The sequence below is a fragment of the Colossoma macropomum genome, unplaced genomic scaffold, assembly GCF_904425465.1.
Source record: "Colossoma macropomum unplaced genomic scaffold, Colossoma_macropomum, whole genome shotgun sequence".
Lineage (NCBI taxonomy): Eukaryota > Metazoa > Chordata > Actinopteri > Characiformes > Serrasalmidae > Colossoma > Colossoma macropomum.
Window position 1 is genome coordinate 33320949 of NW_023494804.1, and position 72089 is coordinate 33393037.

The following is a 72089-nucleotide window of genomic DNA, read 5'->3' on the forward strand; positions in this document are numbered from 1 at the left end:
GGTAGCTGCATCTGCTTGAGTTTCTCCTGAATATTTACTGTAATGTTCATGCTTTGTTTTATATCTGTTGATATTAAATTTATTACAGTCTTTTGAGATATGAGGGCACTATTGGTGTAGCTCTAGTCTTCAGTCTTTATGGCTGTGGTCTTACCTAAATGCCACCACCAGAAAGGAAGGACTGCAACATATTACGTGATGAGCCATTTATACTAAAACAGAAGCCACAGTGCGTTAGAACGTCCCTTGAGCCAATTACAACGAAAAAACACGAGTCAACAGAGTCGAAGAGTCGACTCCAAGCATTTCGACTCTCAGAATCACGAGCAAAGAGTCGGCCCTGGCTCCCTGACGTACTGGAGTCGAAGAATCGACTCTTTTGGAGTCGACTCCGCACCCCTACCCTACAGCGGTTCAGTCATGTGATGAGGACAGTCGAGCTGTTCAGCTCAGGAATATAATTCGACCTGCGAACACCGTGCACGTTTTCTCCAAATGAGAAGGAAGAGTCATTTGTGTTTCATCACTGTAACCATGGCTATCATGTTCCTCGTAATGTTCGTCATGTATACCACCTTGAATTTCCATGTAAGTCGCTTCTTTTCCTGTCGTTTTTGAGACGAGTGCTGCCTCCGTTACTAAAGAGCGGATCCCTTTTAGCTGGGTTAGCCTGCTCATATGGAGCTGAACGTTTTCTTTCAGCCTCAAAGCTTGCTTAGTTACTACATTTCTGCGTCCAAACAGTTTTGAAATGTCTAAATTAATAATATTTAATGGAGTGCCCAACATGATAAGTTATGTTTGGTTATAACGTTAGTTGTCGGTTGTCGTCCTGTCTATAATACAGCGGACAGTGAAGGATCTTAACCTAGCTGTGTTAGCTAAGTTAGCTACTAGCTAAGCTGGGCTTCATCTCCTTGACGACAACGTAGCTGGTTTCCTCCCCATGTATTTTCACGAAGCTGAAGTCGTCGTCTTATCCGAATGTTCCGTTCCACCTTAAGTGGTGCAGAAGTCCCCAGAACGTAAGGCGCCAGAATGTAAACTGCTGCACCATTTAAGGTGGAGCGGAACGTCAGTTTAAGCCTCGTCCTGTTTTCTGTGTTTTTGAGTAGACCGCAGCGTCAGAGCGTAAAAAAGACTTTCACGTCGTGGGGAGAGCCCTTTACAAGCTGGACATCTCCTGGCCCAAGTTTCCAGAGTACTTCACTGGACAGGTTTTCGGGGTGGCGGTCAGTCATGTCGCTGGCGTGGTGTACGTGGCCCAGGTGAGCTTTGAACCCGTTTCCACCCATATAGTCGCGGATATACGACTGAAATATGACACATTCATGTGCGCTGTGTTGGTGCAGAGAGGTGAGAACGTCCCCAAAGTGCTGGTGTTTAGCACGGATGGAGAATTCCTGCAAGCCTGGAACACCAGCACGCTGGAAATGCCGCACGGCATCTTCGTGGCCAACGCCTCGAGTGATCCCACTGTGTGGATCACTGATGTGGGCAACGGTGAGTCCATTCAGCCTTTGGTTCTTTAAAGGGGAACTCCAGTGATTTTTTTTCAAAACGTCTGCCTCCTTCAGTGGTTGAGGTGTAAACCATGTCAGCCTGGGTGGTTTGGTATGAAATGGTTCAGTTGTAGAGAAACTTACCAGTGCAGATTTCTTCACAGTGGTGGTGATAGGAACCAGGGGTTCCAGTGTCTACAACACAAATATAGCCATTTTATTTACTATCCAAAACCACCAGAGAACCTACACGTGCCTCCTGAGTTTTTATATATAATGTTGATAATGGTAAAATAGTGATACATATGAAGAACAAGTTTTCTTTGGGGACTACTTTGCCTTAGAACACCCTTCTTGTATCCTTCTACTAGGAATGGATTAATATAAACTGATTAAAATATGTTTTAGACCAAAAACCTTATCACAAAACTACTTTAAAACAGTGTCTCAGACATCAAGGAGTGTATTAATAACCATTTCATGTAATAACTTTCCCTGAGGGACCTTTTAAGGCGTTAGGGTGCCTACGCTCTAGAGGCTGATGCAGCGTCAGAAACGCAGCCCTCCAATGCAGCTCTGTCAGTTTAGAAACGTACCTGTGTGCAGTGAAAAGACGCATCATCGAGCATCGAGAAAGTTCAAACCATTTTTACTTTTGCTGCAACACATTCTGACATGGAGGCACGTCAACTAATAGAAACGAGCAGGAAGAAGATGGACGAAAATGCAAGATGGAGGAGAGTAGCGACACTATGTACTCTTTTCCTGTTCTATATGACTTCTTTGCCTTCATGGCTGTTGTCTGCTTGTCTGTTTCTAGTCTAAATATTTAGTTTTCCGCTGGATTTCGAACTGTACAAACTCCGCCCTGCTCCAGCTGTGTACACACCTTCTAGACGTCCTTGCGTTGTCTAGTGTGTAGGCACCCTTAAACTCCTCAGGCGTCTGGTTCCTGTCACCACCACTGTAAACAATTCTGAATGAATGACTTTGTTTACATCTTAACCGTTCAATTACACAGCAAGTTTGAAATATTGGTGGAGTTTTGCTTTAAAGGCATAATGAGTTTTCCTTGTTTTCTCAAATCAGTGTTTTTTTAATTCACCTGGCAACCATCATCAGTGCATAGCTTCACTATTCTCTGCCCGTCTGGTTCATGAAGGGGTTCCTAATCAGTTGGTGAGCTGGTTCAGTTGTGTTGAATCAAAGGGTAGTTGAAAGTGTCCAGTGCTGTGGGTCACTAGGAGCAGGATTAAGAAGCACTAGACAAGTCTGAAAGTGCAGGCTGTAGCCGAGGTAGATCTTGATGGTGGAGGAAACTGAGGGAATATGCCCCCTTAAGAACCGTGTCCTTTTATTATAAAGCTAAAACATCTGTGCATGATTTTAGCCTGTTGTCAGAATGATGATTTATAAACCTACACACAGCTGGAACTGCAGACAGTTTTGTTTTAATAACACAAAAAAGAAAATCTGAAATGGGCCTCTTGTCCCACAAAAAATGCCGAGGCCCCTCCTAGAGAATCTCGCATCAGTTTGTCATTAAAATTCGCAGAATGAATGTATTTATATATTAAATAATTTCTTTTCTTCTCTTATTCTTATTGGTGAAAGTACAGCACTACAAATATTTTAAAATGAAATTGAGATATCTATTTGTGTCTTAATGATTCCACTTTATTTTAATACGCGAAAGATAAATGACAGCAAAATAGTCAGTGTTGTTAATTGAATAGTTATGATTATGTTAATTACTTAAAGATTTGTATATTTGTTGGTTATTCTTGTTATTATTATTATTATTATTATTATTATCATTATAGTAGGATTTGCCCTGTGTCTGGCAGGACTTCTTTAAAGCCAAATATACACAGCTCCCCATAATCATATATTTTTTAAACATTTTTTCTTTTACCGCCGAATTTAATAGCACGGATTACTATTTCCCGATGAGAAAAAATTTGATCAGTTTCCAGAGGAATAAATCTCAGGAATGCAGTTATCTAGATTAAATTTCAGATTAGTTCCTACCATCGCCGTCCAGTAACTGTGTTGCGATTAGCTTTGACCCCATCATTTGTTAGGAGAGAAAATTAAGTGTGGGTGGAATATTATCCTATGGGGCTTCTTCCCCTAAGTTACCCAACTCGTATATAAAGGCTCCTCTTCAGTGCTCGATCATGCACATTTGAGATGGTCTGAGCAGGCTGTACCAACACATCAGTCACAGTTTGGGAAAAAAATAAAAGATGTAACATAAATTGTGCTACAACTTGCACAGGCCAGATTTCATGTTTTATTTTAAATTTGTCAAATAAACTAGTAATTAGTAAAATATGTGTTAAATATGCACAGATGTCTTTTTGAATTTACATTTCAGTTCAAGCTCCAGTGCTGCAGCATCTCACTACTCTCAGCTATTTTTTTTCTGTGTTTAAATGGTTTTATGCTGAATGTGATTTACTGTGGATGACTGAAGGTCTGAAGTCCTTCATTTTCTCAGGGATGCTGTCAAGAGGTTGATGTTATACTCTGTTCAACTCTTCTGTTAATTGCTAGGTTTAGTTGGTGTTTTTGAGCAGGGATGTTACCAGACCGGGCTGGACATGGGCTCTCCAGGACCGGAGTTGAATTTAACAACTGATATAAACACTGTTAAGCTTCATTTACATTCTTAGCTGCCTTTTTAGCCTCCAGCAGTTTAATCCCTTTAATCCCATGACTTGACCTCTCAGACTGAGTAGAAGACCTTGGCAGTGCTGTGCTTTTCTGGACCCTGAAAATGATAATATGAAATTTGATATGAAACAAGTTCATGGCAATAACTGTGTTTTGGATCTGTTGATTAAATTTTATGAGTGAATATGCAGTCTTAATCACATCACATGTTCATTAAGGTTCTGACACAGGAAAGACAGGAATAGCATGAAATGTAGACACTGATTTACAGACATGAAAATAAATGGAAATTCAGAAAATGTTGAAAACTTGTTGATACTTTTACTGATGTTCTTTAGTTAAAGTAATGCACTAAACTGGTACTAAATCTGCTTTAGTGGGGGAAAACGTGTTCTTTGACACAGGGTGCATTCAAAATGGTATGCTAATATACTACATACCACACTAGTATATTGTATACCGCATGCTACTTCTCATAGTATGCATACTTACTAGTATACAATACTGGATCCAGTGTATCCAGGGCCACAACTAGACTATTCACAACAGGATCTGAGCCTATCAGACCGAACTTAAGATCTGCACCAGTTTCCTCAGCCCTCCAATCACTGCTTAGCAACCACTGCTAGCTGCTTTTCAGCTCTTTTCAGATCAGGTCTTTAGCAGCACATGTGGATATGATTTTGGATAAGAGTTTTGAAAGATGCCATGACAGAAAGGAGGGTTATGTATATTAAATCTTTGTGGTTTCCAAAGGCAGCTGTGTGTTCCTACATTTAGCTATAAGGTCAGTCATTTTCATTACATTCATGTTTGGTAATATGAGCTAGTTTCATTGAATAATAAGCAGCGTGACTCCACATGTGAGCTTAAAAATGCTGCACAGATTGTTTGGTTGAGACAAACTTTATGAAGTTACTCTTTTAACCACGTTATCTATGCGGTAATTTAACAAACAAACTAACCTGAACACCAGCAGAGAAAGCTGATGGGGTTTCAGCATTGCACTGAGAGCAGCAGCAGGACAGATTGTTTCCATTCATTTCATTTTTGTATGCATAAATGAATCCCAGGATGTTAAATTGGTTGGAGCATATCAGAGGGTTACGGCAGGGGGTACCTCCTCTTGAAATAACTGCGTGGCATTTTTGGATGCAGTTTGACCTGGACATAGCTCTGGCTGCGTCCTGGAATACTTGGCCGCAGCAGTGCGTCATCGTGGAGTGCTAGGTGTACTAGAGAAATTTAAGTTGGTCTTGGTATACTGCACGTTACCTACTACTTTTGTTTACAAACTGTTTGGCTATTTGGTCTCTCTAATACATATCAATAATGCACTCATGACCTCTACAAACAGTAAGAAAACTTGCAAAGCAATCTTGAAAAAGTCTTGAAAAGATAACTTTATCATTACAAAAGGACAGAACTACTTGTATTTATTGTCGAAACCACTGACGCCATCATGGTCTAAGCCTAAAGTCACAGTCTTAATGTGTATCACCATCACTGATTATAGGCTCTGTGCCTGTTCTGTTACAGTGCACTTTGTCTATAGACTAAGAGGGCGACGGTATGTCTTTGTTTGCTGTCTGTAAGGAGTAGTGTTGTGTTTCTTTGTGGCTGCAGGGCCGTATGGTCATACTATAAAGCAATATTCTCCCTCGGGGAAGCTGCTGCAGGTGCTGGGAACAGCAGGAAAGGCCGGCTCTTCTCTCACTCCACTGCAGTTCGATCAGCCTGCTGAGATTTTCGTCCACGATGCCACCGGAGAGATTTACATCGTGGACGGGGACGGAGGAATGAACAACCGCCTGCTCAAACTGTCCAAAGGTGCTTTTCTGTTTCTCGCTCTGTGCATTTCTGAAAAATGTATACACAATGGAGGATTTAAAAAAGACCACAGTATTCCAGAAACGATTCAAATTGAATACAATGATAAAGCATAACATTTAGAAAAACCAGTACATAGCCAAAAAAAGTAAAAACAAATAATAAAAGCAGCGAATAACATTTAATAAAAGACCTTTCTAAATGAAATATCTCCATGCCATGCTCAATGTCACACCATAACATTTAAGAAAAGGCCTTTTTAAATAAAAAAAATCTTTAAGCTGGTTTTAAAAGAAGCCAGTGTCTGTGAAACCCTCAGACAATCAAAAAGGGCTTTCCAAAGGCAGCTGAACAAAAGGCACGATTGTTCAGTTGTATGCAGTTTATCTATGGAAAGTTGGAAAAGATGATTAGTGTTAGACCTGAGATTGCGTTTAGAATTAGAGGGTATAAGAATTTCCATGACAATCTGGTGCAAATATAATTTGTTTGTTTATATATATCGGTGCCTATATATACATATAATGTATGTATAAGCACCAATCAGGCATAACATTATGACCACCTCCTTGTTTCTACGCTCATTGTCCATTTTATAGGTGCACAGACTGTACGACTGATACGAGTGGATCAGACACAGCAGTGCTGCTGGAGTTTTTAAACACCGTGTCCACTCACTGTCCACTCTATTAGACACCCCTACCTTGTCAGTCCACCTTGTAGATGTAAAGTCAGAGACGATAGCTCATCTGCTGCTGCACAGTTTGTGTTGGTCATCCTCTAGTCCTTCATCAGTGGTCACAGGACGCTGCCCACAGGACGCTGTTGGCTGGATATTTTTGGTTGGTGGACTATTCTCAGTCCAGCAGTGACACTGAGGTGTTTAAAAACTCCAGCAGCACTGCTGTGTCTGATCCACTCAGACCAGCGCAACACACACTAACACACCACCACCATGTCAGTGTTACTGCAGTGCTGAGAATGATCCACCACCCAAATAGTACCTGCTCTGTGAGGGTCCATGGGGGTCCTGACCACTGAAGAACAGGGTAAAAGGGGGCTAACAAAGTATGCAGAGAAACAGATGGACTACAGTCTGTAACTGTAGAACTACAAAGTGCACCTATATAGTAAGTGGAGCTGATAAAATGGACAATGAGCATAGAAACAAGGAGGTGGTCATAATGTTATGTCTGATCGATGTATATAATGCTATGTGACAAATGCATAAAATCAGGCTCTGTTTCCTACTATAAAGAGGTCGGTAGAATTCAAAATATGCATAATAATCATGCAAACTGTCAACTAATCATTGCCAGTTTGTCAAGAAGGGGCCTGTTGATCCCTTTTCTAATAGAGCAATAGTTTTATCAGTCAACTACGACAGTCCTAATGTGTAAGAGCAAATGGTCATGCTAAGGTTTGTACTTGATTCCAGTCTATGAGTGCACTGTGTTTGTGCAGACCTGCAGATGCTGTGGATGCACGGGGAGAAAGGCCAGGGACTGTCACAGTTCTACATCCCCCACAGTGTGGCCGTGGATAGCTACCAGAGGGTATGAGCTGAATTACCCCGAATGATGGTTAATGTTGGCGAAAAATTTATCAATTTAACCTGAGGAGAGCATCAGTTCATTTATAGTGCCATACTTATGTACGTAGATAGTGAAAGAAAAAGAACAATTATGGATGAAAGTTAAAAAATAAGTAAAATCTGGGAGCAGTTTCTTAAAATAAAGGAAGAAGTAGTCACATACCACACATGCAAGTTGATGTAGGTTTCCACAAAAGCATAACCCGGTTAAACCTTCCCTTCATATCAGTGATATGACAAACCAGACTACTCCCTGAGGACGTGCGGTTCTCTCCATTGCCAGAGTGAGCTCAGCATGTTATGTTACTAATGTTAGTCACTGAAATATTCTTATCTGTATCGGTTTAGGGGAAAAGAGGTAGCAACATAGAAACAAATAGACCAGCGCACTGATTTAATGCTCAAGTGAATAGGTTGTATTATTTATAAAGGCAAACAGTCACAAAGGTATTGACTTCAGGGTGAGCTGACACCAAAATAACAAACAAAACCTCTAAGGCCACCCCCATGAATCTACCGTTCCTGATCCAAAAGAAAATATGAAAAGAAAATACAGCAGGAGCTACCCTATCTCCCTCAACAGGTAAACAGGAGAAAATAATATAAATCAAAATAAATGGCACCCACCCCTACATAGTTGTGACTTCTAAGGTATGGTAATAAGGAACAGACAATATGGCACAAGTATGAAATAGATAATCAATCACTAGTACAAACATCAAAAATCTAGTTCATAAGTCTGACTGGTCTACAGCTCCAAAAACAACCAGGTGAACAACATTAAGAGAGCAGCAAAAAACACAGCTTTCCTAGAGACCGCCATGGACCACGTGGTGAAAACACCGCATGGCCAACTGCATCTCATGGCTGTCGCTTTTTCAAGGGCGAATCTTCATTCAGCCACCAATCACAGCATGCTTGGTATTCAGCTCGCATCAGCCCCCCACCAGATCAGCTGATCCAAACAGCTCCAACTAGGAAACAGAGAAAATAAGACAAAACACAAAAGACCAGCAGAGGGCAGCAGCAGAGGCGACTTGGACGTAACAGTGAATTCACGGGAATAATCAAATATTAAAATATTCTTTTTCTTGCAGACCTACAGAAACTATTTCATCTGCCTTTACATGACAATGAGATGCTTTGTGTACTTGAAAAATATTTACATCACTGGAAAAGGTCTAACCACTGCATATGTATGGTGTGTGCTTGTCGATCAGGTGTGGGTTGCTGACAGAGGAAATAAGCGGATCCAGGTGTTTAACTCTGTGACAGGTGACTGGCTGGGGTCGTGGGGAAGCTGCTTCACAGATGATGCACCCTACTCTGTCCGGTAAGATAAGAGAGCTACGACCATCATAAACTTCTTTCACAAGCTTAGGACAGTATTTATTATTTGAACAGGTGTTCTGCAGCATGTTTTATACAACAGTTCGTTCCAGTCACACAGACTGATTGGTTGAAAAGCATTCCACCCGTGTCGTTTGTCATAACAGCACATTTTTTTCACCATAACTATCATTCCGCTTCCACTGCCGGTTGTTAAGTAACAACAATGGACACCACTTGTGGTAGGACTGCTGTTGGAGGTTTGTTTGCTGTTGTTTTTTCTGTACCTCACAAAACTGTATAAAAGCAATGGACACTGGTGGATGTGGTATCACAAATTACATCATGACCATAATGTTATTCTCAGTAAGTCACTCCCTCTTGTGTTTTAATGCTTAAACTACACCACACTATATGGCCAAAAGTCTATGGAGACCTGACCGTCACACCTGTATGACCTTGTTGGACATCCCATTCCAAATCCATGAAGCTCTTTGCATTTATAACAGCCTCCACTGTTTTGGAGGAGGCTTTCTGGGAGGGCTTTCCACAAGATTTTGGAGTGTGTCTAGGGGAATTACTGCCTGTTCAGTCAAAAGTTGCTTACAAAGGCAGTTTGGAACTCTACAGGGAGTGATGCAACAGAGGAGAGGCGATTTTTACATGCTATGTGCTTCAGCACAGTGCAGCCCTACTGTGCGAGTTTGCATGGCCTACCGTTTCGTTGCTGAGCAGCTGTTGCTCCTAGATGCTTTCATTTCACAATAATAGCACTTACAGTTGAGCAGAGCACATCTGGCAGGGCAGCAATTTCAAGAACTAACAGCAAAGGCGGGATCCTGTGACAGTGTGATGTTCAAAGTCTCTGAACTCTTCATTACAATCTATTCATTCTGTTTGTCTGTGAAGACTTGTCTGTGGTTATGTGCTTGGTTTATACAGCTACTGGCAATGAGTATTTATACTGTGGAGAACAGCCCTGGAGTGCATTTGAAGATTTACAAGCTTAAAGGGGCACTCCAGCCAAAATGAAAAAAATTAACTATCGCTACATCTGTTGTACACGTGTACTCGCCACTTACAGTGGTACTGCAGGAGCGTCTAAAGTTAGATTTTCTGGTTTAAAGACTAGGAAAATCCCTGTGTGGCAAAGCATCTTTAAGATGGACATAAATTGTGCTTTGGGGTGGATAGTTGGGGATAGACTGTTTTTTTTTTTTTGTGACTTTTTTTTCCTATTTATTTTATTTATTTATTTTTTTGTTTGCTAGCTAGCTTCATTGATGACCAGTTGTCCTTTATACTAATGCTAGCTAGCATCATCGATGTATTTATTGGCCTGTGTTGGTCAGTGTAGGTAAGGATGTTGAGCGCTACAGGGATTGTGTGATATGTTTGCTTAATGCATGCTGGGTATTGACAGGTGATGAGCAAAAACCCCAAAACAATAAAAAAAAAATTGGGACCTCTGTCAAACTAATGAGCCTGAGGGATGCAGTGCTGCACTACAAAATACAGGGTGATTCAAAAAGATTCATCCGATTTCCAAGTGCCGTATTTTTACAACCGTGAGGCGCCTGGGAACCAATCACAATCCAATTGAAAGAGGGGGTCATAGAGTTTCTGACTGTCGCTGGAAGAAGGCTCCCTTCAGTCTGGAGGAGATGAGACCCCTGAGCAGAAAGCATTTTGCGTTCTCCACTTCAATAACAGTGAATCTGTCATAACTGTGCAGCATGATTTTTGTCGGCAGTGAAGCTCCAACAGCTCAGAGCGTTCGTCGATGGTTCCACAACACTGGATGATCTCAGAGTATGGGATGAATTTGACTGTGGTGTTGATGTTGTCCGTACAGCTGGAGGAGGTTAATATTGAGCACTTGTAAAATGACATAATAAACTTTATGCTCTTATATATTTCACTGCATTGTCCTGTAATGATTTACAAGTGAAACAAATCATTTTGAAATCGGATGAATCTTTTTGAATCACCCTGTACTGTACAACATAACAAAACACATTTAATTCTAGCTTTAAGCCATAATGTCCAGTTAAGATTGTAGTGTAAAACCTGTCTATATTTCTATTCTTTCTCTCCCCCCAGTCTCACTCCTGACCAGAAGTACCTGGTAGTAGCACAGTTAAACACCAACCAGGTCTCCCTACTGGAGGCTCCACCTGTGGGCATTATCGGACAGTGTCAGGTGGTCAGTTCCATTCAGCTAGCCGATGACGTTAAGCCACACCTGGTGGACCTGGATCAGAAGAGCGGAGCACTTTTTGTGGCAGAAATCGGTGCACAGCAGGCCCAGAGGTTCACACCCTTCACACTGGGGAACAGCATGCGTTAAATCTGAAACCACAGATGGTCAGAGTTTATCAGCGTGCGCCACTTTGAAGGAGAGTTTTCAGCGAAACGAGACGAGTTAAATATGTTACTCAGCATTGTTTAAGATAAATGCGTAAAACATTTCTAGGTTGAATAAGAATCAGGCGTACTTGAGTAATAATATTTGTGATGACTTTCCAGATCCCGTCTTAATGTGAAAAAGCCAAACAGTGCACTTTATTGTGAATTTGAACTGCAATCAGAGCTCTTAATGGTGTATTTGCAATATAAGCCGTCCATGCTGGTGGATGTTTGGGGTAGAATTTGTTGACGTGAGAAGATGGAGGCAAATTTTATGCACTTATATTGTATATTCTGAATTCTATATGATATATTCTGGACTGTTCTTGGGCAAGTGAAGGTGTTTTCAAATGCTACTGTGATTGTATTTGCTGTCAAATATTGAAAAATGTATAATGTGTTCACTTTGTGTTGTAAGAAATGAATGTTATTGTGCCATTTACTGTATTTTTATGTAAAAGTATATTGATGCCTTCTCTGTTTTCTAATATAATGAATTCACTGTGCATGCTGATTTTTACTAACGCATTTTTACCCACTTCAAGTATCGCAGTCTGGCCTGTATGAAAGTTCTGGTGATGGTGGACATTTACTATCTTTGGGAGTTCATAAAAGAGAAGCAACTGTACATCTTTTTGTGTGTATCAAGGATCAAGATTTGTTGTCGTTTTGCACTTATTTGTATTTGTTCATTTGATACTAACAGTGCTTTCATAATATATGCCGCCTATTTGTAAATTCTTAAGTATTTATTAACATTGTTTCATTGGTACACTGTCAGCGAGTGCGTTTACATGCACTCAGTAATCCGATCATAATCAGATTTCTGCAGTTATCCGATTATTCAAATGGTAATGTAAACACCATACTCCGCTCTAGAAATCCAGATTTTAGCTCAGTAATCAGATTTCTCGGTGCATGTAAACTCTTACTCTGATTTCTTTCAGATTTCTCAGTCTGTGCATGCACGAGAACAGACGGCGGTACTGGAAATAAGTGAGCAGTGTTGCTGTGAGATGCAACAAAACACAAAATAAACGATTTAAATAATCTTCATCTTCTAGATGATGCATGTTCATATTTTCAGGTAAAGTGGCACAATGTTTTTAAAAAAGCTGTGGCATGAAGTTGAATTTAACGTTACGTTTACCTCACGTGTTCTGTGAGTTTATTGGCTGGTTGTAAAGCAGAAATCTGATTACTGTCTGACTCATGTAGACCCGTAGTTTCCCCATTATCTGATTCCTCAAGAGCATGTAAACGTGTTAAACAGATTACTGACAAAACCTGATTTTCTGCAGTTTTCGGATTATTAAGTGCATGTAAACACACTCAATGTCTTGTCTCTGAGCAGTTTCCATTGCTTTTTCTAATTGTCTGCTTTTTAAAGACCAACTATGAAATTCACCCTGTGGAGCTGGGAAATGTATATTGTAAGATTATTCCATCTATTTGTAAATTGTTGCTGTCACATAAAATCTTTGTATCTTCATTTTGCATTTTCTCATAATTTCAAGAGGAACAGACCAATAGAACTGATCCAAAATCTTGTTAACTTCCACTACAAGCTGAGTTTTTTTCTTTCTCCTGTAAGTTACCATTCTGAAGATACAAGGTTTTGTTGTGACAGCGACAAATTATTTAAATAGCTAGTTTTCTACACTCACACTGCCAGCCAATCATCTTGGGTTGAAAATGTACAGACATCTGTAACATCAAATAAATCATGTTCCCGATGATGTGTTCTTGATGGAAAGCAGCTACACTTACTTCACAGTATAACCTCTTTTCCATAATTCTTGCTTTTAATTGCAATATGTTAAGTTTTTTTTATATATTAAAATCAAGCAAGATAACAGGCTTGACTTTTATTATGGTTTATGAAGTCATCATAGTATTGTAGTAAGGAAAAAATGACATACTTCTTTAAGATAATACATGTACATGAATGTCATTTTAGCAGTACTGTGTTGGTGGTTATACATTTTGACGACTTCTGTGTTTGAAATAACTTACCAGATGGCTCTTTGTGTAATCGCACAGCTGCCTGCAGCACATTTCAACTAATTCCTCGTCATGGCAAAATGTGAACTAACGTAGAATCTACAAGACTTCAATGGCTGACATGTAAATTCAAGTTTCCCATTCACATATCAATAAAGTAACCACAGCCACCGACATACATAGTATCACTATCAGAAGCCCCTTCACTGTGTTTTTATTTATTTTGTTAATTTTATTTTAATATTAATAAGTCAAGTAATAATAATAAGTTAGGATTATTTAGGACAGAGGAACAAAGGTAGAGGCTCATTTCCATATAAAACTCAAAATTAACAGGTGTCTTGGTATCAAAAATTTGAACAAGTAAAATTGTTATTAATACTCAAAAATCTAAATCATGTAAAAAAACTTTTTTTATAGTAGGAAATATACTTAGCATGTAGAATTTTATTTCCTGCTAGTAAGAATTCATGTCTTTCCCAATTTATTTTAATAAGAATAATCTGGCATTAATAAGAATAAGAATAATCTAATATGAATTCTGTTTTAACGTGTTAATTCAATTCACAAGTAAAACTTAAATGTTAAAATTATAGTTATGTCCAAAGTGATTTCTTAAAAAAATAGCAAAACATATTAGCAGCAACATAGCAAAAATATTTTTCTGTGTAGGCACTATTATTTTTTTTTATTGTTAAAAGTAAAAATGAACTCAAATATATCTTTTTATTTATAATAATATTTTAATGTATAATAATAACTATTATTATTGCCGTTGCTATTATTATTGTTGTTAATATTATTAATGTTACTAATGACATTAATTATTATAAATCACACATCTGCCTGCAGCACATTTCAACTAATTCCTCGTCATGGCAAAATGTGAACTAACGTGGAATCTACAAGACTTTATTGGCTGATAATTCAAGTTTCCCATTCACATATCAATAAAGTAACCACAGCCACCGATATACATAGTATCACTATCAGAAGCCCCTTCTATTTTATTATTATTTCATTATTATGTATTTAATTTTAACATACATATATATATATATATATATATATATATATATATATACATACACACACACACTTTTTTTTTTTTTTAACGTGTGGATATTTTTTGTACTGGTGGAAATTTTACTACCTCATGTTGACACTGAGATCATACTAGTAAACACTGAAGTGAGAAATGGGAAATCTTTTAAGCAGAAATATAATTCCTAACTCCAAAAGTTGAATCACGACCTTTAAACTCTCATTATTGAATGAAATTAGTGCTGAATGAATCCGGAGCATCGTTCCATAATCTGTTTACACTCGAATAAGTCTGTATGTCCTGATATTCCTGCGGATTCTGGGTTCTGGTTTGTTTTTTCCGTCATCTGCTCGTTTCCCCCCCAGGACGCTCCTCCGGCGCCGCTCTGCGCGGCTCCTCTCCGCTCTGCAGTGTAAACAGTGCCGTCTTCGGTCAGTCTCCCTGCTGGGAGTCTCTGTGTCTGAGCTCATCTCGCCGTCGGCCTTTTTCATGCTACCCTGTACGAAGCAACATAAAAATCAACAACAAAACAAAATTACGTTACATTTTTTTAATGTTTTTAAAATCCTTCAAAACAATACAGCACAGTCTTTTTTGTTGGGTCCTGACTGGGCTACAGTGAAAACTGCCTGTTGGAAAAACAAGCGGTCGATGCCTTCACGTCTAAAACATAGGAATTACGAAATAAACAAACTGCTTATTAAATAGGAGCATTTAGGCGCGTTTTGTCTTATTTCTGCCACAACATTAAGATTGTATTTTCACCGTTTTTTAGAACCCATCGAGGCTTTTTGCTCGGGCAGCTGTGGCCGCGGCCCGGCTGTTTTGGAGTCGGTAGCCATGGCGGAGTGAAGGAGTGGAGGGACGGGAGCTGGAGGAGGTGAGAGCCGCGCTTCTGCTTCTCCTAATGGCGAAATGTCATCTGGACCGAGCTGGCGATTCCCTTTACAGCAGAGTCTTATAAAGAGGCGAGGTCGGGTTGTTGGGTGTTCCGCCTAGTTTCCGTGCCTTTGAGAACACAGCAGTGGCTAGCTTAGCCAGCTGGCTGCGGGGCTGAGGCTCCTTCTCCGAACTCCCCGTTCCACCTTAAGTGGTGCAGCAGTTACGTTCAGCCTGAGGCGCCAGAATGTAACTGCTGCACCGTTTAAGGTGGAACGGGAAATCCGAAGAACAAGCTAACTTCGTCGTTGTTTGGCTAGATGTGAAATGAAGGCTAACCGGGCTAGCTGCGTTAGAAGGGCCTTTTTATTTAATCTAACTATTTTAAAGATGCATCTCGCAGCTATGCCTGCAGTAACCAGCACTCATGGCCGAGGTCACAGTCCGTGTTGTTTGCTTTATTAGACGCTTGGATGTTTCAGAAATAGCTGGCTGTTAGGTTAGCTGACTGGTTTTGTTGTCTTTCTGCAGCTGACTTTGCTCAGAGGCTGCACATAACACCATCATCTGCCTTTCTTGTAGCACAACGAGTGAAGCTATTCCTAATTGTGTAGTTTTGTAGTTAATCCGCGTAGCCTTCCGTAGGAGATGAGGTGCAGACTTTAATCTTGAAAATGGTGAAGAGCTCTTCGCCGTGCTTTGGAGTGACGCCCATTCGCGCTGTTTTCATAGGACCATAGATATCATTCACTGTTGTGCAGGCTAGCCGTGTAAGGCACCTTCCTGCTGTGTACATTTGGCTCTCATGTCACCTCCTTTGCAGTGTAGCAACAAGATGGACTAAAATATTAGCTTAAAACTCGCTAATAAAACCCCTTCTAGTTTTTAGGTGGTTGGGAAAGCCAGGTTCGGCCAGCTGAGGTCTACATGTGTAGTTTGAGTCCATTTTGTGGTAAACCTAAATGTTTGTTACTTACTTAAAATTAACCAAATTATTTTTGAGGTGTCACGAAAAAACATTGCATTTGTATGTATTTGTATATATTTTGTCTGTTGCAGTTTAGCCCTGCTCATTCATAAGGAGTGTTTCAGCCTCATCTGGTTTGTTTGAATTTCTGAAAGGATTGCCGAAGTGAAGCTTTTATGAAATTAATATTTGTTTTTGTCCTTGACTGAATGTCCTGATATTCAGATTGTTTAACCTCTTATGCTTGTGGATATATTTCGGGTTTTCCATCTGAGTTTATATGCCCAAATTCTAAGGAAAATTATTCAGTAACTGCATGAAAATAAATCTTACATATATATATATATATATATATATATATATATATATATATATATATATATATATATATATATATATTTGTGAAAGCTCCTCCCTAATGAACAGAAAATGTGTTTTATGATCATAAACATATTGCTATATGCTTCAAATTTACTGCTGAAAGCCAAAAATCTTAGATGCTCTTTGTATTTTTTATAAAAATAATTTTTGCAGAGCAGATCACTGAAGAGAACATCTGAGATCCAGTTTATAGCTCAGATTTGTGAAAAAAAATGGGTCAACTTTCATATTATGACGTTTCTGTCTATTCGACTGGAAAGAAGAAAGTTACAGCTCTCATATGACACCCACCTTTTGAATGAAGCTTATTAAATATGAAAGTTATTAAGTAAAGGATATGAAGAAGTGCGTTTTGGATCCACCGGTGGTTCCAAGGAGTTAAAAAGGTTAAAGCTTTCTATGAAGAAGAAACTGAAACTGGGAGATTCCATGGATTTTTAAATTATTATTGTTATTATCTCTGCTTGATTCAGTGGTTGAGATGTAAACAAAGTCATTCAGAGCAGTATAATGTGAAGTGGTCCATAATAGAGAAACGTACTGACTGATTTTCTTTACAGTGATGGTGATAGGAACCAGGGGTCACAATGTCTGCAACACAAATATAGTTTTATTTACTGTCCGAAATGACCAGAGAACGTGTATGTCTTCTGAGATTTGATGTGTAATGTTGATAAATGTAAAGTAATTGGAAATCTGAAATAATATATGTGTATGTGTGTGTGTGTGTGTATACATATATATATATATATATATATATATAATGTTTATTTATTTTTTTTTAATTAGGGGGCTGCTATTTTGCCTCATTATGCCCTGCAGATACCTCTCCACCATGAAAGCATTTAAAAAAAAAATGTGTTTTAGTCCAAAACCTTTTCTGAAAACTATTGTACAACAGTGTCTCAGGTATCAGGCAGTGTGTTCATAACCATTTGATATAATAACTTTCTGTGAGGAACTTTTAAAGGCCTTAAACTCAGTTTGTCTGGTTTGTATCACCACCACTGTGAGAAGTTCTGACTTGCTAAGTTTCTCTGCAGCAGAGCGTTTCACTGTAAAACTATCTAAATGACTTTACGTTGCAATTGTGCAGAAATTTTGGTGGAATTCCATTGCAGTACAGGAAAGACATCGAAAACCAGATGGACCAAAACCCTTTTTATTGCTTCTGTAATTACAGGCTGGTCATGTTTGTACAGCATCTCATTGTTGTTTTTGCTGACTGAACAGGTTTTGCTTGAATAAAAAGCACAGATGTGAATTTAATCCCTTTGGTGTTTTCTTGAAGGTCCTCTGGAAGGTCCAGTAAAGAGTGAACGTTTCTAGCAGAGGTCAGTGTCTCAGAGGTGAGTGCTCACTTTGGCTCATAGCTTTGACTTACACAGCAGATATGAAATAGTTATTAACCCTCAGGACCAACCTGAGGTCTGTTTTATACTGCGATGTGGTTTGTTTGATTTTGAATCATTGACAGTTTGATTGTTAAGTCTGTTCTCTGTGTTTCTGAAGTGGATGATTCAGCAGGAGAAGCCACAGTTGGCTGGCACCATGCCGGTGGTGTGGCCTACACTCCTCGACCTCAGCAGGGACCAGTGTAAAAGAATCCTGCGCAAGCTCGGTGAGAGGCTTTTATTCTATAATCCCTCAGCACTGCCACATGTGACCGATCGATTATGTGCATGAAGCTCTGATTAAAGCCTAGATCGGGATTTGCTGAAATAGTGGCATAGCGGATCCCGGACTAGTTCTGTCGCTCGGCCGATATAATGTTACTGGGTTTTATAATGGCTGTGGCAGTTTCGGTAGTGTGTGGAACTGTCAGAGTCAAGTCAAGTCAGAGTTTATTTATAGAGCGCTTTTTACAGCAGGTGTTGTCACAAAGCAGCTTTACAGAAAAATCCGGGTCCAAGCCCCCATGAGCGTCGCCAATGGCAAGGAAAAACTCTCTAAGAGCCAGAGGAAGAAACCTTGAGAAGAACCGAGACTCAAAAGGGGAACCCATCCTCCTCTGATCAACACTGGGTAGCAAACAACATTAGTATAAAATATTAGGATACAAAACGGGGAAAAACAGGTGGAGTGATGGTTGATTAGATAGTTTGAGTTTATGTAGCAGCAGCAGCATCTGTCTGTTGTTCTCAATTTCCAGGCATCAATATGACCTGCATATAACAAGCTGCTGGGATCAGTTCTACCACTGAAGGAGATCAGGCATGTTTCAGATACAGACTAGTCATAGTTATTCATTTATATCAGTTGAATCAAACATCAAGATGTGTAATGAGGTGGGATTTACTGCTGTCAGTCAGGCATTTTTTCCACTGATCAGTTTCATCCCTGCTGTATTAAAGTACCACATCGTGCTAGATTCAGTGTCACTGCAGAACTTGACACAGCAGGACTCAAGCTTACTTTTATGTCCGGGAAAAGAAGTGATGCTCATTCTCATTAAGAAAGTCTGTAAACCTAATTTGCAGCTTTAAAAAGCCAATTTCATGGAAACCAATTTTCTTCTATTTTTTAAACTGGAAATTAAGCTGCAAACTGTTTTTAATTAATTGTTTTTGCGATGTTACAAAAAACATTGCATTCACACATATTCATCTATTCTGCCTGTAGCAGTTTAGCCCCGCCTGTTCACTTTGAAGTTATGAGGGGTCTTTAAGTTTGGACTGCTTTTTGAAATTGGCACAGTACAAGGCAGCCAGTCAGAACAGAGTTCATTTACATAAATCTGTCTTAAGAGCACAGTAACAAAGATTGTTTTTGGTATATAAAACTACACAGATGTCATAAGTCATGAGGACAAAATGTAAGGTATGGACCCTGTACGTCCACATTTTATATAGTCCTTATATTTTGGCCACATGGTGGTGCTAAATACTCACCTTTTAAACAGACTTTTTCCACTTTGTATTGACTCTTGAGATGATGTTTGTGCAGTCCTTTCATCTGAAACTTTGCATTTGGTGCTTTTTGCAAACGCTGATATTTGGCTAATCGTTTATATGATAATCCGAGTCTTGACTCATCAGGTTTCACGTTGTTAAGCCTGCTCATGGCAAAGTTTCCGAACACTGTCTCAAAACAGAAACGCATGGTTGGTTGAGACATCGCAACAGTGCTATCCTGAAATCACCCAAACCTAGTTTTTCTGTCTGACCTTTTCTCCACTGCTGTCACTGTAAAGGCAACGACAAAACAACAAAAACAAGGGCTGTCTCAGTCGTTTACGAGTGTGTAAAATATTCTGGTTTGTATGTTTGTGTGTGTAGAGCTGGAGGCGTACGCGGGAGTGATCAGCGCCCTCCGCGCTCAGGGGGATCTAACCAAGGATAAGAAAGATCTGCTGGGGGAACTTACCAAAGTCCTAAGGTAAAGATCTAATACAGGGGTCTGATTAAAATTCAGTAAGGTCTAGTTAGAGAAGATTTCCTCAGGCAAAGGTCCGGAACATCATAATGTCTAACTTGCATCATGACTCAGCGCCATATACTGTAAACTGAAGTAGCCTAGTAGGTATATCAACATCTTAAGTAGTCAACAACCGAATGTCAAATCAAATAAAGTACAATTCGGTAATATCTCAACAACATTCATTGTGCGTTTTCTCTTTTTAGAGCAATAAATAACTCCCCTCTGACTCACTTTCTTCTCCGACTACTGTTTCTCACCTTGTGTGTGCGTCACACATCGTAATGCACAGATCTCATTGGCTGAGTAGCGTCACGTGTGATATTTACAACGCATGCAATTGGTCTGTGAGTCTCCCGGCTGCTAAAGCAGTACCGTAATGACTAGAAAAGTTATGCCGATTAAAATAATTCTCTATAGTTTATCAGTTATAGGTCCAGGTCCCCATAGGACAGCGTCTAATAGATCTAATAGATTGCTTGACATTGAAACTAGACATTTAAAAGCAGCTAGATCAAAGACAGTGGTCGTAAGTTACATGTTCTTCGACTGTCTTCCTAAGTGAAGATAGGAGCTTCTCAGAGCACTATTTCTGGAGCATTACTCAGAGTTTAACACTCAATTGTCGACCAGAATTTTTCAGTTAGACTGACAGTTTAAGCCCATAGCCACCCTGGTCCAGTAGGATAAAGATGAGAGATGTTTCTATTGGACAAATCAAAAGTAAAAGATCTATTCTTTCATTTAAATAATGACTCGAGTAGAAGTAAAAGTAGCCTCGCAAAAACAGCTTGAGTAGGAGTAAAAATGTATCAGCTGTACTGGTTACTTATCGCATTTTTACTTTAGTACATGGATCTGAGTAAATGTAACTTATTACTACCCACCTCTGTACATTCCTATTGGATTCCTCACTTCAGGCATACCTTATCAAGTTAACTGATAATCCTGCTGTGTGAAAAACCTCCTGATGTGTCTCGTTTTCAACAGCATCTCGACTGAGCGGCATCGGGCGGAGGTGCGCAGAGCAGTCAACGATGAGCGTCTCACTACCATCGCGTACCAGTAAGACAGCAAACTCCTTTCAGTGAAGCAGATTGTCGCTTCTTGCCTTAACCGCATGTTTTTCAGCAGCTAAAGTTTAAATTCTGTCAGTTTCTTTCCAGTAACTTATTTGTTCTTGTTTTGTTTTTAACTTGTTTATTTGTTTGTTTGTTTTAATAGTATGTCTGGGCCGAACAGCTCTTCGGAGTGGTCTATTGAGGGGCGCAGGCTGGTCCCTCTGATGCCCAGGCTGGTGCCTCAGACGGCTTTCACTGTAACAGCCAATGCAGTGGCCAACGCCACAGCACATCAGAATGCCTCACTGCTTCTCCCCGCAGAGACCGGCAACAAGGAAGGTAAATACTCAGATACAGAGAAAGAGGGAAGTTTTTATTCTGGCTCAGAAAAACACTGGATGGTGGAAGAGATTTTTTTTTTTATCCCTACCCCTTATTTTCGAGTGTCACCCTAACCCCTTGGAATGGAGTTACAAGGGCTAGTGGTTTAAATCTTGCCCTACGAAATGGGAACCTCAAAAGAACATTGCTTCATTAACAGCTACTAGCGCTGCTCTGTAGGTGACCTGGCCCGTCTTCAGCGACAGCAGAGGAGGGTAAAGTTCAGCTCCTCACTGCTGGGCTTTAGTTACATTTAGGGCATCATATGCTTTCAAGGGGGGGGCAGTTATTTATTAATTATTGCCCACCGCCAATTCTTTGGTGATACGAAGCTGAAGTCAGATATTCTCCTGCTTCTTGTTTTGAATTTCCCCGTTCCACCTTAAATGGTGCAGCAGTTACATTCATTCAATACTGCTGGACTGTTTAAGGTGGAACGGGAAAGTTAGCTAGCCAGTTACCGAGACATTAGCATACTATTAGCTAACTATTATTTTTTATGCTTGTTATGAAGAAGATGACCATAATACATTGAAACAACATTAAACTAAGATAATATAATGGTTATCGTAATTTTTAATGGAGAAAATTCTCACATTTGTGGGTTTCTTTGGTCTCTTGTTCAGCCGTCTTGCCTTTTTTTCTCATAACTCTCTGTTTGGAGTCTCTGAAAAACCTCCAGTTGGAGGGCCATGTAGCCCTAACACTTCACCCTACCCCTCTATCTCAACAAAAAATTTGGACACCCTAACCCTAGACGTGAATGCGCAAAACAGAGGGATAAGGGGTAGGGGCAAGGGGTAAAATGGGATTGGGCCTTACTATTAGAGGTATTTAATTTAGGGATAGCCAGGCCATTCCTTGTTTTAAACCGCCGTAAGCAGAAACAGTGCATTCAACACTGAGAGGTAGGTACGCCTCAGTGCACCTGTGACAGCAATATGAAATCATAGTGTATTCATGGAGTTTTTTTTTTCCCACAGAAGTATTCCACAAAAAAAAACTGTAAATATATTATTTCATAGTGTGCCAACCAGCACAATTTATTTTTTTTCAAATTCAATTCAATTTCACGTTCCCAAAATCTAAGCTTATCAGTCCAGTATGACACATTATGCCCATACTAAAAAGTAGAATTACTTTGTTGTGACAAAACCAAGTAATTGTACTGTAGTTTTTATTGGCAGCCTAACATAAGTCACCTAAGATTGCATTAGATGAAGTCTAAGCTGATCCTAAATATTGAAGGACTCAAATGTGATTGGAGGTTGGGGAGGGGGGGCTGAATCAGGACATCCATAGTTCAGTAATAAGTTGATTCCTTAAGAGCAGGTCATTTTATATATATTAAACTAATTCAGAACAGTTAGGAAACCAAAACTACTCAGCCAACAGCTGTCCCGTGGTCAGAATCTGACCAGTTATGACAAGATGAAGGACTGCAAAACTGATAACAAAGTCACTGAGAAGGCCATGTAAAGGTCATGCAAACTGCAAGCATATATTCATGTTGTACAACTAATCAGCTTCAATAAAATGGACTTTAATTCATGCCATGTTTGAATTTGTGTGTGCTGTTGTGCGGCTCAAATGATTTTCCTTTTGTTATGTTGAGGTCTTAAAAAGGTATTAAAAAGCATCAGATTTTTAAACCTAAAATTTTAAAATGAAGTTATACTTTGATTTGTCTCAGACTTTTTTTAATCTTAACTTTAATCCAAAAACTTCCTTGTTTTTGCATTGAGAAAGTTTTGCATTGGTGATGTTGTTTTATAAGTGTTGTTCTTTTGCAGTGGTGGTATGTTACTCGTACACCAGCACTACTGCCACGCCCCCCAGCGCCTCTGCCCCCAGCGGCAGCACAGCAGCTGCAGTCAAATCTCCCCGGCCTGCCAGCCCCGCCTCCAATGTGGTGGTCCTACCCAGTGGTAGCACTGTCTATGTAAAGAGTAAGTCAATCACTGACTGTTGTATTTGCGAAATGATTCGTCCCACCATTTGTTCACTGCTTGGTCATTAAACTGTAGTTAGTTGTTGTTTTAACTATTAGTTGGTAATGGTATTTTGCTATATGTTTGATTTGCTTGATATATCTATCGATATTTGCTTGTTTATCTGTAATTATATCATTAAGTAATTAATAATGTAATGAATTACACTTAAAATTATTTTAGATTCTGTATCAACAGCTTTGAGTCTGCACTTCTGACTTTTTCCATTTATTAGAGGTCAGAAAATAACAAACAAAAGATTAGACTCTGTGTTTTGAAGAGAGTTTCTCTGCTTGTTTGTTAGGTGTGTCTGGAGTAATGATTCTATATATACTAAAACTAACGGTGTATTATTTATACAGTATATTATTTCTTTTACTGTTATTATTTCCAATGTAGTGTTTATTGTTTAATAAATATCTAAAAATGTCACTAACTCCTTAAAAATGTGAAATATTGAAAAAAAAAAAACCTTAAATTACCTTATGATACGTATATACTATTTAATCCACAGTGTAGTTCAAACTGAATGAAATAACAGCACCCTTCATTTTTGTATGCATTTTTCTTTGAACTCCACTGCTGATGTGTGGTTGTACATAACAAAACAGTCATAATTCATTTTTACTTAAGCGATAGAACATGAGAGGGAGTGTGTTATCGCAAAATAAAATCACGGCTGTGATTTGGTCGCCGTAGATCATCACAGCTGTGATGTTATTCGCGATAACACACGACCTCAAGTGTTCTATTGCTTTTATACAACAGTTAAATAAATAAAGTAATAAATTAATAAACTGGGCTGTGAACGCGGCGTTTAATATGTTTTAATGTTCGCAGTTCCTTCACCAAATTATAGTTCCTTAACAAGCAGCTTTTTGCACAGCCAGCAGTTTATTCTCCAGCTCCTTACACTAAATTACAAAACTGTCATCACCACTGAGCAGCTTTTCAGTCGGCAGCTGTGACACAAGAACCTAAACAACTTGGAATCAGCCAGAAATAAACACAGTACCATTGGCCAAGCCTGTAGACTCGTCTTTTGAGTCAGACCAATTCAGAGCCATAAAACTGCCGCAATATCAAGTTTAGCTCAGTTTTGTCAGTTTTTGCCAGATCAGTATTAATGTTGTTTTGTTCCAGCCAGACTGTAAAACATCTTACAGCCCATTTAGTTTGGCGAATGGTGTTGGGTTCATTTCTGGCTGATTCCAGGTTGTTTAGCTGTCCTTCTGTCACAGCTGCCGACTGAAAAGCTGCTCAGTGGTGATGACAGTTTGGGAAATTAGCGTAGCCTCATCTTCAGAGTCTGACCAAATCGGCTGTTGGTCAAATGTGATCTTAAAAGTATCCATTTTCTGTTTGGGGCAAAGTAAGAAGTAAAAAATGTTCAAATGGCTTGAGCGTCTCCTACAGCTGTCAAAGTCGTTGTTTAGCAGCGGCGTCTCAGCAAAGTGATACAGTGTTTGTGAAAAAATTGTGCTGTTGTGGCAAAATAACAGCACAGTTAGAACGCCTCTCAACCAATCAGCTTGCATGGCCAGAACTAACTGTTGTATAAATGACCATTTTCTACCTTTTTTATGCCTTAGAATTAAACAGGCTGGTATTATATATGATCTCTGTTGTGATTGGTTGTCCTGTATTGTGCCAATACAGGATTGTGGTAACTGCTGTGTGCTCGATAGGGAGATGTATGTAAAAGTGATGGTTTGACATCACAAAAGCAGTGAACTAAAAACAGGTTATTTTTGCAGCTTAGTTTGCAGATATGGACTATATAAATTGGAAAATTTTGAAATTTAACAGTTTTATACACTACCTCATACTTTCTGCTTCCCAGCAACTTTTGAATGGTAGTGTGTATGTCGGTTGGGGAACGGTTAGGACTACTCAAACGATTTCTTTTGTAATAAATATTGTCTTTTTCTCAGGTGTGAGTTGCTCTGATGAGGATGAAAAGCCTCGTAAACGTCGCCGCACTAACTCCTCTGGCTCCTCCCCTGTGCTGTTGAAGGAGGTGCCTAAAGTGGCCCCGCCCATCTCAAAGACCATCACCGTGCCTGTCAGCAGCAGCCCCAAAATGAGTAATCTGATGCAGAGCATCGCCAACTCTTTGCCCCCCCACATGTCCCCAGTGAAGATCACCTTCACCAAGCCCACCACGCAGACCACAAACACCACCACACAGAAGGTCAGGAAGCTTACTTGCCCTCCTTCTCTTTCTCTTTATGACAGGAGCCTTGCTCTGTTTGAGCTCAACTGGTTTTCTTTCTTTTCTTTTCTTCAGGTAATTATCGTAACTACGTCTCCGAGCTCCAATTTTGTGCCCAACATCCTCTCTAAGTCACATAACTACGCAGCCATGTCTAAGCTGGTCTCCAGCTCCATGTTGACGTCAACCAATCAGAAGCAGACCATGGTGATATCAGCAAACACCAGCAATGCCCCAGGGCCCAGTCCTGTTGCCGTGACAACTGTGGTGTCCTCCACCCCGGCAGTGGTCATGTCCACCATGGCACAAAGTAAGTTAACAAATATGCAAATGTTTGTGTAAGCATTCGAGATCTCAAATAATGTTAATGTTGAGCCAATATTAGCAGAAAATGCTGGATGGATATCGGAGGGGAAAAAAATTTAATGAATCCAAATACAAATCTAGCCAAAAATAGAGGAGTAGAATGTTTGAGTACTTGATAGCTTAATTTTAGATGCTTAGCTTCACCCTTGTGTGGTGTTGATGTGTATGTTACTCAGTGGTCTGGTGGACCCACCATATGATTGTTTTTTTTTAATTAATCAGCCGTAACAATTTATGTAAAAATACCAGATGTTTAAAATATCACAAGTGTCCAGCGTAGGGTTCTCTTTTAGCAGCTGTAGCCAGTCAGCAGCCTGTCCATGTTGTCTACCCTCACACACACACATATACAAACACATACACACACAGACACACTGCAGGCCATGTAGGAGGAGAACAGAGTGAAGGACACAGCACCTCCACACTTTTATTCCCCGCAGGTTCACCCAACACCACATGTGTAATATAAATGTGTGGGGGGTGAACAGAGTGAAGACACTGAAAATGTGTTATTTCATATGATCTTCACAGAAAATGAGCAAAGGCCAAGAAATCTGGGGCTGAAATAATAAAAAATTGCATCTTTTTTTTATTTTTGGTAAACATTGAAAATGGGTCCCACAGACCCCAACACCACACAAGGGGTTAAAGGGGAATTCCGCCAGTTCAGAATGGTTTGATGTGAAATGCTCCATTCTAGAGAAACCTGCAGAGTCAGAGTTGTTCACAGTGGTGGTGATAGGAACCAGACATCCAGTGATTTTAATGCCTAGAACATGTTTTTTAATCCATTGAAGGCAGGGAAATATATGTGTAATAAGCCAAAATATTCCTAAAGAATCATATTTTCCACTATTTTACCGTTACCAAAATTTCATATAACGACTCAGAACACATGGAGTTTCACTGGTGGGTTTCAATAGCAAATAAAATGCAGCATTTGCGTCATAGACATCCTGACCCCTAGTTCCTCTTACCAACACTGTAAATAAATCGGAGTCGATAATTTCTCTACAGTGAACCACTTCTCATCAGAGCACTCTGAATAACTATATTTACTTCTCAGATTGAATTATATAGAAAATTGTGAGTAATCTGTGCTTTAATTATAAATGGTTCATTTCAAAGATTAGTCATTTTTGAAGCAAAAATATTGAATTGTTTATTCTGTCAGTGTGCCTGTTGTTAGCAATGACTAATTTGCAAATTATGTTGGTGAGTAATCGAGTAATCAGAGTTGGAAAAGCAGAATTTACCTGAACACTGACAAACTGTAGAAGGCTTTGATGAACAAAGGTTGGGCTGAGAAATAGGAGAGAGAAACAGGGAGGTGATAAGGAGGTGGTAGGATGTGAAAACATCTTCACTGGTAGGTTCACTGAAAGTAATAATGGTAAATTTATGCATCTTACATCGGGAGGAAGAGGAGCTTTAGGCTTTCTTTTAATTATAAGGTAGAATTGTAGTTATAACTCCATTATTGGAAAAGGGCAGTAGTTCGTAGTGGGCCGGTAGAGACGTATACACAAAAATATCACAGTCTCAGGCTAATTAGACATCATCAGTTTGAGACAATGCAGCCGTCTTAGCCAGAGATGAATATCAAACTCTTTAGTTCGCTCCGTTTGACGTGTCACGGTCTGCTTGACCAAATCCTGTTCAGTTCACTGCTGGTGGGACGCGTTTTATGATGAAACGAGGGAAATTCATCAGTGGAGCCAGCTTTCCTCCTCTTCTACCAGCACATCAGCGCTGTATACTGTATAATCTGCCTGTTTTAACGTCTGACTTATTGCTCTAATGTCGTTAATGCAGTTTGACCTGCAGCTCATAAAAACAACAGACGAGCCATAAAATAATAGCAAAGATATGTTTTATTTCCGACCATCAGCGACCTGAGTAGTTAAACTCAACTTGATAAACTAATGACAAAGAAGCAGAGATCAAGTAAGCCTTATTATTATTGTTGATTGTAGAGACGCTGATCCAAAAGCGTGAGTGGAGTGAGGTTTATTTCAAACGAGGCGCTAAAACCCTCAAAACTAATGAGACTCCAGACTAAACAATTTCTCCTGTGGGAAAGACACAAGTATTTTCAGGGAAATCGCGATGGACTGCAGCTCCAAATCACAGTCCACATCTACATCGACCTTTTTTTTTCTTTTTCACCCTTTTTGACATCTCTGCAAACCTGTTTTTAACATGTTATGTTTTTTAACATTTTGGTTTCTGTGATTGAAGTGAAATGGACGATCTGATCTTCTTCAGGTGCTAATTCACAGGTTATCAGTGTGAGCAATTAAGGGGGAAAAAAAGAAAACTATTTAAAAAAAAAAGTTGATGTTAGTTTTTCTGTGGGCCGCTATGCTTTATAGTTATAAACAGGTGGGTCTTAGGGTGAAAAAGGTTGAGAACCCCTGTCCTAGAGTAAACAAGTTTCTTACTGTAAGAGACACCAGTAGTAGAATTTTAAATGTGTTAAATAATTAAATATTTCTTCCTCAACCATCCCTGTGCAGCTGCTGAATTGCTAAAGTGCACTACTGCTTGTTTTGTATGTTTTCAGTGTGCATTTGTGTTGTTTGTAGGCTACTCTGTGTGCACATAGGGAGAAGCTAGAAGTTAGATTTTCACTGTGGTAGAGAATAAGGTTAATCTAATCTAAGGTAAGATAATCTAATTTAATTTTACTCAGCTGGTTCCTCTGCAGCAGTGAAGGTGGCCACAGCAAGACTGCCCTCTCCCAAGGCTCTGGTGGGCTCTCCCTCTCAGATTCTCCAGTTCCCCAAACAGCAGCAGCAGCAACAACAGCAGCAGCCTCAGCAGTCCCAGTCACCCAAAGGGCTGCAGGGATCGCCCATCTCCTCCTCTACTCAGAGCGTCAGCACACCCTCGGGTTCCAAACCCACCATTCAGATCAAACAGGAATCAGGTCAGAACCCAGTTTTTCTGCAGGTAGATCAGGAACCAGGGCTGATTCCTGAATTTCCATCACATTTACATATAGGGTTGGTATTACCGGACAGGGGTTAAGGATAGTCCTTTAAATGTAGACCCTCCATTCAGAACGTTGTGTAGTCCAGGACTAGGCTTAATCCCTGTCCAGACAGCCAACTTTCATTCAACTAGTAGATACTCATTACGGTTTTTGCAGGTCGACACAAGTACTTGGATAATCTACAGCAATGTATGACCCAAATGACAAGACCTCTATCGTAGCTTGATCTTGTTAAAGTTGCAATATGTATGTTTAGGGGGTTTGGAGACCTCTCTGGTGGAAATGTGTAATTGCAATCAATGTGAGGAACAACATTGTGTAACATCAGTCATGTTTCAAACCATTTGCGAATGGAAAAATCTGTTAATTGTTAGCGTGATGAGAGTATACCAAGAGAACTCAGTCAAAACTTGTTGTAGGACTTGTCTTCTAAGGATATAAGTAAATTATGTACTATTTTCAACATATTTTGTTGATGTTGAATTTGAGACCTAAATATTGAGACAACTTTTTGAGCCAGTGTGTGTGAGATGTTAATACGTAAAGCGGTATGATGTGGTCCGAAAAAACACCTGCAAAATCCAACGTGACACCTCTGACTAAGGCCCAGTCCCATTTCACCCCTTGCCCCTACCACCTAGCCCTTAGCCCCTGTTTTGCGCGTTCACGTCTAGGAGTAGAGTGTCCCAATTTTAGTTGAGATGCAGGGTAGGGCGAAGTGTTGGGGCTACATGGCCCTCCAAACAGAGGTTTTTCAGAGACTCCAAACAGTGTTATGAGGAAAAAAGAAAAACCGGCAAAATGGCTGCGTGAGAAACCAAAGAAACCCACAAATGTGAGAATTTTCTCAGTTAAAAATTACGATAACCTCTGTATTATCTTAGTTTAGAGTCGTTTCAGTGTATTATGGTAGTTTTCTTCATAACAAGCATAAAAAAGCGGAAATAATATGCTGAGCTAACTAGCTAGCTAACTTTTTCGTTCCACCTTAAATAGTCCAGCAGTTCTGACGCCTGAAGCGCCAGAATGTAACTGCTGCACCATTTAAAGTGGAACGGGAAAATTCAAACAAGAAGCTGGTGAATATCTGACTTAAGGTTCATATCACTGAAAAATTAGGGGAGGGTGATAATAAATAATTGCCCCCCTCTTTGAAAGCATATGATGCCCTAAATGTAACTAAAGCCCAGCAGTGAGGAGCTGAACTTTTCCGTTCTCTGGTATCACTGAAGACGGTCCGGGTGGCACTCAAAAACAAGGGGTAGAGGTAAAAAGAAGAAATGGGATTGGGCCTAAATAATCATTTCAGGCTTTACAGAGTGACTCACAACAGCAGCATTTTTTTCCTTCCCTCTTTCTCCATAATGCTGCTACTTAACATTTTTACAAAAAAAGCTTACAAAGTGCAGCATTAAATTAATACAAATGACTTTAAGGATTAATTAAGTGTTAATCTGAATCTCGTCTCATTTGTTTGCCATATGTTGTCATGGTTATTTCATTTAAATGTGTGTGTGTGTGTGTGTGTGTGTGTGTGTGTGTGTGTGTGTGTGTGTGTGTGTGTGTAGGTGTGAAGATCATCACACAGCAGATGCAGCCCAGTAAGATCTTACCGAAGCCCTCCAGTGCAGCCATGCCCAGCAGCAGCTCTGCTCCAATCATGGTGGTCAGCAGTAATGGAGCCATCATGACTACAAAGCTGGTCTCTACCCCTACAGGTTAGTTTTACCAGTTAGTTTTGGTCTTACTTTAGTCTTAGCTTAAACACTGTTGGAACTAATCAGAATTATGTTTTGTTTATTTAATAAGATAATGGTTGGTTTTAATTTCCGTCACCTGATCAGTCATACGCCTTTTTTTAATTTTCAGTTGCAGTATTTATCTGGCAGTTGTGTTTGCATCACAATGTGTTTCATTTTTATAGGCAAAAATGTATCCATTTTTTATCCGTGTATCTAAGCATGCCAAATTTTGAATGTTTGGCGATTCTGTTTGAAATCAAGTCTTTAAATACACATAAAAGATAAAAAGATTGATGGAAACCCAGCTATTGACTCAGTAATTCCTTTATTTATGTTTTCTTTGTTTTTTTGTTAACTGCTTTTTAATTTACTTTCTTTTTACGGTCTCTATTTATAAATGTAATTCTAAACATAGTCGATTCCAGTCTGATAAGTGCAAAAATAAAAAAAGAAATGAAATGTGTCTCAGAGTCGGTAGAGACCCAGTGTGTGTTCTGTGTATACAGGGACACAGGCCACGTACACCCGGCCCTCAGTCAGCCCCACTATCGGAGCCCGAATGGCCACATCACCAGCCGGGGCCACCTACGTCAAGACCACCAGTGGCAGCATCATTACAGTGGTCCCCAAGTCTTTGGCCACACTGGGGGGAAAGATCATCAGCACCAACATAGTGTCTGGTAAGATGATTTTAGGAGAAGTTCTTTAACTTTAGTAGCTGATCTGTGTAAACTCCTGTGTCTTATGATTTCTGCACTTCTGAACGACAGGCACCACCACAAAGATCACCACCATTCCCATGACCTCCAAACCCAATGTCATCGTGGTTCAGAAAACCACAGGGAAAGGCACCACCATTCAGGGCTTGCCTGGGAAGAACGTGGTCACCACGCTGTTAAATGCTGGGGTAAGATCATATTAATAACCTGTAAACTATATTTCTTCTCAGAAGTGATTTGTGTTTTGTTTGAAGCGGCTGGTCCTGTCAAGGCATTGATTTGACTCAAGTAATATGCATGTGAGCTTCTAAGTGGTAAAACTGGCTAAGAGGGTTGGGTCCTATTGCTGGGAGTCCTGAAGATCATGGTTCAGAAGCCAAGGGAGCATAATTGGCCCTGCTCTCTTGGTCAGAAGGATGAGTCTAGGGCTGTATGGCATGGATATATATCGCTGCTGTCAGAAGAAAACCTTTGACGCTTTTCAGTTTTTTTTACATAATTTGAAAATACTTGTTACCCTTTTCATAGTATGTAAATTTCATGATGAATGGACCAAAAGAAATGTCCCAAAATGTCTGGTTCCATTCACCTACATTAAAAGTAAAGTAGGTTTTTTTTGCTTCTCCTGTACAGATACGAGGCTTTTTTCCGACAACAGCAATATATATATATATATATATATATATATATATATATATATATATATATATATATATATATATATATATATATATATATATATATATATATTTTATTACTTTTTATTTTTATTTACTATTTTTAACATATTACCACATAACATAGCATAACATGACCACGTTTTATGTAGAATGTAGAAAAAAGAAAAATAATAATAAAAGGACACTTAGAGCAAAAGTGACCCTGTGACTTCTGTAAACAAGAACACAAACGTAGGTAAGTGTATAATTACACTTAGAGCAGTAAAAATAATATCAGAAAACCACAGGGAAAGGCACCACCATCCAGGGCATTCCCCCAACAGGGTTTTCTATATGTAAAATTAATTAAATATGTTTTAAATGAATAAATATCTAAGTAACATGATGCAGTTTCCATAAAATGCTCCTTTTCATTGTGGTAGAGATTTGTTGTGTTTCTCACAACCGTAGCCACTGTTGCTTAACACGTTTTATAGACTGAACACACGCTTACCGAACTGGGCAGTCAGCACTGTCCTTTAGCTTCAACATCCTTGTAGCTGCCCTGCTATGTTGTGTGAGCAGCAGTTGGAACAGATGAGGTTGCTGATGCCTCAGAGGAAGCACATGCATGCTTCACACTGCCTGTTAGTTGGTGCCTTTATAATAAACGGCTGATAAGTGGGGAGATAATCGATAGTTGGAGCAAAGATCCAGTGTTGATCTGTGTGTGTTGATCTGGGTGTGTGTTAGGGGGAGAAAGCTCTGCAGGCAGTGCCAGGAGCAAAGCCTGCAATCATCACGGCATCTCGGCCGATCACGAAGATGATAGTAACGCAGCCGAAGAGTCTGGGCTCAGCAGTGCAACCGACCAGCACTACTAAAATCATCCCCACCAAGATCGTCTACGGCCAGCAGGGCAAGACCCAGGTCTGCTACAGACATATTCATTTAGCCTGTTAATAGAGATAAAAAATGTCCCAAAATTCTGCCTTCCAGCAGATGAGTGACTCGAATCCCTTGCTGTGCAGGTGTTGATAAAGCCGAAGCCCATGGCGTTCCAGACGGCCGTGGTGAGCGAGCAGACGAGGCAGCTGGTCACCGAGACACTGCAGCAGGTGTCCCGTGGGGCTGAGGCAGGTGCAGTACCAGGCTCCAGTCAGGAGGGGGCGCTGAAGGATGACTCTCCTTCTTACATGGAAAGCAGCCCTGCGTCCTCAGACAGTACACACGGTGAGAGGCTTCACTGCTTTCAAAAAAGTTGTTAATATCTTAAGAGCTCTCCAGAAGAAATGTGTGTGTGTGTGTGTGTGTGTGTGTATATATATATATATATATATATATATATATATTTGACACAGTTACTAATAATGTATTTAATTTTTAAAAATCCAATAATATAAATTTTACATTAAATTTACATTTACAGTATTTGGCAGTCTTATTCAGAGCGACTTACAGTTTGATCATTTTACACAGATAGGCGAAGGTAGTGTTATGAGTCTTGCCCAAGGACTCTTATTGGTATAGTGTAGGGTGTTTACGCAGGCAGGGACTGAACCCCAATCTACAGTGTAGAAGGCAGAGTTGTTACTTGTTACAGCTTCTTTGATTCCTGCTGGTTGAAACCTGTAGTTACACACATTCAGCTGCAACCAAATTGGATAAAAATTAGGATTGTACAGATATTTGCTTTTAAAATACCAGAATTTGATGTATGTTTTATTGTACTCTGAAAGAGCACAATGTTTAGATGATGATGGGCTACTGTGCATAAAATACTACATTTTATCTGTTTTAATACATTTGTAAGGGCAAATATGTACATGACACACATATTCATCCCTAATAAAAACAGATATGACTGTCTAACTAAGCATAGCCTCATATACCTAATTTCCAGTTGCTACTTCTGTTATTTGTGCGTAATAAGAAAGAAGTCTCTAATATAAATATCCAAATGCTTTTGAAATTCCTCCGTGTGTTATCCTCCTTCAGCGGGCGGGGCTGAGGGGGGTGATGGTTAGTGATGCTCTGTTGGTGTGAAGTGTTTCTAAGCTGCACTCTGTCCCTGTTCTCCAGAAGCCCAGCCAGTGGTGCACGTCATCACCTCTAGAGGCCAGGATTGGGCTGAGCAGGAGGTTGCCGTAGAAGCGAGTCCCACTATCATTTACCAGGATGTGAGCGGAGAGGCTCAGTCGGCAACGTCCACCATTAAAGCCCTGTTGGAGCTGCAGCAGACCACAGGTGTGTTAACTTAAGCTGCTCCATTTGTAAACGTCCCTCATTTAGAGCAAGAAATAACATGTAGTTTGGTTGTTGTGTGTCTCTTAGCAAAGGAGAAGGGTGAAGCCAAACCCAGACAGCACACCATTGATCTGAGTCAGATGGCAGTGCCCATCCAGATGGCCTCAGAAAGGAGGCAGTCACCCGAGCCCTCAGGCCAGGCTGCAGGTGAACCCGAAACTCCAGCAGAGTGCAGCACTATAGGTACTCTTCGCTGTCCTGGCAGCCATGCAACTACACCTTTACACCAGCTTTAAGCATAATTGTGCTTTAACTATGCTTTAAGCATAATTGCCATGTCAGCCTTTGCATTACCGATATTGCAGAAGGCTGAAATATGCAATTGACTCGGGTTTTATTGTTTGCTGCTAACACTCTTCAATGAGATTGCTGTGATTATGCCTTGAAGAAGGTGACATTCTCATACACACACAGAATGTTAGCATGGCCAGATGGCCAGCAGACAAGACAGATGAGGTAGCTTGGTGCTTTAGCTTTCGTTTGGTAGTTAGCTTTCACTAGGTGAGTTTCTTTGGCTCAAAGAGGGAGTCCCTGTTTAATGTAGACTTGGTTCAACACCCTGACTTTTAACATACAGGGTGATTCAAAAAGATTCATCTGATTTCAAAATGATTTATTTCACTTGTAAATCATTACAGAACAATGCAGTAAACTGTAAATGGTTTAAATGAGCATAAAGTTTATTATGTAATTTTACAAGTGCTCAATATGAACCTCCTCCAGCTGTACAGACATCAACGCCATAGTCAAATTCATCCCATACTCAACTGAGCATGTCGGGTGTCGCTGCACTCACGGCTCTTTCAGTGTGATTTCGGAGATCATCCAGTGTTGTGGAACCAACAACGAACGCTCTGAGCTGTTGGAGCTTCACAGCCGATGAAAATCACACTGCAGTTATGACGGATTCCCTCTTATTGAAGTGGAGAACGCAGAACGCTTTCTGCTCAGGGGTCTCATCTCCTCCCAGACTGAAGGGAGCCATCTTCCACTGACAGTCAGAAACTCTATGACCCCCTCTTTCAATTGGATTGTGATTGGTTCCTAGATGCCTCACTGTTGTAAAAATATGGAATCTTTTTTTTAATCGCTCTGTATTTTAAGTTTTGGTTTTCGGTGCATGGTGAAAAAGTATGGCAGTGTGTGTGATATAGACTGTACTGTCTGTGTGTTCAGGTAAATCAGTGAAGACTGCAGGAGGAAGTGAAGTGTCTGCATCCAGCAGCCAGTCATCAGCTCTCTCCTCCACAGTGAAAAGCTCCAGCGCTGCTCCTTCCACCAGCACTACCACACACAGCGCTCAGGTACTGAAATAACTTTATGTATGTATGTATGTATGTGTGTGTGTGTGTGCGTGTGGTTATTTACTCACATTATTTACTGTTATGTAATTATTTTGCTCCTGTGTCAATGTCATGCAGCAAAAAAATCTAATTTCTACAATCTCCCCTGCGCCCTAAATCAATGTAGTGAATCAGCCAAGTCATTTTGGTTTCTAGTTCTTTAGTTTTCTAGTTAGTTTTCTTTGAAACTCCACCAGTTGGCGTCGTGCAAACTACATGCCTAGATCATCACACACTTGCCTCAAACCATGTTGTTATTAAGTAATCTTAAAAACAGACTTGCACAACACGTGAGTGACTCAGGCAGCGTTCATGAGCTATCTGTGAAAACGAGTCAGGGAGGAAATGCAGCACGAGAGATTCACAAACCTCTGCTCAGGCACTAGCTGATCATAAACAAACGAACAGCTCTTCAGGTTTTAATTCAATTTTATGAGACTTTGACAAGCCAGTTTGCCAGTAGTCACATAATGCTGACACACACAGAAGGTAAAGTTGGCTAAAAGCGCTGCTGTTCAGAGTTTTTGGTTTAACTTGTGTACTTGTGCCTTAACTCACCCACCAGTCACTTTGTTTTCACTTAGATATCATGATATTGTAGAGATGATGGTGAAAAATGAAGGAGGACACGCTGCAAAAAGTCAACTACCGCACACATCTTGTTTGTATTGTAAATTAGAATCTGTGTTCAAGTAATTTAGCCTGCTTAATACTTTTAATTTATTATAATAATTCTTGAATCGTTAAATCGAATTGGTGAATCAAGTCTCTGTTTAGTGCATCATACCAAGTTGTTCTTAATTCACAAAAATAATTTTTGAATCATATCAAAACCAACAAATCCTGAATCAAATCACTGACAGCTCACAGTTTACGCCCCTACTAATCACACAGTTTGTGTGATGGTTTTAGTACCTGTGAGAAATGATGTTAAGTGTGTTTGTGTGTGAATATTGCAGGCGGTTGCATCTCCAGTGCAGGCCAGGCCGCTGGAGGAGCAGGCTGTAGTGGAGGAGGGCGAGTTGGAGGGCGACACGCTGGACCCTCAGACCGGACTCTTCTACAGATCAGCCCAGCCCCCACCTCCCCCCTTGCAGCAGCACCGCACCCAACCTCATGCCCTCAGCAAGCCTCCCGCTGCCCTACCCACACCCAGCAAAGCCGCCCCAGGCCCAGCTGAAGCAGCTCCGGCCTCCAAGAGACCAGAGCAGGCCAGCCCACGACCCCCTGCTCCAGCAGCGGCTGCAAAACCTTCCGTCTCTCCCTCTCCCTCTTCCTCTGCCTCCTCTGGAGCTGCAGCGCAGCCAACCCTGCACACCCTGCCCACCAAACCCCCCCACACTCCACAGCTGCCCAAACTGCAGCAGGCACCAAGCTCACACAACCGGCCCAACACACACACGCAGCTGTCCCAGCCACCGCCGTTGCAGGCCCACCACCCTGTAAGCTTGGACAAGACAGCCAGCAGTAGCAGCCAGGTTAGTGCACACGTAAAAGTTTCCCTAAGAATCTGGTGCTGGACGTCTTGACCAGCGTCATTTTAACACAAGTCTGTGATATGAGGCACAAGTACATACTTTGACTAGCAGATGTCTTCATTAGGCTGTGGTGTTTACTTTCTTCATAAATGGAACCACATTTGCTGTGTTTTTTCAGTTGGAGAATAATGTTTTTTTTTTCTACTCTTTGTTTTTTTTTTTGTTTTGTTTTGTTTTTTTTAAACAGATTATTTCTCAGCCAAAACCTGTTAAAGAAACACTCCAGGCAAAATGAACAGTGTAATCGTGGCTACATCTGTTGTTAACATGCTTACTCGCTTCCTGCAGCGGAGCAGCACTAGTCTGTAAAGTGAAATGATGATGTAGGTTCTAATAATGTATTTTGAAGAACTTTTGAAAGAACTATTGAAAAAACTTCAACTGATGAGAGTAAGATTTTTGAGGTTAACTTTGGTTTTTTAGATAGCAAACGCAGGAAGACAGATAGCTAATGTTACTGCTAGGAAGCTGGATATCTTATTGTAGCCGTCTAACTGTACTAACCGTTCAAATCACTGTTACAGAAAAGACAGTGGATTACTCAAATAACAGAAATGGCTCATCAAATGAGAAAGACAGTAAGCTAAAAGCTAAAGTGGATTATCTAGATCAGCATTTCTCAACCTGTGGGCCACGGACCACCCTCTAGTGGTCTGCGGGCCCGTGCTCAGAGGGAGGCAGTAATCCGTAGTGGGCCGGTAACGTCACTGTAAGTATATAGAAATATTAATAGAGACGTTCAAATAAAAACGTTGCAGTAGTGGCTAGTTAAACGCCATCAGTCTGAAACTACGCAGCCACGGGTGCACGATGCAGACAGCGAGTCAGAGATGGAGAAGTTTCTCAGGGCGCTTTGTTTGGTGAAGACTTATCACACCTTTTTCTTTAGTTCACTCCGAAATTGACACGTGTGACCACTCCAACCATATTCGGCTCTGCAGCAAACAGCTGAACCGGTCTAGATGAAACCCGCCGCTCTCTGTCTGCTTTAAACCGAACCCTGTTCAGTTCACTGCTGATGGAAACACACTCTGTGATCAAATGAGGGAATTTATAACAGAGCTGGCTTTCCTTCTTTTCTAGAGGCACATCAGCACCGTACAATCAGCATAATGACTGTTTTAACAACTGACTCTTTAGACACTGAGCACAAGCTGCTGTTAGAAACAATAGACGAGCCATAAAATAATAGAGAAAAGATGCGTTTGATTTCAACTCATGAATCGTGGAGCATATATTTGGCTGAGCAACAGCGACCTGAGTGGTTAAACTCAAACTGATAAACCGATGACAAAGAAGCAAGTGTCAAGTAAGATTTACCATTATTGTGGATTGTGACGACGCTAATCCAAAAGCCCAGTGAGTGGAGTGTCATTTATCTCAAATGAATCACTAAAACCCTCAAATCTAGAGAGACATCTCAAGACCAAACATTTACTCTTTTGAAAGAGCCAGAGGAGTTTTTTAGTGAAAACGCGATCGACTGCAGCTCCAGATCTCATCTACCTTGTATGTTTCTATTCTTTCTTTTTTTTTTCAGCCTTTTTATCAGCACTTCAACTATGTGGTATTTTAACATGTTTCATGTTTTTTTAACATGCCTGCAAATTTTGCAAACCTGCTGACAGTCAGAATGGCCAATCTGATCTTTCTTTTTCTGAACCTGATTTTCGGGTTTTCAGTGTCAGCATCTAAGAAAAGAAAAATAAAGTTGTATTTAAAAAAAGCTGGTTTAAGTTTTCCTGTGGGCTGCTATGCTTTGTGGTTATACACAGGTGGACCTTGGGGTGGAAATGGTTGAGAACCCCTGATGCCTTAACTCAGTTCGGCTTCTTTGGCTAAAAGGGTGAAACCTCCGTTTTGTGCAAAAAAAAAAAAAATAGAATCATTTTTCTCTTTATGATGTTAATTAAGGTGAAACTTAGACTAATGCTATTTTTTAGCGTTTACATCAGCGACTAAGCTAACATTGATGAATGGTTGACACCACAGGGATTCCCAGTGGTTATTTGATGTATTTGCATAGTCCATGCTGGGTACTGTAGTGAGAGAACATTGATGAACAAAAAAAAAATTTTAAAAATCAAGTGTTGTCAGACTGATGAGGCTGAGGACTCAGCAGCTAATTCAATGCAGTTGCAGTGGAATAAAATGCAAGTACATCTTTGAGGATAAGCAAGTTTAGTTTCTAAAGAAATTCTCTCTCTCTCTCTCTCTCTCTCTCTCTCTCTCTCTCTCTCTCTCTCTCTCTCTCTCTCTCTCTCTCTCTCTCTCTCTCTCTCTCTGTGTCTCAGGTGCAGCAGCCGATCATCACGCAGGGCGCTGCGGTCACCAAGATCACATTCGGAAGTCACCAGTGTCCACCCGTGTCCAGCAGCGGCGAGGCAGCGGCTAAGCTTCAAGCGGAGTCAAGCTCAGGCCTGGGTGCGGCCGAGAAACCGTCCGTGTCAGACATCCTGAAGATTTCAATGATGGAGGCCGAGATTGACCCGAGTGCAGAGTCCATGGTGGTCGACTCATCCAGCGACTGCAGCCCCTTTACCAAAACGGCGTCAGCCTCCCCCCTCATCAGCAGCTCCAAACACACACACTCTCACACGCACGGTGCCTTCGGTCGGCTCCAGAAGAGCAAAGACCTGGACGTGATACAGGTAGGCAAACCCGTGTGGTTTTCTGTGTAAGCAGTCTTAGACCAGAGGCTCACCCAACACAAATATACACGTGTTCTAATGCAGGAGACACAGGAAGTACATCATGTGGATGATATATGTGAGGTTTGTGAATGAGACGGCTCTTTGAGAGAACACTGGCAGCAGACTTACGTTGAAGAGAGGTTTTTTGTTCTGTTTTGTTTTTTTTTGTTTTTTTTTTTAATATTTATTTTTTTTAAGACAAAGTAAATGGGGTAGATCTTGTGACCTCATAGCTGAAAATCACAGGACTCTCCTCTTGGATCTCCTTGGAACATTTTTCATTATCTCCAAACCGGCTCGTTAGAAGGAAGACTAAGATCTTATTGACAGTTAAATGATCGATAACATGGCAAAAGTTTTTTTTTTTTTTTCAGTGGTGACAGTGCTAAGGATGAAGAGCCGTTTGAGAGCAGAAATCGGCGACTCTTAATTGTGAGCTGAGCCAATTGATCTGTCTCATTGAAAAGAACCGGATTGCCCATCACTGGGCCACAGTGATAACACAGGAGCGCAGAGGTCACTAATAGGCGGACCGCGGCCCGAGTCCGGACCCAGACGCTGTCCTACGCCGACCTGGACCTATAACTGATAAACTAAGGAGAATTATTAAATTTCGACGGGGTGGTCCTATTTTAATCGGCATAACTTCTCTAGCCTATATGGTAGCTTTAGTGGCCCGCGAGACCCCCAAACCAATCACATGCGTTGTAAATATCACACCTGACGCTACTCAGCCAATCAGATCTGTGCATTACGATGAGCACTGAGACTTGAGCGAGTGACGCACACACAGTGGAGGGGTGAGGCGAGAAACAGCAGTCGGACAAGAAAGTGAGTCAGAGGGAAGTTATTTCACATTGTGCGCTCTAAAAAGAGAAAACTGACAATAAATGTTGTTGAAATATGACTGAATTGTACTTTATTTGATTTGACATTCAGTTGTTGACCGTATAAGATGTTGATATACCTACTAGGCTACTTCAGTAAACAGTATATGGCATTGAATCATAATGCAAGTTAGACATTATGATGTTCCGGACCTTCGCTTGACCTTCATCTGAAACGAGCTTCACTTAACTGTGCTCTTGTGGGACAAAAAAATGTAAATATGTACAGTTATACCCATCACCACAGTTAGCATGCCACCATCATTAATGCAGTCATAGGAAGGCCTAGATTAAAAGCCTCACTACTCAAGGGGGCAGTAGAGTAGCAATCAAAGTGTCTGTGAAGTGGCTGTTATTCCAATAGCCAGAACAATAATAAACAGGTCTATATTTGCAGAGTGTGAGCTGCTGTACTTCTGTAGGAGTTGTAGGTTCAACCTGTTACACCTGCTGTTACACCCCTTGTTGCAATACTCGGACTACAGTTTATGCTACATAAGCTGATGAGCTTGGGTACTCGAGTACTCGGTCAGCCGTTCCTGTGGTGCCTGGGTTTGAATACTAAAGTCACTATTTGGGTATTCATTCTGTTTCTTCATTGGAAGACAAAGACAATATACAGACCAACAGCTGTAAAAATGTTGCTTGTATTTGTGAGTGTGCTATTCTTTGCTACTACGAAATGCAAGTGCCTTCATATGAATGGGTTGTCAAGGGCACATCGTTAAGGATGTGGCTGAGAAGGCAGAGAAAGCACAACTTTTGAGCCTGATAGTAGCTCGAGAATCAGTGAGCTGACAGACTGGCATTGTCCACTGAAGAAGAGAAAGCATCTGATGACAAGTCTCTATCAGCGTCTAGTGTTGTAGCAGTGGGCTGTAGTTTCAGGTCATTAGCTCATCTAAGGCAGCCTCCGTTATGTTACTAATCTGACATTTTCATTTTTGGATAATAACTCGTGTTTTGAAATGTATTCCGCTGCGTGATGGAATAATTTCCACCAGAATTAGTTTTTTTCTTTTCTTGGTATTGTTTTTTTTTCCTACTCCGTGCTTTACCAGATATCCGTTCATGAGCTCTTACCGATAAACAACTATAAAATTTGGTTGAGCTCTCTAATGAAAAACAGGCCCTAATTGTTTCTAGTATTGCAGCCAAAAAAAGGTAATACTTTTAAACTAGAATTGTTAAAAGAGATGGTTAAATGAGATGAATTTACAGTTAAATGAGTTGATTTGCTGTGTTTTTTTTTTTTTTCTGTTCTGTTTCTCTTTTTTCTTTTTTACTTCCGCTCTTTATGTGTATTAAAAAATTGGGGGGAAGAAATTAGTCAGAATTTCACATCCCTGATTTTTAGGTGATGCATTTTAAAATGCAACGATGTGTGAAATTGGTATGCAAAGGCTTAAAGCAGTGTCACTTGTGCATAGTGAAGGGTTTGTTTCTGGCCTTATTGAGTGTTACAGAAGCTCTTTAGTAACTCTACTGTAAGAATTGGTAACCTTTTATGAATTGGACCTTCTGTGGTTAACGCTGAGAGCAGGGATGCATCAGTACTACTTATTCTCTTCCGATGCCGATACATGATGCTTAAGTATCGCTCGAAACTGTGTGTACTGATACTAACTCTATTTAAATTTTTCCTGATATTAAATAAAAATTTCCTGGAGTTTGGTAAATAACAGTCATGCGCGCTGTCAGTTGCTGTGGTCCAGCTGCGTATTTCTCACTGCTGTCCGATGCAGCTGATCGTCGAAACTAACAGTTTAAGACCTATTCCAACTGGTATATAACCACTACCTTTGAAATACCAGCATTAAAGATTTTGCATGAACGTCAGAAATTGCTTTGTGGTATCGGTATCCCCATCGCCAGCGCCAGAATCTGTCTCGGTGCAGCCCTAGTTCAGAGTAATAGTAGACGTGTGTAAGAGTAAGAGTGACGTTAGTAAATTAATAATTAAATGGAATGTTTGGTTATAAATGGATAATACCTGTCTTGCAGGTGATCCCCCAGTACTCCATCATGCCGGACTCGAGTCAGTCGAATGTGGTGGTGGAGCCCAGTGGCTTTCTGGAGATCACCGACTACACCAGCCAGCGCCTAGATGAGGAGGCCGCCATGGAGCAGGAAGTGGACAGCAGCAACGACGAGGGGGCTGCAGCCAGCCCTATGGAGGCCTGCGCTGACCAGTCACAGTGAGCGGGAGGGCACATTCAGAACTGCTCCCTATCAGACTGACCATGAACACTGCTGAGAAGGAGCAGCACAGCAGCCTGTGCTCAGATCACGCTGTTGTCCTAAGGAGAACTGAAGTAATCAGTCTAAAGGAGCACATAGTGTGTGGACCCCAAACTCTGGATGAAAAAGAAGAAATAAGTATCTTACAGTTGGCTTGAACAGCAAGACTGTTCTCTTCTCAACACATTTCAGCTGATTGTGTTTTTTCATAGGACAGTTCGCTGAACTGAAGCTACTATTTGTGAAATTGTAAGCAAAACGATGAGGACTTTTTGGATGTGTTTACTTAACATCCTGCATTGTCTCAAGGCGAGAGCGTGCTAATTGGATTCTGGGGACGATAACTGTGGAGGAAGAGCGCAGGATTTTGGTTCCGATCCGGTTAGGTTTCATTTTTAAAGCCCCAGGGAACCGTGTTTTCTTTCTAATTAAGTAAATCATGCTCTTGTAGGCAAACAGTATATTTGTACAAAGTATGCCTTGTGAATAATGTTCCAGTATACAACAACTGACCGTTTTTTCCGATTCGGTCAGTTGTGTGTATAATAACACACACACACACACACACACACACACACACACACACACACACACACACACACCGATCAGGCATAACATTATGACCACTTCCTTTTTTCTACACTCACTGTCCATTTTATCAGCTCCACTTACTATATAGGTGCACTTTGTAGTTCTACAGTTACAGACTGTAGTCCATCTGTTTCTCTGCATACTTTGTTAGCCCCCTTTGACCCTGTTCTTCAGTGGTCAGGACCCCCTTGGACCCTCACAGAGCAGGTACTATTTGGGTGGTGGATCATTCTCAGCACTGCAGTAACACTGACGTGGTGGTGGTGTGTTAGTGTGTGTTGCGCTGGTCTGAGTGGATCAGACACAGCAGTGCTGCTGGAGTTTTTAAACACCTCAGTGTCACTGCTGGACTGAGAATAGTCCACCAAACAAAAATATCCAGCCAACAGCGTCCTGTGGGCAGCATCATGTGACCACTGATGAAGGACTAGAGGATGACCAACACAAACAGTGCAGCAGCAGATGAGCTATCGTCTCTGACTCTACATCTACAAGGTGGACTGACGAGGTAGGAGTGTAAGTGGAGCACACACACACACCCCTCTTCCCTTTTGTTGTAAACTGGTAAACTGGTCAGTCCAAGACTTCACACAGCTTTAACAAAATTATGCGTTGCCCACTGTTTCACTCTGTTCAGAGAAGTCTGAGAAACTTTGCAAAAAAAAGCTAATTAGCAAGCTAAAGCTGCCGTGGCCAGCGTCCTGTGAATATTCCAGCAGTGATGTGGAAATAAAACCTTATGTGGGTTATTCTTACAAACTGACAGAAGCTGGGGCCCAACCCGAATGACAGAAGCTGGGGCCCAACCCGAAAAATTACAATGACTAAAACTGAACATTTTCTCTCTTATTTGGACATACAAACAGTTATGCCTGCTTGAGTAATTAACAAGAAACCTAAATGATTCATTTTATATATAATTTTTTTTTTTACACTTTCTAATTTCAGTGACCAAATTCTCATTACCGCAACACTACAGGATTTGAAGATAAATCTGTAAATATTTTTTGCAGCTTTTCACAATTTGTATATTGTTATTAGAATAAGTATTTACAGCAAATTATTAAAATTATGTATAATTTGCAAAATACAGTGTTCTGTAATTTTATCTCATTACCGCAACACATAGAAAGACACTGAGTTTATCTTTCTACATAGTGTTTTGTTGTTTTATATTACATGCTTACGGTTTACAAGAATAACATTAAGTAAATTGATTCAACAGTTAAACATAACGAATAAATAAAATAAATAAAAGTGATAAATATCAGCGGTGAGATACATTTCGCTGTTGTCAGAAGAAAACCTTGTATCTCCAAAATGATACGTTTACAGGAGAAGGAAAAAACCTGCTTTACTTTTAATGTAAGTCAACGGAACCAGACCTCTTTCCGCGTTGTTTTGGGCTGTTTCTTTTAGTTCATTCTTCATGAAATTCACACACAATGTAAAGAGCAACAGGTATTTTCAAATTATGTCAAAAACTGAAAAATGGAGATACAAGGTTTTCTTATATGATATGCAGTAACACCTTGCGGTAATGAGAATTAGGGTAAAAGCCGCAAAACTTTAAGATTTAAAAATGAACAGTACCATATAGAGGTCCAGTTGATCTACAAAAATGATATGGATGTTGTTTATCTGCAGATATTCATTACTCTCCAATATTTATGGGCATGTTTTGAGGTGGTTTTGTAAGAAAGACCCACTTTTTTTTTTTTAAGACGTCACCACGTAAGAGCTGGATTTTTTTTTATGCTGCAAGCTCGCTGTTTCACACTGTACATGCACGTTGGTGAAGCAAACAGCGTTTTCTGACCACATTTTTTTTCCAGTAATGCATAATAAGCATAACCTACAGATATCTTTCTTCCATTACAAATGACATAAGCATGTATATGACATTTGAGCATAGCTTGCAGCTGTTAACTGTTTGAAAAAGGAGTTTTGATTGGCTGGTCCTCAGTTATTTCCTTCATTAGTCCAACAAACTGTAGAACAAAGTTTGTCTGAGTGCAGTGTTGCTGCTTAAGGGTCTAGATGGCATAATATAGCAAGAATACTGAATCTGCAAAAATAGATGTGAGCATCAAAAAAGCACATTTTTGCGTTACACACCCACATTATTGCTGCTGATAAACTACACTGGTATAAAGGCTATATTGACAAACGTAGCATATTGCATGTGGCACTGTATATGGTTTCCATGAGTAATGAGTAAAATGGGCTTTACTGGGATACAGCAGTACCTTCAACACTACCTGTATATCGCTGTTGTCGGAAGAAAACCTTGTAACTTTACAGGAGAAGGAAAAAACAAACTTTACCTTTAATGTAAGTCAATGGAACCAGACTTTTTTCCAAGTCATTTTGGGTCATTTCTTTTGGTCCATTCATCATGAAATTTACACACAACGTAAAGAGCAACAGTCATTTTCAAATTATGTCAAAAACTGAAAAACGACAAAAATGGAGATACGAGGTTTTCTTCCAACAGCAGCAATATGTAGAGTCTGTCCCACTTGTTTCTCTCCTCTCATGCTTTTGTCTTTACTTCTGCTTCATTGGCGTAGCAGTTTGGAAGTCTTGGACAGAGGGATGTCAATAAGTCTTGCTTATTAGAATATTAAGACCACGCCCAGATAGTTCTCACATCTGATCTGCGTTGTTCAAGCAGTGTTTTATTATATTTTGGGTTTTTTTTCCATCCAAACTTTGCTGAATGTTTATAAGACTCAATTTCAATATCAAACGTTTCATATATTACACTATGTTCCCTGGGACTTTAAGACCACAGAATAAAAAAACAGCAATTCCCGTTCTTATCATCCCATCCCATTACCGTCAGAGCTGTAAATAAAGTTGCCATGGTCATGCTGGTAGTTTGAAAAGACTCTCGTCCTGATGAGGCACACTTGTAAAGTGAGGTTTCCTCAAGTTTGCTAAAGCAAAAACTCCCCCTGCTCATCTGATGACGTGTTTTGATTTCTGGTCACCCTTGATGTAAAATTTAGTATTTTAATTGTATTGGATAAACTTTAATACAAGATGCACACTGAAGCCTTTCGTCTGTCCTTGTTTTTACGTCAGATGACGAAGTCAGAGCTTCATTTTATTTATTTATTTATTTATTTTTAAAATCACTTTACCTTAGACAGGTAGGTACATGTCGCCATCGTCATCAATGATGTCACTTGCTGAGCAGCCTTATTTGAGAAATTTACATTAGATATCAGATTCGGAAAGTACCAGTTTTCTATGTGATCAGCTGACAGCATGGTAAATGTCTCTAATGACCAGCTTGCGCTGCATGTGTAGGAGAGCGATTAGCTTATCAGAGGGCAGTGCTGTGCTTCTCGGTAGATTCCAGCAGCCGTAACGGTTAAATGAGAAGGGAAGCTCTGGGGTTTAATACCTTTATTTAGGATATCTGAGCTGTATAAAGCAGAGATGACAGATGGTCATTGTAAAAACCCACAGAGCGTCACTAAAAACCCCTTTTAGACCCTTGTTTACATACAAACACGCTGTACTGCCTCTCTTTCTGTTTCTGTCTCCGTGCCCCTAGTGCCATATTTCCATTAATTTCCCTGCTTTGCCCAGCAGTTGGGACTTTCCAGCCATTCCATGATTTCCTGAAATCCACCTAGAGCTTCAGCGCTCTCCTCTGGGAAGACATTGAGACGTGACACTAAGTCCAAAGGGACTTCTCCTTGACTTCTGAGGATTTTGGCCCGTGTTTCCGGGTGGACTCGTTTTTCATAAAACATTTCACAATGACAAAAGTGCTTATCTTAGCATCAGGTAACATCTTGCCAGTGCTGGTTTTAGGTGCCATCTTCATAACAAAAGCGTGCATCTCCAAAATGGTCTTTTCTTCAAAGTAGGCTCAAGTAAACTCTATTATTTAAAGAAGTGGCTAACATTTACATTGTTGATATGGCTGCAGTGATGCATTGGCAGTTTGCATGATGCTAATGCCTACTTATAATCTCTTAACAGGTCATATACACACACACACACACACACACACATATATATATATATATATATATATATATATATATATATATATATATATATATATATATATATACACACACACATACATATATATATGTATATATATACATATATATATGTATATGTATATATATATGTATGTATATGTATATATATATGTATGTATATATGTATGTGTGTATATGTATATATATATATATATATGTATATACACACACACACACACACACATAGTTGTTAGACTTAATTTAACAGTAATGTCCAAGAAAGTAAAGGGCAAATTAGGAAGCCACATTATATATATATATATATATATATATATATATATATATATATATATATTTCAAATCTTGGTTTTGGGGGGTGTGTGTTGAGTAGTTATTTAACAAATGATTAGAAAAATGATCTAAGAGTACCTCTGGCCCAGAGCCCTGCACCCTCAGAGTGTAAACAAACCATCAGGTTCTCTTTACTGGAATTCCCCTGTAGCTGCAAATAAATTTTAGGTTTCCCCACTGAGTCTGATAGTTGTCTGTGGATCTACAGGCACAGCGAGGGCAAGCCTCACGAAGCTTTAGCACTTCTGCTCTGTCATCATGGGGTGGTGGGTGAAGGCTGTCTGAGACAATCAGCTGGTTTGGAATTACACTTTCAGTTTCGGTTACCTCACAGAGCTCAAGTGAAGCATTAGGTGTGGGGAAAACCCGCCATGAGGTTAGGCTCCAATTATTCATTGCTAAATATACCATCGTTTGATGTTTGAAATGCTAGATAACCTTTCATCATAACCTTTATTATAAAGCTCTCATCCTTTAATCGTAACCTTTTTTCAACACACCATCTGTTTGCAGCATCTAGCTTTTGTTTGCGGCTTTCCAGCTTAAGTTTAAGCCTAGTTTTGGCCTAAGTTTTGCTTTTAACCTATTAATGTTCATATCTGAAATGTTTATAGACCAGAATTCCTTTGGTCTGTGTGTTCTCCGAGCGTACCTGAGCACAAAGCTGAAGATATTTCTAAATAGGTCAAACTATTTGGCTAGAAAAATGAGTTTTTTTTTACGTATCATATCAAATAGTGCCATGTGATCGAAATCGTCTTTTGATCACATGGCACTATTGCTATTTTTAACCAAAGAATCGAAAATTTGATTGTGAATAAAAATATGAAAAATTCAGCTGGGTACTGTTAATGTTCACCCACGGTAAAATGACTCAAAATGTCATCACTTCTTCAAACCAATCAAAACAGCTTTTTGTGGTATTTGTCTTCATAATAAATGTGGTTGCTGTACATGAAGGGGTTATGATAATGATCACTGAAAATCTCTTTTGATCCAAAGCTAGTTTGATCTACGTTGGTAAAACAGGCCCTGTGAGCCGGCCGTGGGCGGCGATGCATCTTTGGTGTCAGGTTGTCTGGACGGTTTCTCAAGAGGTAAACTCTGAAGGCTGAAACTGCCTGTACAATTGCCATCCACATGCTTTGCATCTTCTGAATGGACTGGGGGGTTTCTAGCTTAATGGCATGTGAATCAAAGCCAAAGTATGTAAACAGGCTGGTCAGATGATTGAGGATTTCCTCCATTTGTCCTGTTTTGCTTCATGGCCGATGATAAGCACTGCCTTTCCAGAGAACAGTCCAGTTACTTGATGTTTGCACAGTAGCTTGTAAGGCTACACACTCTCAGAAATAATTGTCTGAAACTGTCACTGGGGCAGTCCCCCTCTTGTCACTGGGGTGGGACCCTCAATGGTACATCTCAGTACCTTTAGTCAGGGAACATAACTGAACCATAATCCACTGAAATGATATTTTCTAAGCTGTACTGACTCCACACACCCCGTCTCGTCTCCAGGCTTTTATTTTACTGTTCTGTTTTAAAACATTTGGTTATGAAAAGGTACAAATCATTGTTTTCACAACTAGCGCCGTAGCAGCAGTATAAATAGGCAGTGTACGAAGTATTCGGGGGTCCCATGTTGGCTACAAACTGACTCACCATAGCAGCGCTGATACCAGTATAAATGGCAGCAAAATGTTTGGTTTAGCAGTTTTTCTTCTTTTGGAAATGCGCTTGTCTAGTTTGGTAATGCACCTTTCCAAATATTGAGATCTTACACATGAGGTCTTACAATGAGGTCTTCCACATCTCACATTTTGGGAAATTCGTTCTTTCCACAAAACCCTTGGAGGGAACAATCTTGCCCATATTTGGCCATAAGGCCATAGTTACAGTTGCTACACATAAAAGAGATGGTCCTTCAGGGGTTCTTTGGTAAAGGTAATGGTTCTATGTAGTGGTATGAGTTCTATATCATGCTTGAATAGTTGCATGGTGAAATGGTTCTTCAGACTGATTAAGAATGTGTTGTATATGGTTCTTTATACAACAGTTAGTTCCGGCCACGCAAGCTGAAGCTGAGAGTCGTTCTAACTGTGCTGTTATTTCGCCATAACATCACATTTTTTCACAAACACTGTATCACTCCGCTGAGACGCTGTTGCTAGGCAACGATTTTGACAGCTGTAGGAGACGCTCAAGCCATTTGAACGTTTTTACTACTTACCTTGCCGAAAACAGAAAATGGATACTTTTAAGATCACATTTGACCGACAGCCAATTTGGTCAGACTCTGAAGATGAGACGACACTAAATTCCCAAACTGTCATCACCACTGAGCAGCTTTTCAGTCATCAGCTGTGACAGAAGAACAGCTAAACAACCTGGAATCAGCCAGAAATGAACCCAATATCATTCGCCAAACTAAATGGGCTGTAAGATGTTTTACAGACTGGCTGGAACAAAACAACATTAATACTGATCTGGCAAAAAATGACAAAACTGAGCTAAACTTGATATTGCGGCAGTTTTAAGGCTCAGTCCGAACTTCAAAAGACAAGGCTTACAGCAGACTGAGCAGTGAGTGAACAGCATAACGTCTTAAGTTAATTTACAGGGACCCCCAGAATTTTGATTTTGGGATTTTCAGGGGTTCTGGACCCCCCAGGACACCCTGTATTTTGCACCTTGTTGATAGGCAACAAAAATAATTTAATGCAAGTCCTTTACCAGATGCTTTAGATCATTTTGGGACAAACAAACAAAAAAAAACCTCTTCAAAAATTTGAAAATACCTGTTTAATTCAGATTTTGACTGATGTTTTCTACTTGAGAAGTGCGAAAATATTGTCATTCAGGCTCTTCCCACATTAAAGGGACACCCTGGTCAAAAATGTATCATATGCTGTAAAGATGCCTGTTTGCCTCTTACAACGGTGCCAACAAGTCTCAACAGTCAAATTTTCCAATGTGAAGGCTTTTGAGGATGTATCTTCAAGGTGGGAGGAACTTTTGAAAAACTAAAACTGCTGTGGGGTGGATTTTGAGGGGGCAGGCTGCTTGAAATATCCCCTCTCCCACACACTAAATGCAGAATAAAGCCAGATGTCTTGTCTGTATTTATTAGCCTCATCATCAGTGGTACATCAGTGCCATGATAATTCATTATCATTATTGTCTCCTGATGGTTGTATAACGTGTTTGCGTGAGCATGCTGGGTATTGTAGTGAGAGAACACTGGTGACACAAGACAAATGAATACAAAATCATAAATTCTGTCAAATCAGTGAGGCTGATGGATGCAATGGTGTGTTACAGAATACCATATAATATGGCAAATAACTAATTAAATGCTAGTTTTAGGTCAGAATGGCCCTTTATGGGACAGGACAGGGTCCCATATTGCCTAAACCCAATCCTATAGAACTATAGAGGCATTTTCTGGAAGAAAACAGAAATTTTTCAAAAATATTTAACATTTACATTAATATGTCAGGTTCTCTTTGGTGTAATTGTAAAAAAAAAAAAAACAAGCTGTAGAGATATCACAATATTGAATTTTATTAGTACCACACATAATTTCCAACCAATCAAATGTCAAGTCCTTCGCCAAAAAGCACATGAATGTGGTCCACATCAAACTGAACTGATTCCACATGTTCAGACTTTAGGCATGAGATCCAGTTCACTGATATATGGACCAAAGTCAGATTTTACTGCCTATATAAACACTTTGTAGACTCCTAGACCTTGAAAGCTCTCCTGGGCCCAACTGACATTAAACGTCTTAAAAGAGTAAAAGAGCCGTGTTTGTTCTGTTTCCTCCATCGAGGGGGAAGTATTGAGATGTTTGAAACCTTCTGGCCTGCTTCTAACGCCGAAACTTCTGTGTTACCACATTAAAAATATAGCTAACGGAAGCATATTTATGAGTTCTGTGGCATTTGAAATATCAGCTGTGGGCCTGCCGGGGGGCTTCCCTCGACTGCTGTCTGCATCTGTCTGGGGAACGCCTTTCACAGGTCAGGCTGACTGCAGTATAAAGGCTGAAAGAGTCTCAGATGGATTCCACTGGCAGGTTATAGGTTTTGCCCCGTCTAACCATGTGAACCGCTAATATTCCGGCTTACACAGAAAGCCACAAATATGATGTTAGTGTATGTTGAAGTGCAGAAGTAAGCAGTAATTTTTGAAAAATTTCAAAAATATTTTAGCCTTACAGAAGCAGCATCGAGTTTAACCAAAAAGGTTTTTTTTTTCCAAAATATTCCTCTGGTTTGCAGTGATGTCATCTAGATCTAGTTTATTACATGGGAAACACCATCACGGTTGGTCTTCGATGATACATCTCATTTTTAAGTTGTTAATAATTAGAAAATATTTTAAAAGTGTTTATTTATAATAAGAGAAAATAGGATTAATCACACAACCTGGCTATTCACTCTTAACTTTGCCAAGAAAATCATGACTACAGCGCAACAAAACCATTATTTCTGCCATTTCATACTTTCCATGAACAAACAGGAGGCGAGAGAAGGAGGGAGAAGCTGAGTTCACTCTTTAAAAAGATGGTTCTTCAAGGTTTCTTAAAGGAAATGGATCTATTTAGAAACATGAGTTCTATGTAGAACAACTTGATGCTAAAATGGTTCTTCAGAATGTGTTGTACATTACGGAGCCCCGCTGGTGACATCCTGTATAAACAAAAATAATGCTTGGCCCCGACTTAGTAAGGCATGGGAACAAGATAATTAAGTCGTGGCTACAACTTATTAAGGCGTGGGAACAAGAACTTAATACGTGGCCTTTACTTAGTAAGGTGTGCTAACAGAATACTAATGCATGGCCGAGATTTAGTAAGGCATGATCTCATTTCATGATCTCATTTATCTAGAATCTTTTTTACATAGAAAATGGTTCTATGAAGCACAAAAAAGGTTCTTCTACTCTTACAAGCTTGACACTGTCACAATAAAAGAATCATTTTTCAAAAAGGTTCTATGTAAAATCATACACAACACATTCTTCATCAATCTGAAGAACTATTTCACCATGCGAAGAACCATGTAAGCATGAAATGGTTCTATAAAGAACTCATGGTTCTAAATAGAACCATTCCGATTACTAAAGAACCCTTGAAGAGCCGTCTTTTTAAGAGTGTAGAAAGTAGGGTGGTTTAGTATTAATCAAATAAGTGAGTGCAATTTTTCCATTCACTACTCAGTATATATTATATGTGAAACATCTTTCTTACAACAAACCCTTGCTAAAGATTAGACGCTGTGTTTCAGGACAGCAGAATGATACTGGTTGGTACTGGGGTTTGATCCGCTGTCTGGACAAAAGGGAACGTTGTAGACTGTTTTCAATAGGCATGGATTATTATGTACTGTACATTATTACTGTATGAAACATTTAATTACTCCTTCACATCGACTTGTTCAAGATGTATATATACATATACGCATATATATATATATATATATATATATATATATATATATATATATATATATATATATATATATATATATTGCTGCTGTCAGAAGAAAACCTTGTATCTCCGTTTTTGTCATAATTTGACATAATTTGAAAATGCCTGTTGTCCTATATTGTGTGTAAATTTGATGATAAATGGACCAAAAGAAACGGCCCAAAATATCTTGGTTCCTGGTTCCATTGACTTACATTACAACATTACAAGTAAAGTAGGTTTTTTCCTTCTCCTGTAAAGTTACCATTTTGGAGATACAAGGTTTTCTTCTGACAGCATTGATATATATATATATATATATATGCAAAACAGCAACTAAGAACAAATCAAACAGGGACAGTAACCTAATAAAGAGAGAGAGCTGTTGGTAGGAATGACCTCCAGTATAGCTTATTGATGAAATATAAGCTAATACGGCGAATTGGTATCAGTAAGTAGTGTAAAGTAAGTAGCAGGATGTTACTATGAATACTAAATGTAAATAAAATCATGCTTTTTAAATGTAAGTGTACATAGCAATATTATTCATAATAATTTACCATAATAATTTCATAGTTGTCCAATAAATAAATAAATTTGAATTAAATCTCTTTTTTTTATTTTTTATTTTTCTACATTATTTGAACCCAACAGCTTGAATGGACCAACTGAAATGCTCCAAAATCATCTGGAATGAAATCTATTCACATGAACTTTCATTAAAAGGTAAGAATGTTTTTCTTTGAATAGCGATGATTTCTAAGCTCCTAATGTAACACTCTGCAGGATAATCACCAATGAGTAGGTGTACAATTAAACTGCACACTAAAAAAAAATAAATTGCTGCATGAACTCAATTTCATTACACCCCTTATTTTCATTCAGTGAAACAGAGCAGAATCAGCATATATGGACTTTGTTACCACAACAAACAGTGAGATTGTTGATGGAACAAACCAAAGCGTTTCAGTGCAATTTATTTAAATACATTCAATTCCTTGAAACTTATTCTTGTCTATTTTACATCCATTAGTTACTTAAAGACAATGCAGTTCATTTTACACGAATATATTTTCAGTTTCTAAGTCATACAAACCTGTTCATTTGAGTGTGACCGAAAGTCTCAAATATGGTTCAAATATTTTTGTTTTAATAGTTCATAAACTCTAACGTAGTGACAATTTACATTCAAACTAAGCGAAGACTGACCTTAAAGGGACACTCAGGTCAAAATGAAAAATGTACTTATTGCTATATCTTTTGTAAACATGTATTCGTCCCTCCTTCCGCCAAGCTGCAGTAGCTTTTAATAGTCTAAAGTGAGGAAAGCCCCATTTTGATTATGCATCTGGAAGGTGTAAGGAACTTTTGAAAAACTACAGCTGCTTTAGGGTGGATTTTTGGGTGTGAAGAAGTTTTTTTTTTGTTTCTTTTTTCATTTGCTGGTGAAGGCAGAAAAAAACAGACAGTTAACGCTACTGCGAGGAAGCCGAATGTCTTACTGCATCCGTAAAACAGCAATAACTACCTCATAATCATCATTACAGTGGAGAGAATGGATTTCTTTAATGACAGAAATGACAACAAGCTAAAAGCTAAAGTCACCCAGCTATCTAGAAACTTTGCCTCAGTTTGGCTTGTTGGCTGAAAGGGTAAAAACTTTGTCTCTGGTGTCCATTTTGTGCTGAATAAAGATAGACCACTGTTTTCTCTACCTCGACAACTGAGGTAAGAGTTACGCTAATGCTAGCTTGGTTGTTTATTTGTTAGTTTATAGATTAGCGGCTAGGCTAGCACTCATGATTGGTTGACACCACAGAGATTCCTAATGGTTGTATGATGCGTTTGCGTGATGCATGCTGGGTACTGTAGTGAAAACTATGTAAAAAGGTCCTTCTACAGAAACGTCCATTTCTGTGTCCCTAGCGTTTACAGATATATTACATGTTAGGGTTACGATTTGTTTATATTTTAAAATAAAACAATAAGTTATATTAATAATTATACCCTTTTCAGCCATCAGTTTAGCAATATTGGTTTTTAAATCAATTATATAGAATTCCAAGCACCACAGAAGTGCTTGTCCCCACAGTCATGTATAAAGGCTGAGGCCATATTTTAAAGAAAAAACACATTCTTCTGCAATTTTAACTACAATTATCTATACATGACTATGGAATATATACATTAAATGATGTAAAGAAAACAAAAGCCAAATAAATATTATAAGATATGTAATGCAAGTTGTCCCCAGGAGTCGTGTCACTGGTGTTACCGCATAACAAAAAATCTCTTATTTTGAAATAAAAGTCACACTGATGACATCACTTGACTTCCTTTTACTTGTTTTCTGAGGATCTATGAAGAGAAGCACATGGTGAGTCCACTGTGTCTTTCAGTTAGCAGAGATTTTCTCATTTAGCTCATGATTTCATATGAAGCTTTTAGCTGAAGTCACTGGTGTGACCGACTTTATTCTGAGGTAGTTGTGAAAAAATAGAATACAAATGGATTAAATTACATATTTTGGTGGATTTTCCATGATTGACAACATGTGGTTTGATGCTCTGTAGCAGCCATTTTGTAAAATGCATTTTTCATTAAAAATGTCTCTGGAGTTACTTTGTGGTGTGATTGTGTATGTCTTCCCTGTGATGGACTGGCGACCTGTCCAGGGTGTTTCCTGCCTTCCGCCTCAATGAACACTGGGATAGACTTCAGCAACCACCACAACCCAGAAGGATAAGCGGCTTAGAAGATGGATGGATGGATAGTTTTTACAAAATTACCATTTCTTCCTAGTTTTCTTCCCACTCAACTGCTACTCAGCCGCTACTGTCGTACCATGGATCATGTAGGAGAACATGTTAAACAGCAGGAAACAGCACTGGATGGTGAATGCATAGGTTGGCCTCTTCCTCTGACTGTGAGATCAGGCTGTTCAGGCAGTACATGTGGCTTTGGTTAGCGGAGTTTTGCACTCTTGCTCAATCTTTGAGTCAGGATTTATGGGCCTGGGTCTCTTCTGTGGCACCCGTTCCTCTCTCCTCACGGTCAAGTGTCTGCACGCTCCTGTGGGAACCCTGCTGGCCTCGTGTCAGCTCAGCAAACACAACCCCGCAATGCCTTTAAAAACAACGTCTGGCATCAATCTTACAAGCTTCTTAAAGCCCCCTTTATGTGATTTAGGGCCTTTAGGTTTTTTTTTTATCTCAGGCATTTGCAGTGCTCAGCAGATACAACATACACATGCAAAGGACGTGCAGATGTAATGCAGCACACTGGCAGCTGGAACATGTAACAGAGGAATGTAAATAATATCTCTGCTCCAAACTGCGGCGAGATGGTAAAGCAGGAGTGGGAGAGAAGCACGTAGACCGACTCCTCTGAACACACTGGACAGAGTCATCATGAGAAAGGTTCCTTGGTAATCCCAGGAGGCGGTAAATTTCAACATGAACTCTTTCTTCACCCACTGCTTGCTCAATTCACTGCTGTTTTGCAGGGGAGTCCCCAGCCTCCCGCCTACATACATATCAGGTTACTGTAGGTACGTCTGTTCTGTTTGGCGTTTCTTAAACCTGCAGACCTGCATCTGGGTCTGATGCAATTTCCATTGGAATCTGATCCACCGTCAGCTAAAAGTGGCTGACAAATCTTTCCCTTTGTTTGGTTTTGTAGATGTTTAGTTATAGTGAGAGCCGCTTCTACCCTTCCTCCATCCACGAGCGATTTGTATCGGCTCTTTTAGGTGAACTTTAGGAGACAACTCGCATTCATGAGCATTTTTTAGTAAATTAAAACATAACAGATGGGGCAAACGGGTAAATCTTACAATGCTATAGCTGAAAATCACAAGACCCCACTCCTGAGACTTCATTGCATATTTTGGCCCCACCCCCTCATTATCTCCAAACCTGTTACTTGTTGTATCAGTTTGTCTTTGCTGTGGTTCTTTTAATATTTCGACTTTTACCTGCCTGTGTTTGTCAGTGACTGGTTGATGGAATTGAGAATTAATTAATAGGAAGTATTGCTAACGCTAACTAAAAAAAAGGCCCAATAGAACGTCATAATCATCACATTTTTTTTTTTTTTTATCAAAATAGTGACTTAGTATCATAATTATGACTTAGTATTTCATAATTCACTTAGTATCTCATAATAATGACTTTCTACCAGACGTTTCTCAGAATTTTCAGAATTATGAAATGCTAAGTAATTATTATGAGACATGAAGTCAAAAGTTTGAGAGTAAGTAATTAATGACATATAAAGTCTGAGTAATTATGACATGTGAAGTCATTATAATGAGCTACTAAGTCATGATTATGAGAAAGCAAGTCATTGTAATATAGTAAATCATTAGGAGATAATAAGTTCTTTTTTATTACAATCAGTATTATAAGACAGACAGCATTTCATTATTACGAGATAGCAAGTCATATTTATGAGAATATAAGTCATAATTATGACAAAGTATCTGATTTCCTGACTTCTATGAGATAGGAAGTCATTATTATGAGATACTCAGTCATAACTATAAGATACTAGACATACTAATGAGATACTACATCATAATTATGTGGAATGTTCTCATTGTTGTGACTTACTAAATAGTATGTATTTTTCCTCAGTGCCAGAAACTGGCTTTCATACTAACACGGCTAAAATGTCACTGCTATTGAACAGAGAGCCATTTGAGAGCCAATAGAGCCAGAACTGAGTCAATGGATCTGCCTTACTGTAAAGAGCTAGAATGTCCATCACTACCTTCCACCAATATTCATGATCCTATATTCTACCTTACATTAAGACATTTGAGTTGAAAAGCGGAAAAAAGTGTAGTCTTTTATTCCTATAGGTTGACCAGCATGGTAGCTCTAACTGAGTAACAAGCCTAAGCAACTAGGCTAATGAGCTAGGCTAACAAGAACGAATGGATGCTGTAGTTTCTTGTCTTGACCATTGCATAGCATATTAGCACTTATACAGTAGTTGAGAAAATGCAGTTCCTATAGATTATCCAGCATGTTAGCTAGCTACCTAACTTAGAAGCAACCTAGTTAGCAGCTAGGCTAATGACAATGAATGAATGCTGTTGTTTCTTCCCTGCTAGACAACCCAGCACAGACCATCATGGCTGGCAAAGCCAGTATATGTTTTGGTGTTTTGGATGCTGGTGTGCTGGTCAACCATCATGACCATACTGGGTGACCAGCAAAACCAGCATTAGACTAGCCCTATACCAGCATAAACCAGCTTACACCAGCATGGAATTCACGTTGATCTGTGTCCTTTTTTTCAGCAGGTTGTCTTGGACAAATTGATAGCATAATAAGACTCTTTCTATGGATAGTTTGACATGCATACCTGATTCATTGTCCAACACAAGAACAAACCCATTAGCTCATCAGAGGTGGGTAGAGTGAACCCACACTCCGGTAAATGCATTGTTACTTCAGTACAATAATGATTCAAATAAAAGTACCTTTCCGAAAAACAACTTGTGTAGAAGTACAAAAGTAGCCGGCCTATAAAATGCTTAAGTACTGAGTAACTTATAGAACTGCAGTGGAACTTTTTTAAACTTCTCAGAACATCCAGCATCTGTCAGAACAGGAACTGAAGATTGTTCTTCTCTTATTGATGCACTTTTGGTCTGAAATAAAATGCTAAAGCTTAAAACTCAGAGATGTCAACAGTAACAAAGCACACATGCTGTCGCCACGTAACAGTGAAACAGAAAGAAATACGTTACTCATGTTATTGACTGAAATGTAACTAAGTAAAAAATAGATTTCTTTTTTTTAGTATTATTATTTGAAAACACTCAGGAAAGTACAAATCCCTCAATGATTTACTTGAGAAAATGGAAATAGTTACTACCCAACTGGACTTGAGCTATTAACTGGAATTACCATTATTAGACCGTTCAAAGATAATGACTGAAAACCTCCATAAACATCCTTTGCAGCTGATTCCACAGTGCAAAACATAGTTCATATACGTAATATCTCTAAGCAGTGTATTCAGTGTTGACACATGTTGAAACTACAAAGAAGTTTTCATTATTATTATTATCACCACTTTCCATATCATTTTTTCTCATCACATTAATGGAGATTAAAAGTTAAGAATGTTTTCCCTTTTCTTATAAAATGACTATTTTTGAGATCCAAAGCTAAGACAGCAATGATACTGAAGATGATTTCAGGGATTCATTTGACCATTGCCTGAAATTCCTGATTTCAATATACATTAATTTGATTCTGATTTCTATTGCATGACCAAACAACCACCTAGCAGCACCTATGCAGTCATCTGGGATAAAGCAATGGCCTAGCAACACCTTAGCAACCACCTGAGAAAACATAGCAATGGCCTAGAAACACCTTAGGAAACACGACAAAAAGCATAGCAACAGCCTAGCAACACCTTAGCAACCACCCCGGAAAGCAAAGCAATGGTCTAGAAACACAGTAGCAGACACCTGGGAAAGCACAGAAATGGCCTGAAACACCTACCAAACACCTGGGAAAGCATAGCAATGGCCTAGAAACACCTAGCAACCACCTGGGAAAGCATAGCAATGGCCAAGAAACACATAGCAACCACCTGGGAAAGCATAGCAATGGCCTGGAAACACCTACCAAACACCTGGGAAAGCATAGCAATGGCCTAGAAACACCTTGCAACCACCTGGGAAAGCATTGCGATGGCCAAGAAACACCTTGCAACCACCTGGGAAAGCATAGCAATGGCCTAGAAACACCTTAGCAACCACCTGGGAAAGCATAGCAATGGCCTAGAAACACATAGCAACCACCTGGGAAAGCATAGCAATGGCCAAGAAACACATAGCAACCACCTGGGAAAGCATAGCAATGGCCTAGAAACACCTTAGGAAGCACCACAAAAAGCATAGCAACCACCTAACAACACCTTAGCAACTACCCAGAAAAGCAAAGCAATGGCCTAAAAAACACAGTAGCAAACACCTGGAAAAGCATAGCAACCGCCAAGCAACACCTTAGCAACCACCCAGGAAAGCAAAGCAATGGCCCAGAACCACAGTAGTAACCACTTGGGAAAGCATAGCAATGGCCTGGCAACACTTTAGCATCTACCTAACAACCACCAAAACAACTCCGTAACAACAAGCTGGAAAACCATAGCAACGTCATAGCAACACTATAACAACTGGAATTACTATATAAACACAATTAAGTGTTTAAAGCAAACAGTGCTCTGCCACCCCTTTAACTTCTAACTAAAGTATTATTAACTGGGTTTGTCAGTCCAACTTAAAGTTAATTCACACACCTTCCCTTTTTACTTAACACTGAAAAACACTGCCTGGTGCTAAATGTAGGTTTTTTCCATTTAATGGTGCAGTGGGTTGAGTGGGTTCAGCCTTTAATCCAGTGATAAAGCAGACTGACAGTTTTACAGTAGAGTTTACAGTCTGATAAAGAAATTATTTGAGACTGAAGTGATGAAAGTCAGCTTGGCAGCCTTGTTGTCCTCTGAACTGAAACCTCAGAGAGAAGTGACTCATCGGATACCATTCCAGTTTCCTCCACTTTTCGTGCCATCTTGAGAGAATTACAAGACACAGTGAATGGAAAGAAACAGGTTACTCATGTTATTGACTGAAATGTAACCAAGTAAAAAACAGATTTCTTTTTTTTATTATTATTATTTGAAAACACTCAGGAAAGTACAAATCCTTCAATGATTTACATGAGAAAATGGAAATAGTTACTACCCAACTCTGTAGCTTATATCCTATCAAGGTATCTAGTTATGGTAAGTCAAGGTTACTGGACTGGAGCTATGAGCGATCAAAGATAATGACTGAAAACCTCCATAAACATCCTTTGCAGCTGATTCCACAGTGCAAAACATAGTTCATATACGTAATATCTCTAAGCAGTGTATTCAGTGTTGACACATGTTGAAACTACAATGAAGTTTTCATTATTATTATTATCACCACTTTCCATATCATTTTTTCTCATCACATTAATGGAGATTAAAAGTTAAGAATGTTTTCCCTTTTCTTATAAAATGACTATTTTTGAGATCCAAAGCTAAGACAGCAATGATACTGAAGATGATTTCAGGGATTCATTTGACCATTGCCTGAAATTCCTGGTTTAAATATACATTAATTTGATTCTGATTTCTATTGCATGACCAAACAACCACCTAGCAGCACCTATGCAGTCATCTGGGATAAAGCAATGGCCTAGCAGCACCTTAGCAACCACCTGAGAAAACATAGCAATGGCCTAGAAAAACCTTAGCAACCACGTGGGAAAGCAAAGCAATGGCCTAAAAACACCTTAGCAACCACCTGGGAAAGCATAGCAATGGCCTAGAAACACCTTAGCAACCACCTGGGAAAGCAAAGCGATGGCCTGAAACACCTTAGCAACCACCTGGGAGAGCATAGCAATGGCCTACCAAGATAGCAGACAGTTTTGGGCCGATTCTGGCCTCCCTATGTGAGTGTTGGTTGACTACTGGGTAGATGTTAGGCATGTGGGCCAGAATAGGGTCAGATCCTGGACAGCTTCATATGGTTTTGGCTTGTGTCTACATTTGTGGGACAATTCTGGCGTGAATGCTGTGAACCAACAGTGTAGGACCAGATTTGGGCCATATCCTTTAGTTCTACTCACTTTACAGTGTGTGGGCCAGATCTGGACTGAGGACCCAGCCGTATACTGGGCCAGAACAAACCAAGGATATGGCCCACAAGTGAGCCAGACACATTTTGCTAACTGGGTAGCACCACCTGAGCAAACACCACAAAAAACATAGCAATGGCCTAGAAACACCTTGGCAACCGCCTGGGAAAGCAAAGCGATGGCCTACAAACACCTTAGCAACCACCAGGAAAAATATAGCGATGGCCTACAAACACCTTAGCAACCACCTGGGAAAGTATAGTAATGGTCTAGCAACACCTTAGCAAACATCAGGAAAAGCATAGCAACGGCCTAGCAACACCTTAGCAACCACCTGGGGAAGCACAGCAATGGCCTAGCAATACCTTAGCAACCACCAGGAAAAGCATAGCAACGGCCTAGCAACACCTTAGCAACCACCTAGGAAAGCACAGCAATGGCCTGGCAACACTTTAGCATCTACCTAACAACCACCAAAACAACACCGTAACAACAAGTTGGAAAACCATAGCAACGTCACAGCAACACTATAACAACTGGAATTACTATATAAACCCAATTAAGTGTTTAAAGCAAACAGTGCTCTGCCACCCCTTTAACTTTTAACTAAAGTATTATTAACTAGGTTTGTCAGTCCAACTTAAAGTTAATTCACACACCTTGCCTTTTTACTTAACACTGAAAAACACTGCCTGGTGCTAAATGTAGGTTTTTTCCATTTAATGGTGCAGTGGGTTGAGTGGGTTCAGCCTTTAATCCAGTGATAAAGCAGACTGACAGTTTTACAGTAGAGTTTACAGTCTGATAAAGAAATTATTTGAGACTGAAGTGATGAAAGTCAGCTTGGCAGCCTTGTTGTCCTCTGAACTGAAACCTCAGAGAGAAGTGACTCATCGGATACCATTCCAGTTTCCTCCACTTTTCGTGCCGTCTCGAGAGAATTGTCTGAGCTTCGGGCTCTGTGTTCGCAGGAAACTGGCTCATTCTGAAAGGAAAACATCAGATGCTCTTTCAGTAACGTCTGCCCCGTCGGGGCTGTTGCGTAATGCCCCTTAAAGCTCACTGCGAGGGCGAGAGAGTTTCACTAATGTAATGATGTTATGTCTGGCTCAAATGATTTAGAGGGAATTTAAAGACTCCTTAGACCACAATGGTAAATACAAATGGAACGCACACAATTAGGCCTCCGAAGAAGCTCCGACAGCTTTGTTTCAAACAGAGTATTAAACGGCTTAATGTCTCGCTGAAGCAGATCAGCTTCCTCGTAGTAGATTAACATTGTGTGAGGGCAGCGTGAGCCTTGAGTGGTAGAGCCTGAATCTGCCCGAACATCCAGGCATGTCTTTTAATGGAAATGATTGTTTTCTATGATAAAAACATGATATGGCAGATATATTGATACCAGAATGTTCAAGAATATAGTGAAGAAGAAACGATGGGATGAGGCAGCTTTTTTTGTTTTTATGCACCCAAAAAATGAAACAATTGAGATTAAATAAGCATATTTTCACAAACCTTTTCATAAACTACTTGTTTTTTCTTAGTTTTTTTTATTTCTATTGTTATTGATGCTGTTTTTTTTTACTTTTATTGCATTTACTTATATTACCTTTTTGTCATTTAACTCCCTGTAAATTACTTTAAGTTGCATTATGTGTATGAAAGGTGCTATACAAATAAAGCTTATTATTATTATTATTATTATTATTATTATTATTATTATTATTATTATTATTGCTGTTGTTTTTTATTATTTGGATGACTTTGTAGTTTCAACATGTGCTGACACTGATTTGCCATTGTGAAATAACAATGTTCGAACTTGGACCGCAAAGCTGAAAAGCATGTCTGTAAGTGTTTCTCAGGGTTATTGAACTGTCTAGCAGCGGCAAGTCAAGGCAACAACTGCAAGTCTAATAAGCTTGACTTACCACAACGAGACAGACTGAAGGTGTAAACCACTGGATTTGTTCTTTTGCTGGATAATGAAACAGTGACCTCAGTGAATGAATGCTATTGTCGCTTTATTTCAGTAGAAAGTCAATGAACCAAATCATTCTCATTAACCTAGCTGCTAATTAAGTAGCTTAGGCTATATCATTGTTAGCTAGCAAGCTAACATGCTGGTTGATTTCCAAGGCTACAAAATTTGCCTTACGAAAATAAATAAAAAAAAAAAACTGTAGCAATAGTATGAAAAAATACATTTCTATAGTGTGTAATGCTTTAATAACAATGTATAATAATCTTACAATTTTTCTGTAGTCTTATTGTAAACTATAATACGTGTGTAGTAACCTGTAGTAAACTATAGTATTTGCCTATGGTTACTATAAAATTCTTCTAGGAATTAAAATTTTTTGTAACTTTAAGTACTAAAAATGTTAAAAAAAAAAGTTTTTGTTGATTTATGGGGTGAAGACAGCTGGTCCACAGTCAAATGTCTTTATGGCCAGTTTTGGCACAGAAGCTCCGCTTTTGATAATCCTTGGTCGTCAGTTTTTTTAATCCAAATGATCTTGTTTTCAAATACACCATTTAAATAATTACATTTAAGACAAACATCTGAAATGACTGGACTGAAGTTAAATTGAAATACATGGCCATCTTTATCCACCAACTTACTCTATAACCAGGCCTGTTTCTGTCTATATGCTCTAAAGTCCAGCAATCTTGACCACAATTAGACAGCCTGACAGGATATAAGGTAATGGATTTGTTCTCCTGTAGTGAAACAGAAACCTTTGTATATCACTTTCCCTGGAAAGTAGGCTAATATCTTATTACCCCTTTATTTATTTGATCCACTATATGTCCAAAAGTTTATAGACACCTTGTTTCTTCTGAAATCAAAGGTATTAAAAGGAAGTTTGTCCCTCTTTGCTCCTGTAACAGCCTCTAATCTTCCGAGACGGCTTTACATTAGAGGTTGGAACATTGCTGCGAGGATTTGATTGCATTCAGCCACAAGAGCATGAGGCACTGATGTTAGATGATGAGTTCTGGATCACTAACTCCACTCCAGTTTATCCTAAAAGTATTGGATGGAGCTCCATCACTCCAGAGCACACAGCTCCACTGCTCTTCAGCCCAGTGCTGAATGGCTTGATACCCCTGTAGAAGATGCTTGGCACTAGGCATGGTGACCTTAGACTCATGTACATTATACAAACTGCGTGCCCAATTGAATGCATGTGTCAATCAGAGTGGTTTGATGTGAAATGCTCCATCCTACAGAAACTCAGACAGAATGAACCAGGCATTTGAAGAGTTTAATGTTTGTAAAAGCTACTTCACAGAAAGCTATTACAGGAAATGGTTACAAATGCATTACTTGATTCCTGAGATACTGTTTTATGATAGTTGTGAGATGATGTTTTGGTCAAAAATTTATTTTTTAAAATACAGGGTGATTCAAAAAGATTCAATCGATTTCAAACTGCCATATTTTTATTACCGTGAGGCACCTAGGAACCAATCACATACCAATTGAAAGAGGGGATCATAGAGTTTCTGACTGTCAGTGGAAGATGGCTCCCTTCAGTCTGTGAGGAGATGAGACCCCTGAGCAGAAAGCATTTTGCGTTCTCTACTTCAATAAGAGTGAATCTGTCATAACTCTGCAACATGGTTTTCGTCGGCAGTGAACCTCCAACAGCTCAGAGCGTTCGTCATTGGTTCCACAACATTGAAACACTGAAAGAGCCGTGAGTACAGTGACATGGCAACCCCTGGTTCCAATCACCACCACTGTAAAGACAATCACTTTCTCTACAATGCACCATTTTACATCAAAACAACTGGAATGACTTTGTTTGCTTGCATCTCCACTACTGAATTCCTGAAAAAGAGGGGGCGTCTACTAACTTTTCAAAATCTAATCCATCTTAATGAACGTGACTACGTGTTTTTAGTACCGTTGCTCTGAACTGCTTCATAAGCTGAGTTCTGATTCATGGCGGGAGAGTGAAGATAATTTACGGGATGGTTTCTATTTTCTCCCCATGGCGAGGACAAAAGAGCAGAAATGAAAAAAGGGCCAAGGCATTACTGATAGCTTACATGTGTTCAGTGTTTGTATAAATAAATACATTCCTTTTCCGTGTGTAATGCTATGAGTCTTTGTGCTGTTGGAGGTTTAATAGGCCTCGTCCATTCCAGCCACACCTGCACATCTGGACCTAATTAAGGACGTTGAATGCTTGTGTATGAGTATATCTTTTAGTATGTAGCATGACACGGCATTGCTTGACCTCTGAGTGATCATGACTGGCTCTTCTTTTCATTGCATGTGAAGTATAGTGTGGCATAGCTGTGACTATTGACTCTCACATGCTCCTGAGTTCACCTGACTCAGAGGAGCAATGCACACCAACTACGCGTCACAGAAAAGTAATTAACTGAATTTACTTGATTCAAATGCGCCTCATTTCCAGTGTTGGGGAAGCTACCAATTACTTCACACTGTAAAGCTGCCAAGAGAGAAATCTAGTCTGGTTAACTAAAGTTACTTAGAAAAAGTAGTTTAAACTACTTTGTAAAAAAATGGTCAAATTGACAATGTATGGTGGCTGAGAAGACCCAACAAACTGCAAATAAAAATGAGCTACAAATGCAGAAAACACTTCTTCAGAAACTCTGCAAAGCCAGTCACAATACGATGGAAGTGAGCCACAGCACAACGGAAATGTCTCAGAAAGACTCAAAGGACTCAAAGGGGATGGAATATCTATGATGGAAAATCATTGACAGAAGTAGAGAAGACCACAGACACTCACTTCCCCAGTTCATGGTTAACCTGGCTGGCTATTTTGCTAACTGACATGTCACAGCTGTACTGTGGTAGTTCTCTGGTATTACTAGTTAAACTTTTACAACAGAGGTCACTAATAGATGGACCGCGGTCCGAGTCCGGATCCAGACGCTGTCTTATGCGGACCTGGACCTATAACTGATAAACTATGGAGAATTATTTAACTTTGATGGGGTGGTCCTGTTTTAATCGGCGTAACTTTTCTAGTCTTTACGGTAGCTTTAGTGGCCCAGGAGACTCCCAGACCAATCACATGCGTTGTAAATATCACACCTGACGCTACTCAGCCAACCAGCTCTATGCATTACGATGAGCACTGAGACTCGATTGAGTGACACACACACAGGGGAGGGGCGAGGCGAGAAACAGCAGTCGGAGAAGAAAATGAGTCAGAGGGAAGTTATTTCACATGGCGAGCTCTAAAAAGAGAAAACTGACAATAAATGTTGTTGAAATATGACTGAATTGTACTTTATTTGATTTGACATTCAGTTGTTGACTGTATAAGATGTTGATATACCTACTAGGCTACTTCAGTTTACAGTATATGGCACTGAATCATAATGCGAGTTAGACATTATGATGTTCCGGACCTTTGCTTGAAGACATTTTCTGTAACTGGACCTTATTGAATTTTAATTAAAGACCCCTGTTTTATAATAACACTTAATGGCTAATTCCCAGTACGATACAGTGATAGTCGTAATCTACTCAAATAAAAGTTGACTATTACCGGCAAATGTTTGTGCTGCACAGATTTTAAGAGTCTGAATAACTCCATCCTCTCTGACTGTCCTCCAGAAACATCTATGTTGTGTTGTGACTGGCTTTGCAGTGTTTCTAAGGTTGCATGTGTTTCTGTCTTTGCAGCGTGTTTGAAAAAGCAGCACCCGTGTTGTCATTTTGATGAAAGTGCTTTTCTGCGTTTTGCAGCTCATTTTTATTTGCAGTTTGTTGGGTCTTCACAGCCACCGAAACAATGTGCATGTGATATGAAAGCATAACAAAATATTATAATGTAAAAAAAGTCACATGCTAGCAAAAAATGCCACACAAATTGAGCTCACAACAATGAAATCAGACTTCACAATGGGCCTATTCAAACAACTGGCCTACATTTCAGAGCAGAATCTCTTGATTAATAGACACATGAGCAGTCTCTCAAAGGTCTTATTCTACAGGCGGTTCCGTTTGGCACTGAAAGTGTCCTTAACGACACTGAAAGCTGCTCACATGCAGGGGACACGTGTTGAATTTGATGAAGACTTTGCATATTTTTGATATGTATAGAGAATACAGATAGATGAGAACACAGTTAGTGGAAAGACTTCACCTTGTCATATACTTTGTCATATATGATGATGTCAGGATGAAAGAAAAAGCAGTTGAGCTGGGTTCAATTACCATTGAGAGGCAATAGTAAAATGGAAATAGCTTTCATTTTATAATCCGCAATTGTTTGTGGTTTCAGTTGTTAACTACACAAAAAATGTAAAAGTCATTTAACCCTTGTGTGATTTTGATGTGTTTGTAACTCAGTGGTCTGGTGGACCCACCACATTATTGTTTTTTAAATCAATACAGCTATAACAATTTATGTAAAACTACCAGATGTTTAAAATGTCAAAAGTGTCCAGCGTAGGGTTCTCCTTTAGCAGCTGTAGCCAGTCAGCAGCCTGTCCATGTTGTCCACCCTCACACACACACACACACACACACACACACATACACATACACACATATACAAACACATACACACACAGACACACACACACTAACAGCAGGCCATGTAGGAGGAGAACAGAGTGAAGGACACAGCACCTCCACACTTTTACTCCCCGCAGGTTCACCCAACACCATGTGTGTAATATAAATGTGTGGGGGGTGAACAGTGTGAAGACACTGAAAATGTGTTTTTTTATATGTTCTTCACAGAAAATGAGCAAAGGCCAAGAAATCTGATGTTGAAATAATAATAATTTGCATCATTTTTTTTCTTTTGGGAAACACTGAAAATGGGTCCCCCAGACCTGAACACCACACAAGGGTTACCTACTTGAATCACCAGCAAATATGAATATAGTTGAACTACCAGCTACTGCAAAATGTACTATTTTGATTTCATGTAGTTCAGGACTCCCCAACGCTGCTCATTTCCACATGAATAAAATAGGTCTATATTACACGTCTTGGCAAGTGAAATCTGAAATGTATTTTTCATTATGAGTTTCTTTTATGAATATCACAAAATTCAGCCTCTTTCTAGATATTTTACTGATTGTCATTACTGGAACACGATGTAGTTATTACTTATTTTTTGATACAATTTGAAAATACCAGGCATGTTACATAAAGTGAAATGATCATAATGCGTGATCAAAATTTGACTTCCTTTACAGGGGAATTCCACAGATTTTTTCAAATTTCTGCATAATCAAACCGTTAAGATCAGTGGTGTAATTTGGTTTTGCTTCTTAAGGGTTTTTTTTTTGTATCAAGGCCCCCCTAAAAACTCCCTGTTCCTTTTGTTCCTTTTTTTTCTCTACCTGATAATATCATACCCACAATATATACACACTATATACCTACATAAATTCACTACACACACAAAATCGCACTTAACTCAAAAAAAAGAAAAATAAAAAAATGTACATTTCTCCAAAAGTATATGTATGAAAATATATTTCATATATATGAAAAAAATCATTTTGTTGGGGGCACTTTCTATTGGGAGGTTTCTCTTAGGGTTAGAGTCCCAAACCTTAACCCCAATGTTGTTTTTAAAAAGATCTTTTTGGTTTCTTTTAAAGGTTTGGATTTATCATGAGATTAAAATTTTTTACATAAACTTTATTCAAAAAATACTGTCCCACGTTTTTTAGGTCACTACCAAAACACAGAATGTTTAGTAACAGTTTATTTGGATGGTCCACTGCAGATGCTTTGTACAGGCTCGGTCTATCTTTAACTAAAATGCAAATAAATATCTACTAAATGCAACTGAACTTGAAGTTGTGTGTTAAATATTCTATTAAATCTATCCCCAAACCTAACCCTAAACCTTAATGTTGTTTATAATCAACTGAGAATCACCAGAACGTTTGTTTATAATTTAAGCAGCTGCAGATCATCTATAGGACCATCCAAATAAAGTGTGACCGAAAGAATTCATGGGCAGAGCCTTATTTCAGTTACCCTGTATTTTAGAGCATGAAGTGAGACTGCATCCCTGTCCTTCATGGCCAAGTGAGCATTTAGATCCCATTGTTTTGAATTAAATGTGTCCCAAAGGCTGAAAATCAGTGTGTAACATTAAGAAATTGTCACTACCGACACAGATTCTCTGCAATTAAATAAGCTCACTGTAGTGTTATGATTGTTTTGGGAGTGATAAAATGGAATACTCAGTAATCTGTTTTTAATAAATGCAATTGAGATGTAGGATCACTCAGAGCAAAAGGGTTTTAGTCTAACGACCAAGTCAGTCAGAAGTCTGAAACTGAAGCTCTGAATTTAAACCCAGGGTTCGTTGAATGATCTATCTATCTAGTATTTTGCAGTTGTCAGAACAAAACCTTGTATCTCCAAACTGCTAACTTTACAGGAGGAGGAAAAAACATACTTTACTTTTAATGTAAGTCAATGGAACCAGACTTTTCTCCAAGTCATTCTGGGTCATTACTTTTTGTCCGTTCATCATGAGTTTTACACACAATGTAAAGGGCAACAGGCATTTTCAAATTATGTTAAAACCTGAAAAACATCAAAAATGGAGATACAAGGTTTTCTTCTGACAACAGCGATATATTTGTTTCTCAACATTTCATGACTGTATCACTGAAAAATCAGTGGAATTCCCCAATTTCTCTTCATAACGTATTAGATTACAATGACAGTTAAAATGTTTAGAAATGTGTTTATTAACCTTACAGTATTTAGAAAAAAACTAAACAACAATTAAATAAATTGCCTAAATATGTTTTCACTTATACTTTCTTTTGCTGTGCATCAGAATGATTATTCCCAAAACGCAGCATGTGTTGATATAATAGGTGAAATTTATGTGCGAATGATGTACAAATTTGTCATCATGTTTTCAATGTGTGCTGAAGTAGCTCACTGCTAAAGTCAGTTCGAACTCCTTCGCAATTCACTCGCTGTATTTATCTGAGTGATCAGCCTCAGACATTCAGACATGCTGGTGCCGCTGAGGGACCGTTTGTTCCACAGGCCGTTGCAATGGAAAACTGAAAGCCCTAGAGAAGTGCAGCCAGCGCAAATAGAACTTCTGCTTCAGAGGCTTTGAGTAGCGTTAAAGCGATAGTTCAGTGACAAAATCAAATTCACAGAAAATCACACTGTTTAGATAGACAATGTACTTTTGACCATTTCTTTTAGATTGAGTTTGTGGTTCTTTCAGAGAGTATCAGAAACTACATACACAAGTCATTCAGTGAGATTACTCAATAACTCGATGCACTTTGAAGCAAGTATGTGATAATCTAGAGTTTACACAGTGCTATTTAGCAGTGTTGAGTTAATGATGTGTTTTTTTTAGATTAAGACTAGATTAAGTGACCCTTATTAGTGCTGCAATGGGGAAATTTCAACTCCGCATTCTAACCCATCCGTGCAGTGAAACACCACATACACACTAGTGAACACACACTCGAAGGGGCAGTAAGCACACTTGCCGGGAGCAGTAGGCAGCCCTATCCACGGCACCTGGGGAGCAGCTGGGGTTAGGGGATCGAGTCGGTGACCTTCTGGTCACAGGGCTGGCTCCCTAACCTCCAGCCCATGACAGCCCCAGTTACAGTAATCTGATTACTTTTTTCTCTAACAAAGCAGTGTAATGCATTACAGTTTAAATTCTTGTACTTGGGTACATTACTCGGGTTCGTTAGGCATCTCTAACAGAGCAACATTAATTACACACAATATTTAAAACATACATTTCCTCTATATAGAT

General features: G+C 39.5%; 2 protein-coding genes across 5 annotated transcripts; both read left to right on the top strand.

The window, feature by feature from the left end:
* Positions 1–396: 396 nt before the first annotated feature.
* LOC118824820 (NHL repeat-containing protein 3-like) lies at positions 397–12008 on the top strand. The gene is made up of 7 exons (XM_036595244.1): positions 397–588; positions 1116–1268; positions 1353–1503; positions 5808–6011; positions 7476–7567; positions 8826–8938; positions 11038–12008. The coding sequence occupies exons 1-7, from the start codon at positions 496–498 to the stop codon at positions 11282–11284; spliced, it is 1053 nt and encodes a 350-aa protein (XP_036451137.1). The 5' UTR covers positions 397–495; the 3' UTR covers positions 11285–12008.
* A 3187-nt stretch (positions 12009–15195) lies between these two features.
* emsy (EMSY transcriptional repressor, BRCA2 interacting) lies at positions 15196–43765 on the top strand. Of its 4 annotated transcripts, none has more exons than XM_036595297.1 (21): positions 15196–15272; positions 17911–17968; positions 18132–18240; positions 19898–19997; positions 21027–21101; positions 21261–21436; positions 23272–23427; positions 25404–25663; positions 25760–25994; positions 28746–28982; positions 30617–30766; positions 31297–31470; positions 31561–31697; positions 32922–33098; positions 33200–33401; positions 34251–34415; positions 34503–34658; positions 35652–35779; positions 36778–37296; positions 39651–40007; positions 42941–43765. In XM_036595297.1, exons 3-21 carry the CDS (start codon positions 18135–18137, stop codon positions 43136–43138), a joined length of 3708 nt encoding a protein of 1235 aa, XP_036451190.1. In that variant the 5' UTR covers positions 15196–15272; positions 17911–17968; positions 18132–18134; the 3' UTR covers positions 43139–43765. The 4 variants fall into 4 exon arrangements, with proteins under 4 accessions (XP_036451190.1, XP_036451193.1, XP_036451192.1 ...); XM_036595300.1 differs by having other exon boundaries at positions 34503–34622; XM_036595299.1 differs by having other exon boundaries at positions 28761–28982.
* Positions 43766–72089: the final 28324 nt, after the last annotated feature.

Excerpts from the sequence above, each read along its gene's own strand:
- LOC118824820 (XM_036595244.1), top strand. The coding sequence starts at position 496 with ATGAGAAGGAAGAGTCATTTGTGTTTCATCACTGTAACCATGGCTATC. Across the intron at positions 589-1,115 it reads ATACCACCTTGAATTTCCAT|ACCGCAGCGTCAGAGCGTAA; the intron begins GTAAGTCGCTTC and ends GTTTTTGAGTAG. Across the intron at positions 7,568-8,825 it reads CCGTGGATAGCTACCAGAGG|GTGTGGGTTGCTGACAGAGG; the intron begins GTATGAGCTGAA and ends CTTGTCGATCAG.
- emsy (XM_036595297.1), top strand. The coding sequence starts at position 18,135 with ATGATTCAGCAGGAGAAGCCACAGTTGGCTGGCACCATGCCGGTGGTG. Across the intron at positions 19,998-21,026 it reads GAACTTACCAAAGTCCTAAG|CATCTCGACTGAGCGGCATC; the intron begins GTAAAGATCTAA and ends CGTTTTCAACAG. Across the intron at positions 37,297-39,650 it reads CAGCCAGCAGTAGCAGCCAG|GTGCAGCAGCCGATCATCAC; the intron begins GTTAGTGCACAC and ends TCTGTGTCTCAG.